Here is a 72,089-nt window from a genome sequence, read left to right as displayed (position 1 = left end):
TTCATTCAAGAAACTTTTCAATAAGGGTTCTATGATTCCATCAAGGCCATCAAGGGTCAAACAATTCAATATTATGCTTGGTTTATGCGATTACTCAGGCATACTGAAATTATATATAAACTGTGATAAGTGATCTATTGTATGGCTGTATTTTAGCCAAACCAAAGTACTCTCCATGTCTTCATTATAAAATTTTAAAGCATCTTAAATTTTTGGACTTTCAAATAATTATTAAGATACTGGAACTTAAAAAATATTATTGTTTTATAAAACTACAAACACTCCATTAGCTTCAATTGAAAGAAATGGTACTCATATATATCAACAACACTATTAAAAAAATTATTATAAGCATAATAATAAAAAATTCACTAGAAATTCATCTAAGTTTCAGGGACTATTTCAGAGGTGGATTTTATAAGATGAGGTAGATTTATATAAATATCAACTCCTAATAATGACAACAATTTGACAAAAGAGAAGATCAAAGTAGTTGTTGGACAATGAGATTTTTCTTTGAGAAGAAATCATCTTCAATATCAAGATCATCTCTATTATAGGTCAGATGTGTGATGAAAGGGCATATATAGTGTTATTTATTTATAATAATCTAAGTGACATTACTTTATGGCAGATCAAAGTAAAACTCAAATGAACTTATCTAGATCTTGTTTTTCTTGATTTCAATATTCTAGGTTAACGTCACTCTTGATGTTTCTACAATGGACAATTTCCTCTTACATTAAGGAATCTAGACAGTCTCATATTAATGTCCTTTGCTATTATGACCTTTTCTATCAGTATTTGTCATTTAAATAGTGTTATATATATACATTTTTGGTGATATAACTAACGAGATTCTGATCGATACAATATATTATATTGTTATTGCATGTACATATTTCAAATTTCATTTCTGTTGAATATTTTTAATTTTAAACAGGATATCACAGTTATTTTAAACGTCTAATTGTTGTGATATGAAATTGAATTGATTTTGAAGAAGATAAGACAAAGGTCAAAAATATTTACTTTATGTGTTTTTGATAAGTAATAATTGGTAGTTGTATATCATAATTTTATATTCAAAAATGCCATTACAACAAGTCTTATTTAATACTAAAGAATCACAAAATATTTAACACTCAGAAAAGAAAAAATATAATCTTTGTAGTGAATTAGCATATCAGGTGTGGAGACCCTATAATAATAAATACACATTTTCACAGATGATAACATTATCTGAGTTTACATAAAAATTTCATTATCAACAAGTGTTCTAGTTTCAATAAACACTTAAAATTTTGATAAACATGACTATTTATAATAAATCTAAGAGGGAAGGAAGGTATTTAGGGTCAGAAGGATATTACAAACTTTCTTTTATACTTTTATCTATTTCTTATCTATCCATGTTAATTAGCCTGATGCACCAAGGAATTGTTTTATTCAAATCTTTTGTCCAAATAATTATTAACAAGATGTTGCATCCTATTGATTCTAAGTTCACCTTTTAATTTCATACTATGCACTAACTAATATAATATAAATATTAGGTAAATTGAATAATATTCATAACACTAATACAATAGTCTTTATTATCTAGACTAAACTTTATTAAACATTTGTATATGAATGTAGCAGGGTCTAAAATATCTCACAAAAACTAGCAGCTGAGTTTAATGGTTATCATCGTGATAAAAAACACTCATCATAACTTCAATTCAACTCATAATAATCAACATAAAATTAGTACATGTCTACTCAGTAGGACTAAAAAATTACAATAGTAGTACTCTTAATAACCATACAGTAATATAGCACTACTAAAATATGCATTCTACATAGTTAAACTTACACGATATGACTATATACATTACTATTATATTATATTATATCTATATTATATGGACTACGTCAATAAGTATGATATATAGATAAATATTTCAGACAAGAAAGGGCAGGTTTATTGTGCCTTAAGATGTAAAACTTATGCTTTAACTTTATTTCATCTTGGAATTATGTGAATATTTACTTGATTTTCCAAGAAAACTTGTCAGAGACAAATGCTTTTTAGGGATTGTGCTTTTAAGAAACAATTAACCATTTTGAAAAAACTCAAAGTATGGCTTCAAAGAGGGGTTTCCTTTGTGAGGTCATCACACATCTGGTTCAACTAAAAAAATAATGTACTACTAACTCAAACTAAGTAATTACTAAGTAATTACTAGCCACAAAGTAAGAAACTACTAGTTTTTTTGGTCACTACGTATACTAGCCCTACATTTTAGCCCAGTTCTATACTATGTCATGACAAATCTTCTTACTGAACTTAATTGTTCATACCACACTATTGCCACTTACTAACTTACTTACTTATAAGGTGAACTCAATTGATTACCTATGACAGTTTTTGATATGTTTTGATAAGTCATTTTTAGCAATAATATATTGAATGGCTTCAATCTAGACTGAGACCTATATTACTGTAATAATATACTATATTAATGTAATGATATACTATGTCCAACAATGTACATACTGTATCAGTAATCTATAGGTTGAAACCAAAACAATGAAACTATATTATTACATACTAATACTCACTTATAATTTTGACTTCAATTGTTTAGCTATGATTGTTTTGATATTTTTTCTGTACGTGGGAATCAAGTGAACTTGCAGATGGCTTAATATCAATGCCATCAACCTTAACAATCCTTTCAGGAATTACTTGTTTAGTGTCTCTTGAGAAGACAAATAGACGTGTGGGAGATACTTTGATATTGAAGGAAATGCCAGTTTTACAAATTGGATTGTTATGATGATAACGCTATATAAATAAAAGATATGATACTGTTTACCAAGTTAATGATTAAACATCACACTGTAAAAAATGTTATTTTAACAATCAGTTTGTGGCTTTAATGGATTACTATGGAATTACTATTAGAGTGCATGTGAGTTACTCACTGTACAATTTGTTGTTTGGTATACTATTACAAACAACAAAATTATGAACGAGTAATTAATATCATGTTTGAACACCATTAAGTTCCATCTTGTGTAAGCGCTATAAACTAGTTGTCAAAGTTATGGTAGTAGTAATTTTCACAATACATTATTAGCTTACCCTATATATATCATCAACGATTTCAGTTAGATCATCTAGTACATTTTCAGGATTAAAGTCACAAGTCAGATTTATTTTGATAGTATCTTCTTCTGTAAAAACAAAACTGAATAGCAATAATACTCATGTATCAGTCACAATACTCATGTATTGATGTATAATGTATTGAATATTATTAATACTAGGGACACTAATTTACTAGCTACATTGCTACTTTGTTACAAACAGAGTTTTAATAAAAGCCAAATAAAGTCAGTTTATACCGTATAGGTGGTATATTTCGCTGGGATTTAATTTCGCGAATTTTGCAATAATTTATATTCCTTAGAAAAATGGGTGTGATCTATCTTAATTTGTGTAATTTTTTTTTCGCAAATATGAATTTCAGGTAAAATCGCAAAAATTTATACCGGAAAATATATACCACTATAATGTATGTAATGATATGTACATCACTATACATAAATAACACCAGTATATACCTTGAAAAGAAAATCATTAATGGTTACTAGGATTGTTTCTTCATCATTTTCACAACGTTTAATAAGATGAGGCTCACAATAATGGTTTGCGAACACGAGTGATAAAATCTATCTCTTCATTATTTCCAACACTCCCTATATATAAATACAGATATACATGCAAACAGTTTCAATGTAATTCATGATACACTTACCATGATGTTTCTTCTGAGAACAAATTCGGTGCTATTTGGGATCATATAATATTCATGAACATGACCATCAACTAAACTTGTATCTCTTTAGGAGAAAGTCTTAGTGACATCTTACTGGACAATCCTCCTACAAGGCTTTGTCGTTTCATGTGGAAGACCATTTTCTGGAAAAAGACGAGAAAAGTAGATAAGATGTATTATCTGGATTAGCTATTATGCCGAGTAAACTGCTGCTAGGCTATAGGATACAAGATACTTACTTTTAACAATAAATTCTGTTCCTTGTGGAACGTAATAGTAACCTGGTTGATCATGAACAGGATGCAGTTCCACTGGTTTCTTGCTAATTAACTCGCCTACAATAGTCGCCATATCTGTGTTCAAGACAACTTCTCAGTTAGGGTTCCTATGATTTTAGTCACCTTTATTAAAAAAGTATGGCTTGCGGTCAAAGATTAACTAGTTAGTGTTGTAGTGATATTACTCAGTCATCTGTTGAAATCATAAATAATCTGTGATCAGTAATTTATTGTATGTAGTGGGTATATATATAACCAAGCCAAGGGTGCTGCTCCATGTGCTTCTTTATTATACTTGCATTTCTTAAATCAATTCTTGTTTCATAGAACATAAAACAAGAATTGATTTAATGATATAGAGAGAGCTGACGTTTTCACTTAGCTCCAGACTGATGTATGTAATTCATGGAGCTCTCACTTTAATTAATGTTCCATCTTGTAATGTAAATAAAGTGTTCTCTGCTTACACTATCTTCTGTCTAAGGGGTGCTGTTTTTATAAAAATTAAACTGGATCTCCTATATAGTTATAGAAGCTTTTACTTCAACCAAATACTAATACTGAGTGTGACAGTCTCGTTTTCAACAGAATCAATTTGTGTCTTAGCATAAGATATATTTGACATTGATGTGACTGTAGCTCTATTGTTATAAAAATATTTCCACTGTTATGAGTTTAACAGAAATGTTTGTACTGTTTGCATTTTTTATCATTTTACTTATCATATTAAATAATATTTGTCCAACAGCATAGAGGACGATAACATGATTACCCGAAGTTAATTAATGTACTTTTGTAATTGTGTATGGATTTTTCTATTTGATATTATAAATTTACTAAATAACTTTAATAAACTATAATATATAATTATAATAACCGTCTTATAATTTTAATAAAATTTATATAACGCATGCCATAACTTCATGATGTCATAACATGTATTGTATATATATCACCTGATCCAGTCTACATGTAGCTCATGTGATGACTCAAAGTGTAATCAGAATTATTACTTCCATTGCTTTGCCTGAATGTATCAGTGACTTTTCAGTAACCAATGAGTCTACACTACTAGAAAGCAGACATTCAATTCACCAGTTCAACCTTTAATTCAAATCAGGTAGACCTATTAATGTATTCGAAGTGAGAAGTTACTCTATCAATTTTCAAGAGAGAGCCTGATGGTGTATCTCCAATTAGTAAGACTCTAGACTAATGATATAAATGAGTTATAAATTTAATCTTTTAGAGGATGAAATTGATGGAGTAGAAAGTCAATCTATCTCAAGTGAAAGAAGAACCTGATTTAACGGCTAGTATATAAACACTGTTACTTAAGTTGTTTTTTCTGTTATAGGATCTGGACGTGAAAAACTAGATGTAATAGATTACCTTGCCATGGAAAACCTTGTGCCCTAGTAGCATTACTTTTAACAATTCTGTTGATAGTATTCTTGTGCTGGCAGTAGGCATTTCTCTTGCTTTACATATTCGCTTTTCTACAGTTAGTTTACAACATCTTTCTCATCATTTTACTCAAATAATTGGAGCAAATTCAACAGTACTTGTTGGACAAAAATGTTTCAATTCACATTGGCCTAAAGAGGTCACTATCAGTAAACAATTTAATGATCCTGACATTCAGTTCTATAGAACAAGCTATGTACAATATATGCCACTTCTGTTACCAAACAAAACTTTGTATGTATACCATAAAAATTACGGAGAAAGAAAATCTGCCAAACTACATGTGTTGCAATAATCCAATCTACACTGCTAAGAGTGGTAGTATTACCTTACATAATTAGTACTAGTTCAGATAATCAGTTTTCTAATTGCCCTCTCCAACTGTTATATTTGATAATTTACAACTTACAATGAGTTCCTCATTGACCCCAATTCAATTAGTGATAATAGTGGTATATATAATAAATCCAAATGTGTGATAGGTACAAATCAAGTCCTTCAGTTTTCATTACAAGGCAACAATTTTATTATGCTGCTATGAATATATTAATAATTTTGACAATCATGTTAGCTTTTCGGTAGACGCTTTTGGAAGCTTGACACAAATTAATACTAATGACCTTCAACCCTTTAATTGCAGTCTGCAAAATTGGACACCACTCCATGTACAATACCAATACCTGAGGCACTTATACATCTTCACAATTGACTTGTATCTTAGCTTATTCTAGTAGTGAAAAACAATTCAATATCACAATTGATGTAGCTCTAGCTCTAACATCTCGGAATATTAACAGTATTACTCTAGCTGCTCTGTTGCTGTTTGTTGTGTTAACAATTTTATCTGTTTTAGGTGTATAATAGTCCAAGTGACTATGATGGTTTTACAAAAGAGAAGAAAACAAAACAAATGATTATTGTGAATTGAAAATGCATAATATTTTTAACTAGTTACTATGTATGGCTATAAATACTGCTATTGTATTGTTTTTAACATTTACTATTACAAATAATTAAATATCATTGAGTTAGAAGAACAGTTAATATTTGTCTATTCCTTGTAATATACCTTTTTGACACTTATTCTACATTATTTTATATTTACTATTTTATGGATTTTTGGCTATGCATTCTTTGGAAACTCAATGGAATCAATGCAATTGCATATGTTGTTATACCATTATCAATATGCAGTAGACATAATGAGATCAAAATATCAAATAGAACAACACCCATCATATACAAGATATGATAACACATACAACCCTTTGAAGTTTGAGCTAGGATTCAAATTTTATACTTTACTTCAATACCTCCTCCTCTACTGTGACATATTTTCTTGGCTGATATCAGTAACTAAAGGATATCATTCTATGCTGATCGTGATTGCAAGATATGGCAGTTAACTATTTGTGTGTATGAATCATTTATTTAGGGCCTATTTTTGTGATAAATCTCTTCCCCTAGTCTCTGTTTTGTCATTGTTCCAGTGATGCTACTATTAGCTCACTTGTTTCCAGAAACCACATGTGGCAGGCATCTAAATGCAATTCTCAAGTATGTTAACCTTGGTATATGCATAAGATGGTTCGTTATATGTTTGGGAATATTTTTAAGAAAGGAAGTGGTGATTGTGAGAGAAAACCTCAAACAATTGCTTTCATTTATTATGTCCCCACTCTATATATCTATCTTCTTGCTTTTACTATATTGCAAGTTTTCTCGCTGTCATTTGCTGTGTTTTGGGAAAAATTTGGTTTGAAGTATCTTTTAGTTGTGATACTGATATGGCTAATCTAGAACTGTTATGATTTTACAGACAAGTGGTCAGTGATATCTCGTGCTTACATCAATGCTTAGAAGAAGTGAATGTTTCTGATGTAAAGTGTTTTAGATTAGTCATTGATTGGAGTCCTCTATTGGTGCAACAGGGGGTATTTTCGTGATGTCATCAATTCTAGTCACTGCTATACCTTGGTTCTTACTTGAAATTACCAAAGGAAACCAAGCAACAAGGAAACGTAAAAGAATTGTTCTTATTGTACAAACAATTTTCATTTTTTCTTGCATTAATGTTCTTTGGCATTGTATCCTATTTTATTGGACTACTATATCAAATATTATAGTACCACGCAATACTTGAAGCAGCAGGACTTATGTTTATTTTAACACAGTGATGGCAACACCATGCCAATGTTTAAGAAAGTACAACGTGACCATCTTATTAGGAACACTAGAAGTGATGTTGATGAGTCAGCTGATGCTCTTTACTAGGAATAGTTATTATGATTATATCAGGACTCTATACACAAACTAATATTCTATTATTGTTATTTGCAATTAACATCAACATAATAATCTTATTTTTGTATTATTATTAGAGACTTTCATTTCTTTGTAATTCAGTTTGCAGTGATTATTTTAATAATATTTTTGCTTGTTTTAAGCTTGTTTATTTACTAATGTTTATCATTTAAAATTTATTATTATCTGCTAGTTAGGGGCTTTGCTGAATATATACAAATTAATTAAAAAATCAAAATTATTAACTAAACTATTATCTGATTGTCTTCATTATTACCATAATGTATGGTTATAAATGTAGAAACAGGCAGAATGATAAAAGATTGCTGCTCAAATGAGACATTATCTTAGGTGTCAATTCAATGTGTATACATATAACTTGATTGTGATATTTATGTATTATATATTGTTAAGGAACAATCTGTATTTCCATCAAGAACACTTTAATGTTAGTGGAGTTATTGTAAATACCCACTCTGATGTATTGAAATATTGATTAAGTTTGTTGATTTTGTGTATGCTTAGTTTGTAATTTAGTGCATTGTGTATCACAAAAGAGAAACCATTTAAAGGAGTACTATTTTTCATAGAATTAGAATTAATTAATATCACAAATAACAACAACATTATTTTATTGTGTTAGTAAAAGACACTCTCATAATAAAGGTATGTAATAAACATCATTGTTCCAATGTCATTAATGTGTAACGTAATTAGATATATCATTTCAAACATACTTTCTATGCAACTTAGTAGCCAGAAGACTTACCACTAACATTAACAACACTGTCAAAAAAGAAACAAAATTAATTTTCAAATATTTGAAGTATTGCTTACAAAAACATGTCCCCAAAATACAGCTATAATTTTAAAGGTGTCCTTTATTGCTTTTTTAGGATCAGGGAGATCTGTTAGAAATATCAACTTCAATGACATCTGTACGATTCGTTTGAGTGCAAGAGAAACCCCATGTGGGCTCGACAGTATTCTGTCTCAATACCAAGACCACTTCCAAATATAGGTTCGTCATTCATGAAAATTCTATAGCAGGTACCAAATATTGGGAAGCATGTATACCACAATATACGCTTTAATCTTTACAATAAGATCTTCAATATCTCTGTAGAAAAAAGGTGGTTTAAACCAGTGAGGAAACAATGTGGTATCTTAAAGAAAACAAGTCACAATTATCGTAATCAGATAATCGTTTTATCTAATTAATAACAATCAAAACCATATTAAAACTTCATTTGCGTATTTACTGGTTCTGGGAAAGGTGGCTAGATTTTACACAAAAATTAGGATCAGTTGAGTACATCTCTTTGACTCTTTCAATTTGTTCAGAACTTCCAGTAATCTTAGTATCCCAAAGCGTTCCAGATCTCCTGGTTTTAAAAAGAGTTCTTCTAATTTTTTAATCACGGCATCTTCCGTATGTACATCACCTTATACCATATATATCTGGTTTCTTGATCACTACATGTAGGCTGAGTAGTGTCTACCATTTTAGGGTAGGACTTGAAGTAATCTAAAGATATAGGAGAATTTAAAACTTTCTATTATGTGAGAGTCGGACGTGTCAATCAATTGCTATTTTGGTCATATGATAGATTGTATGATTATACTTAAGATTATGTCACATGGGACGTTACGGTGGTCCATCACTATAATAAATGTAATAGTTATTATTATTTGTTATGGTTGGAATCGCAAGTTGATTTATATGATAAGGTTAGTGTACTAGTCTATAACATTTTATGTACATAAATACTACTGTTTACACAATATATATATATATACGCACATATATATTATATAGGTAGTATAATATTTATATATTATATATAGTGTATAAACAACGGCATAATAGTTTACTTAAGTATAGTCATCTTTTAATAGTATTTTCAGTTTCAATGTTCTATGATATCATTAGAATAATAAAAAATGTGTGTATATAGAACAGCTATAAACATGTCTAATTTCAAAATCTTAAATGAACTTAACTTGTAGTATACATATATCATGCTTCAAAGTTCAAATGGAAAGACAGCCAGATAATAATAACTTTAATTTAACTTGTTTTAACTTGTTTGTTTAACTTGTTTACCATGTTCCTATTCTAATTGTATATGTAACATTTTGAACAATAAGCAATATTTGTGAAAGTTTAAAAGCTACGTATCATTCCAAATAGTTGCAGTGCTACAACCTCTCACCCCCACATAAATTAATGGGTGGGTTTTGTCTGTTGAGGTTGCATCATTGCCTCTACAGGCTATTTTTCTAATATGTTTTTACTTTGATTATAAAACCAATATTGATCATTGCTACCATGACAAGGGACCAAATAATGACATCTATATCACCTTTACACAAACTGACATAGTGTTTTAATAGATCATTTCTTTAAAAACGTTTATATAAAGTAATCCTCTAATTGTAAACTAAGAAAAGCACACCAAAACAGGAAATGGAAATAAACTCATAACTAAGTGTAACAACAATAATATATAATAATATATAAACAATAAGATATAATATAATAATAATATAACAATATATATAATAATATATATAAAATAATAATATTAACATACTATTTACATATAATAAGTATGTAATGAGTCTAAACGATATGAAAACACTTTTAAATCATAGCAAAACAATACTAATGTTCAGTGAATCAATGGAAAATTCATCATTGCAAAAACAGAACAAAAAAATGTCACATAATCGATACATCATAGTGCAGCTGTTAAATATTCATTGTTTGAGTTCTTCTAGGATTTGCTTAGAGTTGGATGATTGTGACGATTTTTGTTTAAGACATTCTGAGGTGGACATAGGATGCTATGGTATCTTACTCCCTTGTTTTTCTCTCTCTGTAACCAGTAGATGATGAGGATCATCTCCATAGAGGTACAGAATATCTGTAGACATCATTACTGGAGTTTGGCTCTTGGATCATGAGATTTGGACTTAGAGAAGGGTAGCCTGAGTTCCTTGGCATAATGTTATTGTTCATTGTTGGAGGTTTGCTGCTCCATAATTAGCCACTTTAGCTTAAGGCTATCACCCTAACTGATGATTTAACAAGAAATATGGCTACTATTATCTAAATGGATAATAGGTTCAGATTTTCACAAATCGAGGTATTTAAAAAGTTGAAGCTATATCATGACTAATACCAAGTATTTGGGGTCATGCCAGGGAATTTTTTTTTTGCAGCAATTTGTAAAGACTTGTGCTCCATCAGGATGATAGATATGCTACTCTAGTTGCCCAAAATAAATGGTTAGAAGATGTACTCGAGAAAGCAATGTCTATTTCTTGTAGAGAAAATTTGGTTATAGCCTGAGATGATGTTTCTTGGAGAGACTTGGAAGTGCTGTCGGACCTTGAAAGACAGCAACTTTAACATCACCATTGCACCACACCCTAAAAAAACTGTGTATCATTTTTTTTGCAACTTTTATTTTAAATCATTAAACCAATGTTGTTGGTCCTGATATTATACAGTATTATATAAGATAAAGTCATAATGAGAGAGAAAGAAAGTCATAGTTGAGCACACATATATCCATTCTAACTAATTTGTTTTTGCCAAGGCATAACTCATACTGTTGTAAATCAACCCATACAAACATTGTAATAATCATAGATTTACTATAGGTATACATCTACTTTTATGATCACCGATTGACATAACAACTACAACTTTACAAAACAACATTTAAAACAGTAGCAACCGAGATTACTAAATAGAATTAAAGTGTCATTTAAAATTGAATGTCAATGCTATAGCACTGATATATAGATTATATAATGGCATCAATGGGAGGAGACATCATTTAAAACAATGTCACAATATTAGCATAACATGTATCAAAAACAATGCCTCCTTTGTTTTATCTGGAGACTTCGAGGTGCTGTTGAGATTTTTCTTAGACCTTTTGTAAGTGTTGTATCTTTAGTTCCCTTCTTGTTGAAAGTATTCTGTTTGTTCCATATGTCGATAACATTGATCTCGATATTTAGTCTCTTTTATCTTATCTATAAAGGACAAAGTTCTCGTCTTTTTTTTGTACTTGTTCTACTGGATCTCTTCTTTCTTCTTTGAATCGTTTTAATGCTTTGATGATAGTCACCAATTGAAGTCAAGTCATTAGAGTCAAGTCAAATTCTACTGACCACTGACCATCATCAAGGAGTAATGAGAAAGAATAACTATGTCAATAAATACATATCCATCATATTAGAAAGCCAATACTCTAGTATTGTTTCTGCTTTTACTGTTTTTTATTGTTTTTTAAATAAACAATTTTTAATGTACTTTTATGGCACCATTAGTCTAGCGAGATAGCCCTCCTCCTAGAGGCTAGCTGCTAGACTAGGTATCCATATACAGAGTTGATTTAAGACTGTGCTACATGTATAAGAAGTCACCTGATATCAAATATAGTGAAAAAAATTATCCAAAAAACACTATAAGCAAACAATGACATGTTACAGATGAATAATGGATTAAAATCATATACTCCTATTTCATTATCCTTTGAACCACATGGTGTATGTGTAATAACTTGCTTACCTAGTTCTATCAACATTGTTATATTTGGGGTCTGTGACATTTGCATCTTCCCACTTTACTCTACCTCCTATGACGAACAACCAGACGCAGTGTGGTCCATGATAACTGTTGACAGAGAGTGACCATATCTCTCAGTGACAGAGTTCAGGTAGATTAATCTGTGTGCAATATGTAACATTACATCATCATTAAGGTAAGTTATGTCAACTACAATTATATCTATATCTTTGATGTATATTATTTTTATCATGATATTTCTATCATTATTATAGCATGCCAATGGTCTGTAGATTTAAGCACATTTTAAGCTACATGATGTATTTACTGTTAATTATAAATGTTGTTTTCAATATCATAGTGTTAAATTTGTAAACATGATATTTATTTGTAACTTCTTAATAATAATTGATAAACCACAAAGTATAAGTAATCAGTGGTATAATATATTAGAAGGTTAAATAAAACAGATACTAACTGAATATATATTATACTTAATGAGAGACAGTCATGATATACTGTACCCTTTGTCCATGACTTCTCATTGACATCCAGAATCCAGCAGTCCTTTTATTGTTTGGAATCATTATCCAGTCTCCCCCTATAACACTAGTCTAGGTGATATGAAATCAGTGACAATACTGGAAGAATGACTTTCCCTTTCCACAGGCCACTGTACTTCTGGTCAGGTTTTAGTGATAGTCTGCCAGTGCTAGATAGACAAATGAAACTCAACTAATGGTTATGTTACAATTTATACATATAACAAGTTATTGTATATATAAATATCACTGTAATAATTGACTGGTTAATTAACCAACTATATAATTAAAAGGTTAGATGTAAAGTAAAAATTTACTGTCTTAATGTATTATAAGATTGACTAAACTCAGGCAGTGGATAGTACAATAGGAATGTTTACTCGATCTGTTCATCCATATAATGTGCAGGGATAAAAAATATGATGACATTTACTTACATGAAACTTATATAACCATATATTGGTTAAATTATTTTTTACAGCGATATATAGTTAGTGTAAAATATAACTACCACTGTACTGTTTATAACATCGACTATAAATAGAGAATTAGATGGTGACCCTTTAACTGCACCACCAAAGATGATTGCTCTTGTCTTATTATATATTTCCATAACAAAAGGCCTTCATTGGGTGGCATAACACTGTCCAGTGATCTCAGGTATGATCCATTGACCTAAAAGAAGAACAGCACTTATTATTTAGCCTTTCATTTACGCAGTTATGATATACTGAGAACCATTAAACAACACATCATATAATAATTAAATGCCGGCTGTGACGATGACTATAATAATAGGGTGATATTTGATAATATAATATGATAGGGGATTAATGTTCCCTGGACCAAGGGTGTTGTCAAGGTCATATAATATTTTTGTTCATTAGTGCGTACTCTGCCATAGGTAATTGACCGATACTGAGCATGTGATAGTTTTGTAGATGGTGGGATCCAACACCTCCTATACATAGAAGACGATATACACCTCCATGCTCAGTGATTTAATAACACCAAAAGCTCTCCTCATAACTGTTATGCTGTCATCAGTAGGTTGTAGTTGGGTCAGGTGAGGGTATAAGTATTCATCTCATTGACACTGTTATGGTAGCACTGATCATGTTGACACCAACCACCAAAGTAATAAATTTTTGTGTCACTTATTGAAGTACATAGGTACCCTTCAACCCTAGAGGGGGACTGCCGTTGGTTGGTCTAGAGTTACCATAAGCGCGGAGGTAATGTTGAATATCGCAATCTGTGATGTTAGTCTTCTCTTCTCATCATTATTGGTGTACAAAAGGTACTTCATTTCACACCCCACAAGTACAGGTTATCTCCTATCACTTGAGCTGCTATTTCAATTCTTACATCAAGTTTGTATTGTCCTATAGAGATTTTGATATATACCATATCTTGAGATCAGATTACAGTATAAGGTAATATATCTACAGTATTGATCATATCTACTACAAGACTTGTACAAAGGCTATACTAATTATATATCTTGGACATATACTTCACAAAACCTAACCCTATCTTCTACTATATATTACGATACATGTAGTCCATAACATTATATAGTCTCACTAGTTAGACAATCACGTGCAGAGAAAAGATGGTCTAGTTAGTGAGACTACATAATATCTCAAGTGTAGATATTGTACTACTGACTAATTAAGATCGTACATGATATCTAGTAACATTACCTGAAGTAGCCATTTAAGTTTTTAGTAAACCACTAAAACCAGCCATCTTGCATTTTAGTTAATTATGACACAACAAGTTTATGAGCCCCACCCAACGCTGCAATATGGGTGATTAGGACCAGAAGAAGACTACTCTAATTGTCTTTGTAGTGTGTGTATGGTAATACACCATATGCTTCGAATGTAGTCACGGGATTATTATAAATTAGTTCATATGGTTGTGTGTTACTATGTTTAGGTTTTAGCAATGGTTAAGGTCTATGAGATATTGAACCCAGGAAAGTGACGTAATCCTGATGCTGGTTATATCACAGGAGACTGCCTAATCTACAATCAAACAACAAGATAATATCAATAATGTCATCTAAAAGTTATGGTCTTATGGACTCATCAGGTGTATCCTAGGTGTATGCCTCATTTGGGTTGGTAGAGGGTGTTTGACATAAGGATAATCTTAATACAATCAATAATACCAAAACACTGAGATAACACACAATGTACCAACCAGCTGTCCTCTGTAATGTGTGGTATGATTCCCAAATAAGGTAATAATCATCTATAGAAGATATGAGATGATTCATTTTGTACTACAGGATTATTACTGTTTACAGTAAGTATATACTGCTAGTGGTTACACATTGTACATTACCATTATACACTGAGTGCCTAATATTACTACCTACCTCTATTTGCCCTTATATTCCGTATTACAACATGTGCATATATAGACTATGTCAGAGCTGTTATTTCCTCTCAACATTCTCTCTTTGTTCTCAGTAATAACTACTCTCTCACTCCTTCTAAATTCTTTTTTGGCTGCTTGACTATTTAGTTCTATATAGCTTATATGTATATGTGTTTGCAATTACTGGCTTCAAAAGTATGCTTTCAAGGTACTTCATTAATGTAAATTTAATAATTAGCATAACTATCTAGCTGGTTAAGCAGATCCAGTATATGTATTATCAACTATCTTGATAGTATCCAAAATGTATCCTACAAATATCCTACAAGTTTCCTACTGATAATTTTTATAGAATATCCTGTAAATATCTTAAAATAGTCCTAATAGTAAGTATCCTTAGAGTATCCTAAAATAACCAAAATTTGTCCTGAAATTATTCTAATTAGAAGTAATCTGAACAGAATTTAATATATCTTGATGGGTATCCTTATGGTATGTCATTTGTATGTAACAAAAGTAGTATCATATAATGTATAGATTATAGCATTATAGTGTATGTATATATGTTATAAGGGATGGCAGTTTCATCATCCCCATTAATGAAGTAAAAAAGATAGTGATGTACAAGACGAAACTTGTAAGTCTTAATAAATTTTCATTATCACATGACATTTATTACTGTATGTAATGGACTTACTTATCTAGCTTTACCAACATTGCCATAGAGGAATCTGTGTGACAGATACTACATTGAACTTTACGGCATCTCTTACAATATAAAGCAACACCGTGTCGTCCCATGATAGTGTTGATATAGAGTAATCTGAAATGTAGAATACATTATTTTTGTCAGTTGATTGATTAAACAATGAAGATATGAAGTGAGAGCTCAGACACAATATTCATATAATTTTACTATATATAATACCATGCTTAACATATTTTCTATGTTGTGACCTGAGTAGCAAAAAGGGACAATCTTCTGGTCAAACATTTGTGACCTGATTTAGGAATAAACCACTGTTAAACACATCTCAAACATGTCAGTTTTGGATCACACAGTTTTCTATATATGCATAAACTATTTTATCTGAATGCAAACTGTTTTTTGATATGTTTTAACAGTGTTTTTTTTTCGCCAAAACGGCCACAAATGTTTTGACAGAAGTGGTCCCTTTTGTAAATCAGTCACAATTATATATCTATGAGTTTCCCTTTTAAAAAAATACAAAAAACTAACATAACCAAATCAACACTTTAAATACTATAAAAGATAAAGTTCAAACGAATCCTCAAAATAAATACAACTACCAAAAGTTCACTAACAAAAAATTCTTAATAGATAGCAAGAAATAATTCTAACCAAGTGTAACAACATTAACACATATATAATTAACACACTATGACCAATATACAAAGTATATAAGCAAAATTAAAACTATCAAATACCACAACAAAATTAATACTAATATAGTACTTATGTAAATGGAAAAAGAAAAAGAAAATTCCTGATTACAAAATATACCATATAATACATAATATAATGTCCATTTGTTTTGCATTTGTAGAATGCTTGCTAAACTTTCATTTGTTTGAGCTCCTCTAGGTATTTCAATCATAGTCAGACGATCACGATGATTTGGGTTTAAGACACCTTTGGATAAGAGAGGACATAGGCAGCCATTGTAGACTACTAGCTTGTTGTTCTCTCTCTGAAACTGTCATAGAAGGTAGACGATTGAAGGGTCATCCCTCCATCAGAGTAGCACGAGTAGCTGTAGACATCCATTGTGGAGTTTGGCTGCTGGGTCACAAGACCGGGATTCTGGGGAAGCATAGGCTGGATTTCCTGGCATAAATGTCATGGCTCGTTGTTGAAGGTTAGCTGCTCATAATCAGAGAGTTACTTTAGCTTTTAAAGCTATCACCTACCTGATGGTTCTAACCCAGGACATCATAGGGCTACTAATATCTCGATGGACAATAGGGTCTGGTTTCCATAAATGGAGGTAGTTAAGAGCTGAAGCTACATCAACAACTGATACCAAGTATTGGGATTGTGTCAAAGCCTTCTGTCTGGAGCTCATTATAAAGGACTTGTGGCCATGATTTCCGTAAGAAATAATGGGTGTACCTACTCTGTTAGCTCAATAAAATGGACAAGATTAGGATGGACGCACTCTAGAAGCAATGTCCATTTCTCTATAGAAGACATCTGGGTATAGTCTGAGATTGATGATTCATGGAGAGACTTGGCAGCTACTCTCAGGCCCTCGGAAGATAGCCACTTTCAACTTCTCCAGACGCTCCACTCCCTAGAAACTTCCTGCATTCATTCTCAACTTCTTCCTTACTCACAACCCAATGAGGTTGATTACATTGTAAATGAGAATTGAAGCTGTTGTAACTGTTGACGTTGGGCATTAACTGTTTCTTGAGATCACTTGAAGTTGACTTTTAGTCTCTCGTAGCTCATCTTAAGAGACAATGATTACTGTTGAAGGTGCTGATCATTTTGTGTTGACTGTTGTTGTTTCTCTCCTGTTTTAGCCATTCTCTCCTTCCTTCAGTGAGTCGTTTAATACTCTTTGTTGGTTAGTTATAACTTGAAGGTCAGATCATTAGAGTATAATTACAAATCCTATAGACCATTGACCATACATTGAGGACTATATGAGAGAACACAGCAGATTACTAATGTCAGTATACAAGGTTACTACTTACATTATACATATACCACGTGATATATATACTAAATTGATAATAGAGTTTGTCAACTAACAATGTAATAAAGATGATAATGTAAGAGAGTAAAAACAATGTAAATCTTAATGATTGTAATTATAACATTATACTACATGACATTTAGTTACATGCATAATGTAATAACTTACTTACCTAGTTCAATTAAACATTGTTCTATTGGGATCTGTGACAAATGCACCTCTATCCTGTAGTGCACCTCCTACACTATTAACCACATACAATGTGGTCCCATTGATCAAAATGTTGATAGAGAGTGGGCATATCTCTCAGTGACAAGAGTCTGGTAGATTAATCTGTAGCATATAGACGAGACATCATTATAGAACTTCCTGGTTCATTCTCACTTCGGCTTACTACAAACCAATGAGGTTGATACATTGTAATTGAGAATGAAGCTGTGTAACTGTTGACGTTGGGCATTAACTGTTTTTGAGACACTTGAGTTTGACTTTTAGTCTCTCGTAGCTCACTCTTGAAGAGGAAGCAGGATTACTTGTTGAGGTGCTGATCATTTTTGTTTGACATTTGGTTTCTCTCCTTGTTTAAGCCATTCTCTCCTTTGTTGGTAGTATAAACTGTGAGGTCAGATCATTAGAGTCTAGTACAAACCCTACTGACCAAGCTGACCATCATTGAGGACTATATGAGAGAAACACAACAGTACTAATGTCAGTATACAATGTAGTACTTACTATATACATATACACAGTGATATATATGCTAAAATGATAGTTTAATAGAGTTTTGTCACTAACAATGTAAGAAAGTAAAACAATGTAAATCTTAATGAGTTGTAATTATAAACATTATACTACATGACATTATTACTTGCATATGTAATAACTTACTTACCTAGTTCAATTACATTGTTATATTGGGATCTGTGACACTACTCCTTCTTTTTGAACTTTATTTGACCTCCTATACACTATCAACCACACCACTGTATGGTCCATGATAAATGTTGATAGAGAGTGGACACATCTCTCAGTGACAGAGTCTGGTAGATTAATCTGTATTATATAGAGAGACATCATTTATATGTGAGTTGATTGGTTAAAGATAAAGAATACATATATGTCTTTAATCTTGATCTCAGGCACAAATATTCATATATTTTTACTATCTATTAATATTAATATCTATTAACATTATTATGATAAACACATGTTTCTAGCAATAAGTCATAGGTAAATTTGTAATTGATAAATGTATGATAATGTTACTAGCTAATAACTTGATCTCATCAATTTAACAAATATCATGATAATAGAAGTATTACCTACACTACTTAATTATTTCTACTTGGAAAGAAGAAAAATTTAATCATATACTTACTACCTATTCTACCATACAAATGTTATATACCAATTATAGTAATAATGATAAGTTTAAATTACTATTTGTAATTTTCAACATTTTTAAACCTCTGAAACAATCTATTTAAATAAGATGTATAAAATATCATAAACTAAATTGAGTGACCAACTGACAATACATGATATACCTTTGTCCATGACTTCTCATTAATATCCAATATCCAACAGTCCTTTATTGTTTTGTTTGTCTTATCCAGTCCACCTATCATTACTAGTATAGGTGATATTGATCCAATGATAATGCTGGCAGCAGACCAATCTTTCCAGTGGCCACTGTACTACAGGGTCAGGTTTAGCTATAGTCTGCCAAGTGCTAGATAGTAGTGTTGTAATTGTTTAACAATACCTAAAACTAAAGCTATTTTAGTATTGACCAAATCATTATTGTTAACAATAACAAACATAACTAAAATTAACCAGTCATTGATTTACAATTAATAACAAAAACTAAAATTGCACAAAAGTAGTTGTGAATTTTAGCCATTTCATTTCCAGATTTCACACAATCAGATCAGTTAACCTTCAAATGTGTAAACAGTTAAACACAAACTAAAATAAAATCAATTAAGATAATTAACACAATGATCAAGCTGAATGGTCAAAAAGCTCTCCTTTGGTTTTATTGATTTATAATAACAATAACTAAAAACCTATTACTATAACTAAAACTAAAATTCTTGGAGTTTTTGTGAACAATCAATAACTAAAACAATAATTATTACAAATGCTTTATAATAAACAATAACAATAACTAAAATACAAATCCATTACTTTTACAACATTACTAGATAGACAAATGAACTCAACTAACACTCATTATATAACATGTTATCGTCAGTGTATGAATGATAATATACAACTTACCACTGTATGATTGATAATATCCAGTATATAGAGTGTATTAGATTTTATGCCTTCAACATTACACCACAAAACATTGCTCTTGTATTGTTTACTGCTTCCATAACAAAGCCATTATTAGGGTGGCATACATGTCCAATAATCTCAGGTATGATCCATTGACCTAAAGGAGAACAAATAAAGCACACTAATCTTTATATGATAGGAAATGTATACTTCTAGTTTATAAGTACTGATATTCACTATCATAACAGTACATGTTGTAAACACTGATGATATCTGATAATATAATATGATATATTAATGTTATTACCTGTTGTCAGGTCATATATATTTTGTTCATTAGTAGGATACTTTGCCACTAGTAATTGATGATATTGAACTTGTGGTATTGTATAGAGGGTGGGGAATCCACTACCTCCATAATTAAAAGACAACATTTTCCTGCTTGTTCCTTGACATAATACCACCATAGCCTCTCTTCATCACTGCTATGCTGTCATTAGTAGATTGTAGTTGGTCCAAGTGAGTGTAGAAATATCTAACTCATTGAGACTGTTATGGTAACAGCTGTCATGATAACACCAACCACCAAAATAATAAATCTTGGAATTTATTGAAGTACATAAGTTATCCTTGCACCCCTGAGGGGGATAGCCACTGGTTAGTCTAGAGTCCATATACCCAGGAGGTAATGTTGAATATTGCAATTGTGATGTTAGTCTTCTCTTTTCCTTATTATTGTGAACTGAAGGTACTTTATTCCACCCCACAGGTACAGGAAATCTCCTATCACTTGAGTGCTGCTTATGTTCTATTCTTTCACCAAGTTTGTATTGTCCTATAGAGAATGATATGTATCATATTTTTGAGATCAGGTTACAGTATAAGGTAATATACCTATAGCTGTATGTCATCACATCTACTACAAGATTTGTACAAAGGCTATACTAATTATATACTTGGACATATACTTCACAAACCTAACCCTCATCTTCTACTATATATAATACACATAGTCCATACATTATACTAATCTCACTAGTTAGACACTCACTGCAAATGAGAAAGATGGTCTAGTTAGCGAGACTACATAATACTTACAATTAAGTGTAGATTGTACTATTACTAATTAAGATAGTACATGACATCTAGTAACATTACCTGAAGTAGCACTAGAAAAGGATTTTTTTGAGAATTTGTTTGAGCCAGACATTGGAACAGTTTGTCACCATACACATAAATAGTGTGATAGACCACACCTACATATTAGGTAGTTACATTTTACAAAACAAGTCAGCAAATTATTATAAAACCAAACAAAAAATATAACACAATCCTTCACAATATAATTAAATTAACAATAACTTTAAATCAGTTTAATAGTCTTATGATATTACAGGTTGTACCCCTGGGGGTATGCCTCGTCTGGGCTTGTAGGGTTTTTGACGTAGATCATCTTGATACAATCAATAATAGGGCAACCCAACACTAACACATAATGTACAACCAGTACAGTCCCTCAGTAACATGTGGTAAATGAGTCTTTGGATCAAATGTAATAGCCTATAGAACAAGAGAGAAACGGCTTCAATTTTATTTAGCACTCCCTCTCTTGTGTCTGTCTCTCCTCCCTTTCCCCCCTCCCTCTCTCTCACCGGATATCCAGAGTCGTTACCACACCATATAACACTTCCCCACAGTTAATACACATGTCCTCATCCAATAATCAACTACAGCTTGTTGGGTAGTATCTAGTTCACCCCATGCAATCCCAATCAATGGAAGATCTTGACCAACAATACATTGAGTTAAAAGGGAATGACTAGGTAAGCATCAGATCATATGGAGCGCACAAACTACTTCAATTAGATACCTGAACTGTAGGTATAGATTTTGTTGGTATATTAACAGGACGATGTACTTCAGGTTGATATTCCATTAATGGATTAATGTCTTCTTATATGTAGCAACTAATCTCCTCTTTCTCTTGTAAGTATGGACCAAACTCAGGTAAACTCTATAGAGGATCAAGAAACAGAAGATGAGAAGGAAGAGTTTATATAAAACAAGCACTATTAGTGTATTAAAATGCAATCTGACCTTTCCAATAATTGTTCTGTAATTTTTGGGTAATAAACTTTCCTTTTTGATGTTTAGCAGTTGGTGGACATTGTCCATCCCAATCCATGAGTTCATCTACGGCCTACCAGATACATGTGGATCAATGAATAAAGTAATATATGAATTGATGGATTCTGTACATGAGTATATAACAGTATATGAATGAAAATAAATGAGTGCAGAGCTAAATGAATTCCATATTAATTGATTGAAATGGACAAATTCCAATTGTTTACTTGTAAATACAGTAATGTCTTTAAACCAGTGATGTAGTCATCAACTAATGTATACCTCTTGATTATGTACAGCACTACATATCTATAGTAGAATATGATATTTAGAGAGAGAGAGAGAGAGCTACCTAAACAACACACCGGCTCCACAATAAAGGAACTAAAGTGCTGATTCTGCAGAACAAATACCTCCAGCAGCAAGAATAGCAAAACAGGAAGAGCTCTACCAATAGCTGACACATCCCTCAGAGCAATAGGTCGCCAGACACACCTCCATAAGTGGTCCTTTTTTTCAATACCCACAGCAGGCCATGAAATACCATTAGATTTGAGACCCATAAGACCAGATACAGTATTAATAGCAGCGACACCTGTAGCACCACCTAATGAGGAAAAACCCTTATAATTATAACAATTAATTAAAGTATTATCCTTAATTTTATATCTACAACCCACGACCGTATCCTTTAAACACACAACCTTCTTTAGCAGCTGTGGCAATAGCAACAATCTCAGTGACATTGGGGGTCATCTTAGCAAAGAATGGGATCTTAAAGCTGCTCTCACCCAATGATATATCTGTCTCACTAATTCAGGATCCTGACCAAGGCTAAACCCATTCCTCTCTCTCCCATACCATGGGGACACGATAAGTTTAATTCAAGAGCATCTGCACCGGCTTTCTAAAATTAAAAGTATGGGTAAGTAAGTGTGATTATAATAAAAGAAGAAAGGCATTTAAGAAGACATGATAAGGTGTTACATACCTCACTGGCTTGAACATAGTTCTGTCTTCTGAGAAGCCACACATCACACTGGCTATAACAATCTAATGGCAAAAGGATAAGTCGTAAGTAATCTAGCTGGTTTAAGCAGATCTCAGTATATGTATTAGCAACTATCTTGATAGTATCCAAAATATATCCTACAAAATATGCTAGAAGTTTTTCTATTGATAAATTTTTATAGAATATCCTGTAAATATTTTAAATATCCTACAGTAAGTATCCTTAAAGTATCCTAATAGTAACCAAAATATGTAAATTATTCTAATAATAATAATTAGAAAAGTAACCTGACAGAAACTTAAAGTAGTTTGAAGGTTTCCTTATGACATGTCATTTGTATGCAACAAAATAATATCATATAATGTATATGTTATAGTATTAGAATGTATGCATATTATGTTATAAGTGATAGTAGTTTTAACATCCCCATTGATGCAGTACGAGACTAAAGGTAAGTGTGATTATAATAAAGAAGAAAGGCATTTAAGAAGACATATGAGTTGTAATTATCACATAACATTGTTACTGTGTGTAATGACTTACTTATCTAGCTCTACCAACAGTATCATAGTGGAGTCTGTGATTGAACTTTACTACATCTCTTACAATTATAAACACACAAAATGTTGTCCCATGATAAATGTTGATAGAGAGTGACACATTTCATAGATAGAGTGAGGCAGATTAATCTGCAATGGTAGATACATTATTTTGTCAGTTGACTGATTAAACAGTGAAGATATGTAGTAGAGATCTCAAGCACAAAATTCTTATAATTTTACTATATAATAATACCATCTTAACATATTTTCTATAATTGTGACCTGATTAGCAAAAAGGGACCATTTTTTTTTCTGTCAAAACATTTGTGACCCTGATTTATGAACAAACCACTGTTTAAAACATCTCAAAACATGTCAGTTTTGTATACATACAGTTGCTATATATGCATAAACTATTTTATATGAATGTAAAACTGTTTTTTGAATTTGTTAGTTTTAACAGTGTTTTTTTCACAAAACAGGCCACAAATGTTTTGACAGAAGTGGGTCCTTTGTAAACCAGGTCACAATTATATATTATGAATTTCCCTTTTAAAAAATACAAAATAACATAACCAAATCAACACTTTAAATACTATAAAAGATAAAGTTCAAACTAATCCTCAAATAAATTTACAACTAATAAAGCTCATAAACAACAATCTTAATAAGATAGCAGAAATAAATTCATAACCAAGTGTAACAACATTAACACTTGTATGTAATTAACCTCATTGGGTTGTGAGTAAGGAACATATATAATTAACCACACTATACAATATACAAAGTATATAAACAAAATTAAAACTATCAAATACCACAACAAAATAATACTAATATACTATATGTAAAGTGGAAAAAAAGAAAAAAGAAAATTCCTGATTACAAAATATACCATACAATACTAATATAATGTCCATTTGTTTTTGCATTGTAGAATGCTTGCTAAACTTTCATTCGTTGAGCTCCTCTAGGATTTTCAATCTAGTCAGACGATCACGAGATTTGGTTTAAGACACCTTTGAATAAGAGAGGACATAGGAGGCCATTGTATCCTACTAGCTTGTTGTTCTCTCTCTGAAAACTGTCATAGCAGTAAACGATGAAGGGTCATCTCCATCAAGAGTACGAGTAGCTGTAGACATCCATTGCTGGCGTTTGGCCTCTTTAGGGTCACGAGACTGGGATTCTGGGGAAGCATAGGCTGGATTTTTCCTGGCTAAAAAGTCTTTGCTCGTTGTTGAAGATAGCCTGCTCCATAATCAGCTACTTTAGCTTTAAGCTATCACCTCCTGATGGTTCTAAAAGGACATTAGGGCCTACTAATATCTCGATGGATAATAGGGTCTGGGTTTCCATAAATGGAGTAGTTAAAGAGCTGAAGCTACATCCAACTAATACCAAGAATTTGTGGATTGTGTCAATAGCCTTCTTCTGAGCTCATTATAAAGACTTTGTGGCCATGATCTCTGTAAGAATAATGGGTGTACCTTACTAGTAGCCCCAATAAAATTGGACACGATTTAGGATGACGCACTCTATGAAGCAATGTCCAGTTCTCTATAGAAGAACTTGGTTATATGTCTGAGATGATGATTTCCATGGAGAGACTTGGCAGCTACTCTTAGGCCTCGGAGATAGCCACTTAACTTCTCCATACGCTCCACTCCCTAGAACTTCCTGCGTCAATTCTCACTTCTTCCTTACTCACAACCCAATGAGGTTGATTACATTGTAATTGAGAATGAAGCTGTTGTAACTGTTGACGTTGGGCCATTAACTGTTTCTTGAGACCACTTGAAGTTGACTTTTAGTCTCTCGTAGCTCATCTTGAGAGACAGATTACTTGTTGAAGGTGCTATCATTTTTGTTTGACATTTTGTTCTCTCCTTGTTTAGCCATTCTCTCCTTCCTTCAGTGAGTCGTTTTAATACTTGTTGGTAGTTATAACTTGAGGTCAGATCATTAGAGTCTAATACAAATCCTATAGACCATTGACCATCATTGAGGGACTATATGAGAGAAACAGCAGTACTAATGTCAGTATACAAGGTACTACTTACTCTATATACATATACACAGTGATATATATACTAAATTGATAATAGAGTTTGCATCCACTATGTAATAAAGATGATAATGTAAGAGATAAAAACAATGTAAATCTTAATGATTGAATTATAACATTATATACATGAACATTTATTACTGCATATGTAATAATTACTTTACCTAGTTCAATTAACATTGTTCTATTGGGATCTGTGACAAATGCACCTCTATACTGTAGTGCACCTCCTACAACTATTAACCACATACAATGTGCCCATGATAAATGTTGATAGAGAGTGGGCATATCTCTAGTGACAGAGTCTGGTAGATTAATCTGTAGCTATAGAGAGACATCATTATATAGGTTGAGTTTGATTAATTAAACAGTGAAGAAAAGATCTCAGACAAAATATTCATATATTTTTACTAGTCTATTAATATTAATATCTATTAATCATTACTATGATAACACATGTTTCTAGCAATAGAGTCATAGGTAAAAATTGTAATTGATAAAATGTATTGATAAATGTTACTAACTAATAACTTGATCTCATCAATTTTAACAAATATCATGTTAATAGAAGTATTACCTACACTACTTACTTATTTCTACTTGGAATGAAAAAATCTACAAATAGTTTTTTATGTTTTATGGTAATCATAAAGTTATAATTCTACCATACAAATGTTATATACAATTTATAGTAATAATGTAATATTAATTACTATTTGTAATTCTCAAACCTTTTACTCTGAAACAATCTATTTAAATAAGATGTATGAAATATAATTGAGGGACAGTACACAATATTCCTTGTCCATTGACTTCTCATTAATATCCAGTATCCAACAGTCCTTTTATTGTTTTGTTTGTCTTATCTAGTCCACCTATTATTACTAGTATAGGTCATTGATAATACTGGCAGCATGAGTCCACCTTTCCTCTGGCCACTGTACTACTAGGTCAGGTTTAGCTATAGTCTGCAGTGCTAGATAGACAAATGAACTCAACTAACACTCATTATATAAACATGTTATCAGTCAGTATATAAAATGATAATATAACTTACCACTGTATGGTTGATGATATCAGTATATAGAGTGTATTAGATACTTGTCTTCAACTCTACACCAAAGATGATTGCTCTTTATTGTTAACTGCTTCCATAACAAGCTACTTTTAGTGGCATACACTGTCCAATAAATCTCAGGTATGATCCATTGACCTAAAAGGAGAACAAATAAAACACATGTAATAATAATGACTAATATTATACATAAAACATATTGTACTTTAATGAAAAAAAAATGATCCATAAACCAGACACACATACTAATCATTAATGATAGGATATATAGTCCATATACTTCTAGTTTACAATTACTGATGTTCATTAGTGTAACATATAATAATACATCATATAATAATTACATGTAGTAACACTGACTATAATAAGTGATATCTGATAATATAATATGATATATTAATGTTCTTTACCTGTTGTCAGGTCATATATATTTTTGTTCATTAGTATGTACTTTACCACTAGGTAATTGATAATATTGAGCTTGTGGTAATTGTATAGAGGGTGGGGATCCAAGACCTCCAATAAGCAACAGACAATGGATGTCCATGCTAGTTCACTTGACATAATACCACCAAAGCCTCTCTTCATCACTGTTATATTGTCATCAGTAGGTTCTAGTTGGGTCCCAGGTGAGGGTAGAAATATCTAACTCATTGAGACTGTTATGGTAACAGTGGTTGTGATGACACCAACCACCGAAATAATAAATTTTGTCATTTGATGAAGTACACATAAGTACCCTTTCACCCTAGAGGGGGACTGCCGTTGTTGATCTAGAGTTCCATATGCCAGAGGTAATGTTGAATATTGCAATCTGTGATGTTAGTCTTCTCTTCTCATCATTATTGTGTACAAAAGTACTTCATTCCCACCCCACAGGTACAGATTATCTCCAATCACTTGAGTGCTATGTTGAACTCTTACATCAAGTTTGTATTGTCCTATAGAGAATATGTACCATATCTTGAGATCAGGTTACAGTATAAGGTAATATACCTACAGTATGTGATCACATCTACTACAAAAGTGTACAAAGGCTATACTAATTATATACTTGACATATACTTCCACAAACCTAACCCTCATCTTCTACTATATATTATAATACATGTAGTCCATACATTATACTAGTCCTCACTAGTTAGACACTCACTGTAGAGAAAGATGGTCTATTTAGTGAGACTAAATGATACTTACAAGTGTAGATATTGTACTATTACTAATTTATAGAGACATGACATCTAGTAACATTAACTGAAGTAGCACTAGAAAAAGGATTTTTGAGAATTTGTATGAGGCCAGACATTTGGAACAGTTTACCAGACCACACCTAAATAGTTGATGAGCCACACCCTACATTTTAGTAGTTTTATAAAACCAAGTCAATAAAACTATTACAAAAAAAAAATATAATACAATCCTTCACAATATAATTAAAACAGTCAACAGTCTTATGATATTACAGGTTGTACCCCTAGGGGTATGCCTCATCTGGGTTTGTAGGGTGTTTGACGTGGATCATCTTGATACAATCAATAATAGGGCAAAACACTAACACACAGTGTACAACCAGTACAGTCCTCAGTAACGTGTGGTAGATGAGTCTTTGGATCAAATGTAATAGCCTATAGAACAAGAGAGAAAAGGGCTTGAATTTTTACTAAGGCTCTTTCTCCGTCACCTGATATCCAGAGTCATTACACACATATAACACTTCCCACAGTTAATACACATGTCCTCATCAATAATAGCTACAGCTTGTTGGGTAGTATCTAGTTCAACCCTATGCTCCAATCAATGGAAGAGCTAAATGAATTCCATATTAATTGATGAAAGGACACATTCAATTGTTTACTTGTAAATACAGTAATGTCTTTAGACAAGTGATGTAGTCATCAACTAATGTATAATCTTGATTATGTACAGCACTACATATCTATAGTAGAATATGATATTTAGAGAGAGAGAGAGAGAGAGAGAAGAAAGAGAGAGAGAAGAGAGAGAGAGAGAGAGAGAAAGAGAGAGAGAGAGAGACCTGAAACAACACTGGCTCCACAATGAAGGAACTGAAGTGCTATTCTGCAGAATCAATACCTCCAGTAGCAGGAATAGCAAACCAGGAAGAGCTCTACCCAATAGCTGACACATCCCTCATAGCAATAGGCTCGGATAGCATTGCCAGACAACACCTCCATAAGTGGTCCTTTTTTCAATACCCACAGCAGGCCATGCAATACCATTAGATTTGGGACCCATAAGACCAGATACAGTATTAATAGCAGTGACACCTGTAGCACCACCTAATGAGGAAAACCCTTATAATATAACAATTATTAAAGCATTATTTTCAAATTTATATTGACAACAACAAAAATATATCCTTTAAAACACACAACCTTCTTTAGTAGCTGTGGCAATAGCAACAATCTCAGTGACATTGGGGTCATCTTAGCAAAGAATGGGATCTTAACAGCTGCTCTCACCCAATGACATATCTGTCTCACTAATTCAGGATCCTGACCACAGGCTAAACCCATTCCTCTCTCTCCATACCGTGGGGACACGATAGTTTTAATTCAAGAGCATCTGCACAGGCTTTCTAAATTGAAGTATGGGAAGGTAAGTGTGATTATAATAAAGAAGAAAGGCATTTAAGAAGACATGATAAGGTATTACATACTTCACTGGCTTGACATAGTTCTGTCTTCTGAGAAGCCACACATCACACTGGCTATAACAATCTAATTGCAAAAAGGATAAGTCGTAAGTAATCTAACTGGTTAAGCAGATCTCAGTATATGATATTATCAACTATCTTGATAGTATCCAAAATATATCCTACAAATATGCTAGAAGTTTCCTATTGATAACTTTTATAGAATATCCTGTAGATTTTTTAAAATATCCTAACAGTAAGTATCCTTAAAGTATCCTAATAGTAACCAAAATATGTAAATTATTCTAATAATAATAATTAGAAAGTAACCTGACAGAAACTTAAAGTACGTTGAAGGTGTCCTTATGACATGCATTTGTATACAACAAAAGTAATATCATATAATAATGTTATAGTATTAGAATGTATGATATTATGTTTTAAGTGATAGTAGTTTTAACATCCCATTGATGCAGTACGAGACTAAACCCTATATGACTTAATGAGTTGTAATTATCACATAACATTTATTACTGTGTGTAATGACTTACTTATCTAGCTCTACCAACAGTATCATAGTGGAGTCTGTGATTGAACTTTACTACATCTCTTACAATTATAAACAACACACACAATGTGTCCCATGATAATGTTGATAGAGAGTGGACACATTTCATAGTGATAGAGTGAGGCAGATTAATCTGAAATGTAGATACATTATTTTTGTCAGTTGACTGATTAAACAGTGAAGATCTGTAGTAGAGATCTCAGGCACAAAATTCATATAATTTTACTATATAATAATACCATCTTAACATATTTTCTATATATATCATGACTTCCCCTTTAAAAAATACAAAAATAACATACCATATAATACTAACATAATATCTAATTTTGCATTTGTAGAATGCTTGTTAAATTTTCATTTGTTTGAGCTCCTCTAGGATTTCAATCATAGTCAGACGATCACGATGATTTGGTTTAAGACACCTTTGGATAAGAGAGGACATAGAGGGCCATGTATACTACTAGCTTGTTGTTCTCTCTCTGAAACTGTCATAGCAGGTAGACGATGAAGGGTCATCTCCATCAAGAGTACAGAGTAGCTGTAGACATCCATTGCTGGAGTTTGGCTCTTGGGGTCACGAGACTGGGATTCTGGGGAAGCATAGGCTGGATTTCCTGGCATAAATGTCATTGCTCGTTGTTGAAGATTAGCTGCTCCATAATCAGTTACTTTAGCTTTAAAGTATCACCTACTGATGGTTCTAAAAGGACATTAGAGCTACTAATATCTCGATGGATAATAGGGTCTGGTTTCCATAAATGGAGGTAGTTTAAGAGCTGAAGCTACATCACAACTAATACCAAGAATTTGGGATTGTGTCAAAGCCTTCTTCTGGAGCTCATTATAAAGACTTGTGGCCATGATCTCTGTAAGAATAATGGGCATGCCTACTTTAGTAGCCCCAATAAATTGGACAAGATTAGGATGACGCACTCTAGAAGCAATGTCCATTTCTCTATAGAAGACATCTTGGTTATAGTCTGAGATGATGATTCCATGGAGAGACTTGGCAGCCACTCTCAGGCCTCGGAAGATAGCCACTTTAACTTCTCCATACGCTCCACCTCCTAGAACTTCCTGCGTCATTATCACTTCTTCCTTACTCACAACCCAATGAGGTTGATTACATTGTAATTGAGAATGAAGCTGTTGTAACTGTTGACGTTGGGCATTAACTGTTTCTTGAGACACTTGAAGTTGACTTTTAGTCTCTTGTAGCTCATCTTGAAGAGACAGGATTACTTGTTGAAGGTGCTGATCATTTTGTTTGACATTTTGTTTCTCTCCTTTGTTTTAGCCATTCTCTCCTTCCTTCAGTGAGTCGTTTTTAATACTCTTTGTTGGTAGTTATAACTTGAGGTCAGATCATTAGAGTCTAGTACAAACCCTACTGACCATTGACCATCATTGAGGACTATATGAGAGAACACAGCAGTACTAATGTCAGTATACAATGTACTACTTACTATATACATATACCAGTGATATATATACTAAATTGATAGTTTACATAGAGTTTGTCACTAACAATGTAATAAAGATGATAATGTAAGAGAGTAAAACAATGTAAATCTTAATGAGTTGTAATTATAACATTATACTACATGACATTTATTACTGCATATGTAATGCCTTATTTACCTAGTTCAATTAACATTGTTCTATTGGGATCTGTGACAAATGCACCTCCATACTGTAGTGCACCTCCTACAAACTATTAACCACATACAATATGGCCCCATGATAAATGTTGATAGAGAGTGGACACATCTCTCAGTAACAGAGTCTGGTAGATTAATCTGTAGCATGTAGAGAGACATCATTATATATGTGAGTTGATTATTTAAAAACAGTGAAGAAAAGATCTCAGACACAAATATTCATATAATTTTACTATCTATTAATATTAATATCTATTAATATTACTATGATAACACATGTTCTAGCAATAGAGTCATAGGTAGTTGGTAGAATCTATTGATAAATGTTACTAACTAATAACTTGATCTTATCAATTTAACAAATATCATGTTAATAGAAGTATTACCTACACACTACTTAATTATTTCTACTTGGAAAGAAAAATCTACAAATAGTTTTATTATTTTTTTATGTAATCATAAAGTTATAATTCTATCATACAAATGTTATATACCAATTATAGTAATAATGATAATATTAATTACTATTTGTAATTCTCAACCTTTTTAACTCTAAAATTATGATCAGTCAATCATCACCATAGCACTCATAGTTAAGAAAAGGCAATCTTAAATCACTAACTGGACTTGACCTGAGCAGTGAACACTATATATTACAGCACGTAAATGTACAACAGAAATTCTCATTAAAATGACCACTATCACCTAAATTGTTAACTACTTAATAGTTTCCACATGAATTTACAACAATTTTTTACTTAACTCCGTTTAAAATAAATTTTTTTAGTTTGTCATTTTACGTTAAAACTCCATCTACCTGAGTAAAAAGTATTCTATATTATAAACTAATATTATATGATATACCTTTGTCCATGACGTCTCATTAATATCCAATATCCAACAGTCCTTTATTGTTCTGTTATCATCATCCAGTCCACACTGTCATTACTAGTGTAAGTGATATTGATCCAGTGATAATACTGGCAGCATGAGTCCACCTTTTCCTCTGGCCACTGTACTACTAGGTCAGGTTTAGCTATAGTCTGCCAGTGCTAGATAGACAAATGAACTCAACTAACACTCATTATATAACATGTATCAGTTTAGTGTATGAATGATAATATAACTTACCACTGTATGGTTGTGATATCCAGTATATAGAGTGTATTAGATGTTGTGCCTTCAACTCTACCACCAAAGATGATTGCTCTTGTATTGTTTACTGCTTCCATAACAAAGTGAGTATTAGGTGGCATACATTGTCCAATAATCTCAGGTATGATCCATTGACCTAAAAGGAGAACAAACAAAACACATCTAGTCAATATCTGACTGAATATTATACATAAAACATATTGTACTTTTAATGAATGAAGAGATCCCATAATTATAAACCACCCGACACACATACTAATCTTTAATATTAGGAAATATAGTCCATATACTTCTAGTTTTATAGTTATTGATGTTCACACATTTTATCATATAATAATTACATGTAGTAACACTGACTATAATAAGTGATATTTGATAATATAATATGATATATTAATGTTATTACCTGTTGTCAGGTCATATATATTTTGTTCATTAGTACGTACTCTACCACTGGAAAGTGATAATATTGAGCTTGTGGTAATTGTATAGAGGGTGGGATCCAATACCTCCAATAAGTAAAAAGACAATGATGTTCTGCTTGTTCACTTGACATAATACCACCATAGCATCTCTTCATCACTGTTATATTGTCATCAGTAGGTTGTAGTTGGGTCCCAGGTAAGGGTAGAAAATATCTAATTCATTGAGACTGTTATGGTAACAGTAGTTGTGATGACACCAACCACCGAAATAATAAATTTTATCACTTATTGAAGTACATAAGTACCCTTTCACACCTAGTGGGGGACTGCCATTGGTTGATCTAGAGTTCCATATGCCAGAGGTAATGTTAAATATTGCATCTGTGACATTAATCTTCTCTTCTTCTCATCGTTATTGTGGACTGAAGGTACTTTATTTCCCACCCCACAGGTACAGGTTATCTCCTATCACTTGAGTGCTATGGTAAATTCTTACATCAAGTTTGTATTGTCCTATAGAGAATGATATGTACCATATCTTAAGATCAGGTTACAGTATAAGGTAATATACCTACAGTATGTCATCACATCTACTACAAGACTTGTACAAAGATTATACTAATTATATACTTGACATATACTTCACAAACCTAACCCTCATCTTCTACTATATATTATGATACATGTAGTCCAATACATTATACTAGTCTCACTAGTTAGACACTCACTGTAGAGAAAGATGGTCTAAGTTAATGAGACTACATAATACCTACAAGTGTAGATATTGTGCTACTACTAATTTGTACATGATATCTAGTAACATACCTGAAGTAGCACTAGAAAAAGGATTTTAAGAAATTTGCATGAGCCCAGACATTGGGACATCATACAAGACCACACCAAAATAGTTTGATAGACCACACTACATATTAGGTAGTTACATTTTATAGACAAGTCAGCAAAACTATTAAAACAAATATAATATAATCCTTCACAATATAACTAAATCAGTTAATAGTCTTATGATATTATAGGTTGTACCCCTAGGGTATGCCTCGTCTGGGTTTGTAGGTGTGTTTGACGTGGAATCATCTTGATACAATCAATATAGGGCAAACACTAACCATAATGTACAACCAGTACAGTCCTCAGTAACATGTGGTAAATGAGTCTTTGGATCAAATGTAATAGCCTACAGAACAAGAGAGAAAGGGCTTGAATTTATACTACGTTCTTCCCCCCCCCACACCCTCCCCCCCCCCCCCCCCCCCCCTCTCTCTCTCACCTGATATCCAGAGTCATTACACACCACCATAAACACTTCCCACAGTAATACACATGTCCTCATCAATAATAGCTACAGCTTGTTGGGTAGTATCTAGTTCACCCATGTTCCAATCAACGAAAGAGCTGACCAATAACATCCTAAAACATAATGTACCTTGAGTTAAAAGGGAATGACTAGGTAATCATCAGATATTGAGCAAACTAAAAGAGCTTTACTGCCTCAATTAGATACCTGAACTGTAGGTATAGTTTTTGTTGGTATATTAACAGGACGATGTACTTCAGGTTGATATTCCATCAATGGATCAATTGTCTTCTTATATGTGGCAACTAGCTCCTCTTTCTCTTGCAAGTATGGACCAAACTCAGGTAAACTCTATAGAGAGAAGATGAGTGAGAAGAGTTTATACAATTCAAGTAGTATCACTGTACTCAATACAATGCGACCTTTCATCATTAGTGTATTAAATGCAATCTGACCTTTCCAATAATGTCTTTAATTTTTGGAGTAATGACTTTTCCTTTTTGATGTTTAGCAGTTGGTGGACATTGTCCATCCCAATCCATGAGTTCATCTACAGCCTACCAGATACATGTGGATCAATGAATAAAAATATATGAATGATGAACTTGATAGATTCTGTACATGAGTATATATCAATATATGAATGACAATAAATGAATGCAGAGCTAAATGAATTCCATATTAATTGATGAAATGGACAAATTCAATTTGTTTACTTGTAAATACAGTAATGTCTTTAAACCATTGATATAGTCATCAATTAATGTATACTCTTGATTATGTATGCACTACATATCTATAGTAGAATTATGATATTTAAGAGAGAGAGAGAGAGAGAGACCTGAACAACACTGCTCCACAATGAGGAACTGAAGTGCTGATTCTGCAGAATCAATACCTCCAGCAGCAAGAATAGGATAACCAGGAAGAGCTCTACCAATAGCTGACACATCCCTCAGAGCAATAGGTCGGATAGCATTGCCGGACACACCTCCATAAGTTGTCCTTCTTTCAATACCCACAGCAGGCCAGCAAAGCACCATTAGATTTGAGACCCATAAGACCAGATACAGTAATTATAGCAGTGACACCTGTAGCACCCACCTATGAGGAAAACCTTATAATTATAACAATTAATTAAAGTGTTATCCTTAATTTTATATCTACAACCACAACGATGTATCCTTTAAAAACACAACCTTCTTTAGGCAGCTGTGGCAATAGCAACAATCTCAGTGACATTGGGGGTCATCTTAGCAAAGAATGGATCTTAACAGCTGCTCTCACCCAACGACATATCTGTCCTCACTAATTCAGGATCCTGACCACAGGCTAAACCCATTCCTCTCTCCTCCCATACCGTGGGGACACGATAAAGTTTAATTCAAGAGCATCTGCACCGGCTTTCTAAATTTGAAGTATGGGAAGGTGAGTTTGATTATAATAAAAAGAAAAAGGCATTTAAAGAAGACATGACAAGGTATTACTTACTTCACTGGCTGACATAGTTTTGTCCAATCCTCTTCTGAGAAGCCACACATCACACTAGCTATAACAATTCTATGGCAAAAAGTAAGTAGTAAGTAATATGTAAAAAAATATGTAAAAACCTCTTATTAGGAAATTATATTTAATAAATGTATCTTGGTAAAAGATACTATAATGACAAAAATAAAGTCCTTGCATCCACTTCAATAATATTAGGACTGACTAGCACACTGTTCATGTGAAGCTGTCTCAACATTGTTTTTCACAAAACATGTTCGTATATTACACATTACATGAACACTATGGCCACTCTCACAATTTCAATCATTGCTGTACGCAACTTTCAAGAGTGACAAATGAGATAACCACATTAAGAAACTGCTGATGCACATATTAACTAATGAATAGTTTACTTTTACTATGAGTTTTTGTAACCTAATAAAAGTCTTTGAACAGTCCTTAGCTTAAGAACTAGTCAGAAAACCAATAATACATCCAAAATAATAAACAGAACTTTTACAGACCATTACAGAAGCTTCTTTGTTGTAGATGTATCATAAGTAACAACCAGCTTACCTTGCTGGGAAGTCATCCTTTAGTTCTCTGATTGATTGTAGCCAGTAAGCTGCTGTCTTCTCACTGACAAGTTCAATATTAAGGAAGCACTCTGTCCTGTCCCCAACATATGTCCACTGGTTGTACTACCTCTCACAATACGAGGGACATTAGTGATAATGTCCTAGAGACATAAAAAAAAATGACCATACACACCCTCTCTGACTCATACTTTATTAGTGTGTGTAAGTCTTTGTGACAGCAAACGACCAGCCAGCCTCAAAGGCTCTTCGTATCATTGCACTAGATGTAGTGGGGTGTGGCTGAAGCAAGACCAAAAGGGTTCTCAAACTTGAGACCAGCAAAATTCAACAGAGATATCTACTTGATCAATAGGAGTTGTAGAAAACATAGGAAGATTAGGAGTGGGCGGTACATACAGACCATGAAGAGACTGCAAGTTGAAAAATAATCAACATTAATTTATTGACTTTTTATTTTCTAACAGTCAGTTCATATTATTCTCTTTACCTGTAATAACAATGCATATACCAAGCTGCTTGTTTGCCATCATTAACTGACTCTACAGTTGTAGCTGCTAGTCCGCTAAATCACACCACCACCCATATATTAGGTTCACATTGTCTGCATTGTCTCGTATTCCCTTCTGGTAAGACCCCATTGATTGGAACGAAACGAATAGGAGCCATGGCTTTTGCAACTATGAGAGAGAGAATGAATAAAAATAATGATTGATGATTTAATGGATATGTGGAATATAATGGACAGATTTGTAAATGTTATATATGAATAGGTCAATAGAAGGATGGACACTTGGGATGATAAATTAACAAACATAGAAACTAAAAATAATTATATAAATATCTTTAATTCATGTCATTAGATATAATGTATATTATTAGTAAAAAATCAATACAATGTATGTGTAAATATTGTGATAATTCATAGTTCCCATCATTATTGCAAGTTCAGAACCAAATGCAGATATACATAGTCAGTCTTTATTTTCACTATTTGTTCATTTCAATAATCCATTACCATCAAATAGTCTAAGGACAATTAAAGATATTGTAATAATGACATCACTGTTCCCTTCACTTGCTCTGTAAAGACAAAACTCCATAGCAATGATTTTTTTCCATTTTTAACTATGACCTGTAAGAGAGAGAGAAAAAGTTACACATATATAATATATGTAGCTGCCATGGTAAGTGTTGTTATGGTCATTGTTACATGGTAATAGTTGCTAATACCTCACATGTTTTGCTAAAATAACTGTTGCCGGGTGATAAATATGTACAATGTATTGTTGCTTTTTTGTATGGCATAACACGATTTCATAATTTGGATATTCCATGTATCATATTACTTTTGAAATTAACTGATAATGTATGAAAAACAAGCATTACATATGAATTCAATATTTGATAGAAATTAGGGATTCCTTCTGACAAATTTGGGATAGTTTCAAACAATAAACCAGTTTCCTTCCAAAAGTCCAGAAAAGGGATATCGTGACTAAATTCTCATTTTTTTGTGGAAAGTTGCTCATTAGCAAATATGTCAATGGTGTAAGGGAATTAAATAATACTCCTTAAATATTAAATGTCTGGTAGTTTTGACATTATTTTGTAAAAAAATTGAAAACAAAATTCTACAAAGCAATTAATTTTAGTCTTAGTTTTCTTAAAACAATAGTCATTGTATGATAAGCAATATTACTATGGTAATTGGAAGGTAATTGTTACTATGGTAACATACTGTATCCAAACATTTTTACTGTGACTAACTTTTTTTGGAGATAAGAAAGGCAGAAACTCACACTTTTTTCCTCTTGAGCCAACTCACCTAAAAATGTACAATCATAAACATGTTATATTTAAATATTATATATTTATTACATTAATCACACATTTAGTAATAATGATTAATAACTTAAGTACATGAGTGCTCACCTCTTCTGGTACAGCTCTCATGTTAGTAAATCCTTTACTGAAGACAACGAATACTCTTCTAGCACCACATCTCAGCGCTGACGTAGCACAATCACATGCTGTATCTCCAGCACCCAGTACAATGACATTACCATGTAGAGATGGTAATGTAGATATTTACAAGCACACATACCTGAAAGAAAGTAGGAATAAGATTATCAAAATGAACCCTCTAACCCTAAAACATTTCGATTATTACAAGGTCAAATGTTATAAAAGGTAAATGTTATATAAAAGGTCAAAGTTAATAAAGGTCAAATGTTTATAAAAGGTCAAATGTTATATAAAGGTCAAATGTTATATAAAAGTCAAATGTTATATAAATGTTCAAATGTTCTATAAAAGGTCAAATGTTATATAAAGGTCAATGTTTTTTTGATGAGATAAAGGATATGAATGGAGCTAATATGTTTATACCTGGTTTGCTAGCAGTACATACTAAAGGTAAGAAGTTCTTAGATGTATGAAAAACCATTATCACTATTGAGACCAGAAAATATGGGAATCAAACTTTTGGATTAGGTAGACCTAAAGAGACAGATATCATACAAGTAGATCAATGGATGGATGAATGGTTTGGTAGATAGACTGATAATGGATGCGTGTATATAGATATATGGATGTATGGTTAAAGACATGTCCATATAATTAATCATTAACTTACCAATACCAATAAATATAGCTTCATAGCCACTGGACAATAACTGTTTTACAGACAGACCATCAGCTCCTAGTCCTTTACCCTAACTCTATCATACATTACAACAATACACATTATTCTTTATAATGTAATGTACCTTGACTCCTAAATCTTTTATCATTAATTCTACTTCAAATGATACAACATCATATGGTAGCCGATATTGTGGGATCTCAGATGAACTAAAAAAGAATGAACACAAAGTAGTCAATGTACTATACTATTAGACCAATATACCAATATATATCAAGTTACCAATATATAGAAACATTAATACAACTAGGTTACATGTACATATATAATACAGCCACTCTATAGTGACCACTTAGATTTAATATAAAGGTAGCCTCTAATAAAAAAGAGTCAATAACACATTTAAGTATATATGTGACATGATTTGTAATAAGAGACCAACTCTGACAAAACATTTGTAATGTGATTTATGAAAAAGGACTACTGTTAAATCACCTCAAAAACAGTTTTGTATACATACAGTTGCTATATACCACAAACTATTCATAAGATGTTTTCAAACAGTGGTCCCTTTTCACAAATCAAGTCACAAATGTTTTGAACAAAAGAGTCCCTTATTGTAAATCAAGTCGCATATTAATATGAGACAATAAACTTGTGTTCTTAATTCATTTCTCTTTTATAGAAGTTCCATTGATGACACATGTATTAATTTGATATTACCGTTAATCCTCCAATGTAGTTTCTTTCTCAAAAATTGTCAAATCTTGATAACCAAGACGAGCTAGATATGTAGCACACTAATAGAGGCAGGACCACAACCAATCAGTGCCAACCTACAAATGAACATACTGTATTCATCCATCACTTCATTTATGCATCCATTATTAAAAAACCCCACCACAACATAAGACCACAAGTACATGTACCTCCTCATCCGTTTAATACATCCATTTATCAATACATCTGTCCATTCATCAATTTCAACCATCCATTTCATTACTTTTGCTCGATAACTATCAGGAAGAGACTCCAAAGGTGGCAAAGATGGATCCTAATTTGAGGCACCTTCATTTTTTTAAACACCTACACACCATTAAGGAATACAATAACATTACATGAACATACACACATAGGGTTAAAAATTGAAAATGATCAACATCAGCAAGTCATAATGTTTACAAACTTGATAAGATGTTTTTAAAGTACCTCTGTAGCAAATTGTTGGAGTCCTCCAATATTAATGGGACCTTCCTCTTGAAGCATACAGGTTACAACCGCCTACACAAAGGTCACTCGTAGGACAAACCATACCACAAAGTAAGTCCAAGAGGATTATCGGAGAAAATAGCTTTAGATGCACCATAATAGTTCTAATGAATATAGTTAATAAAAAGTTATTAAGTTTATTTATATTTATTTACTCAAAACATGCAATGTGACTATGAATATCATTAGTGACACACCCCTAAAGTCACATAACAATAAGTGATATTGTAATGACAACATAGTACTGTACCTTGTGCCTCTCTGATAGACATGTACATTGTCATATATACCATAATCACTCTGACCTATATGATGCTGACCATTGCTTGTTATAAAACCTTTAATGTCCAATTGTGTAGGACAACTCTTTTGACAGGAGCATCAGCACACTTAAGACATCTAGCAGCCTCTCGAATGCAGCTCTTTCACTGAGTGTAGTATGACTTAATATCATCAAAGTTATTCCATCCTTACTAGCACAAGTCTAACAAGAGAGATGTAAGTTACAGGGCTTAACACACCATAAAAATTTGAGGGAAGGGGCTCAAATGTAACTGATATTTTTTTTTACTACCATGCTGAAAAAAAGTGTCATGAATTAAGTATTTACATGTTAATAACTTGAAATCAATAGAGTATAACAATCAGTAAACAACGTTTTAAAAAATTGTCCAAAATGCTTCATCATTTCATCATTTCTCTTCACGACTAGAATACTCTTTCATCTAGTTTCTTCAGATTCCTTCTCAGATTGATCTCCTTTTTTCGATTTACTTTCAATTTAGCAGAAAAGTAATAACATTGATGCTTGTCTTTTAGCCAATTGAACTTTTCCTACTGAACTACTGTACAATGGTATTAATTATTCAATATTATGGACACGCATGATCGATCACCTACAAATACATGTACATCTTTACAACTGTCAGATACAAACGTCTTAAATTTTTGCCACTATTGATTTTTTTGATAATGTTTTTTGAAATTGCTGAATCATTCAAATCAAGCCCCGCCCCCCCCCCATGTCTAAACCAGAGTTACTATAGTTACATACAGGATGTGTGCGTAGGAAATACATCTATTAACAATAACAATGTACACATATTCATATCTACCCATTCACAGCCCCTCCTCCAATGAATGATATTACATATAACTTAGTAAACATACCGAACATGATTTGTCATGGTTCGTTTCCAATGTTTGCGAGCTTCTTTTGTAGTCTTAGTAGATACTGTACTTGCTAAACGCGGTACTTTAGGATTAAGACCCAATAAAGCCTGAGCACAATAAACAAGAAAACAAAATCATTTTAATGCAGATATTAGGTTTATAGCATGCAAGCTCCTACCTCAATGTCTGGTGGATCTCTAGAAACATTTTTGTAAGCCATAGTTTAAGACGAATTTGAAGAAATGCTTAAGGGTACATGACCTTTGATCAGCCTAGCATTCCACGTTTTTGAATCGATCACGTGATACGAATTGTATCCTTAATTCCCCCCAGGGTGTGGCTGGGTCTGCATTCCAACCTGACAAATTCGCATTTCCTGGTATTCTTGAACAAAAAGGTGTGCAAACGTTTTTTCTTTTAAACTTAGGCGAGAGAAAGGTTAGTTAATAAAAGTTAAACTATAGGGTGGAATTTGCTGGCAATTTGAAGGGTGGAACTTATTACATGCAAAATGCTATAATGCATTTTTTGTGATGTATACCAAATCATATAACTTACTTACTTTTTTGTCAGTATTACGATGGCTACTGCATATTCTTACCATGATTGGATGAGCAGTCCATTGGACCCCCTTCTTCTCAAGAGCTAGAAAAAAAAACAAGAAAGGATTTCTAGAAACCTGCGTGTACTTCTTACAAAAATGGGAGACACACACCAAGGGAGAGTGTTCAGGAAAAAAGAAGAAAAAGGAAAAAGAGGGCAATTTGCTCCGAAGAACCACTAGTCAGCCAAGCATTACAGATAATTATAAACTATTTTAAAGGGGAATGATGGAATCCATCATCATTTCATGTATCACCATATGAGGACATCTCACCAAACTCTGTCTTTACTGATGGGGAATACAAAAAAGATCTCGATCTTTCAGCGCAAGAGACTAGGGAATAAGAGCCTTCTCCATCTTCAGATATATATGAACTAGATTTTGAAATACCAGAGAGCAGTCATTCAGCTCGTCCCTCATTATCTAATGTATTTGACATGGTCTGGTAAAGACAATGAAAACAGCATACCACGTGGTAAAAAAAATTTCCAATACCACAGAGTCATCATCACCTAGAGAAACAACGCCAAGTGGAAGAGGATATTCCTAGTCCATATGAGCAGGATTCCTTTTTGTTGAGATCTAAATCAACCACCATAAGAAAGCAATATCACCTCAATCAAGTGACAAATCCTTGAAGTCTGAATCTTCCGACCAAAGGCATGAGAGGCACAGAGTCAAACATCATGATAAGCAAGAGGGAAACTAATTGGACGTAGTCATTCTTTCACTGAGTCTACAGGTGAATATCTAATATTATATTTATATAGTTGAACATGCTGTATGTGTGGATTGAATACCAACTTTGACGTTAAAACAACATATCATTACATTGTAATTGTGCATGTCCATGGTAATGGGACAAAAAGAGTATATACCGTGCTGTTTATAAAATAAAAAATTATTAAATGTGTGTTGCAATGTTTAATGACATTTACATGTATCCTCTATTTTCAAACAGCGTCCTCTGAAAGATCTGAAGGAAGAAGAAGCAAACACAGTGGTCATAGAGTACGAGGTATACCCGTGGTATGGAACATGGCCAGCTATTTATGCCACCATATGGACATCCACCATTTATTTCTGGCTATGGATATCCCACCTCCTCCTCCACATTTAGTGTACCCTCCTTATGGGTATGGCATGCCACCACCTCCTTTTCCTGGTTATTTTAATTTTTTCCCCAACTGTTCCAGAAGAGGCTGGAGAACAGGATAATATGAGGATCAATATTCACACAAGACATGAAGAGAAACGACGAAGAAGAAGACACAATTTAAAGGAACATAAAATGAAAGAGAAGAAAGTTATGATGATGATGAACCTAACACCAACAATGATTGCAATGGAAGGTGATGTCCCAGAAGGTCCTCCAGGCTTAAATAAATTTTTGTACTAATACATGTACATCACCTTGTCCTAAATATATATACATAGTGCATCATTTAATGTTTTAGTATCTACTTTATTTCTATGCTATATGTAACCATCCTTTTTATGTTGGACCCCCCCCCCCCCCCCCAAAAGAAATACTGTATATCAAATTGTATAATAGGTAATTCACTTGGTACAAAACACAATTAATAACATTTATTTTCGTTCTGATGACTTTACAATGGTGTGTTCCCAGAAATATATGAAGACTCCACTTACAAATACTACAGCTAATAATCCAATTGTACATCTTTGTACAATAGACCATACGTCAGAAGGTTTAAGATATAACTCTTCAATATCTACACGACATTACTACAATTAAGAGGATTATTACCCCACACATATTGATTGTATTGAGGACACATTTGATATCTGTTGAAGAGGTAGTGTTGGTGTAGTTTTTGTCAAGACAAGGGTCACAGGTACCACAGTAGGAGGATGCTGCTACCTGTCATATGAATCCAAGACTGCAAACTTAAGAATGAGAGTCGAGGCGATATATACCATCATCTGATTCATTGAAACCAAACTGTTTTGGTGACATTTATCATAGAATTGTCTTCACTTTAAAAGTGAAGATGATTCTCTTGACAACCTCCATCGCAGTAACCATCTTTTAGTCTGTGACTTGTTGTTATTGTTACAAGATTCACACGATATATCAACTTTGAAACTTTATATTTTATCTTTCCAATTATATTGCCAAATTATCAAACAGGAAATGGTTACCAGCATAGGACTAGTGAAATTAATACCTTTGAAATAAGATATAATGTATTTATCTGCTAACTTGCACCTTTGCATATTGATTGTTTTGATACCACACTAAAAGGCTTGCCACAATTATTTTTAATGTAATTTGTTTAGTGCATGTGCTACACTGTAAAACCGTATTAATAACAAAAGGAAAAAGAAAGAACTGATGACACATTGATCATCTGTAATACAGTTATTACTACAGTTAACTTCAATAATGTAGTTATATGTAATATGATGATAAAAGTCAATGAACTATGGATTACATAAGTTAGTTGCTAGAGTCAATTGTGAATAGTAATGCACTGAATTCAGGTGACAAAATTTTCAAACCAATCACTGCAAGTCACAAGAATTGTCTCCTTAACTTTGAGAGGCAATTGGTGGATTTGATTCAATGTCAACAACAATTTACACATTGTTTATAGATACAAATATTTATACGACTACGTATACATTTGCAAGGAATTTAAAAGTTTATTGACAAGTCCCTGGAGTAGCCCTGCTGGTATGAAACTTTCATCAATTCCTTCCTTAAGGTCAATGCATATGCCATTAATTGGTACAAGTTAGTGAAATGTGACAACATTTATTCCTGGTTTATCATACAAAGTTATTCAAATAAATAGTTGAGACATGGTCTCAATATAGAATTAGAGTAACATAGAGTATGGTTAGTAAGGTTCATGTTGATTACATATTAAATTACAATGAACATTCGTGGATTTAGCTTGATTAATTTTTTTCATAATGTCTAAGGGATAAACAAATTGTTTGAATATATAGGATATAGTTACAAAGTAAATGTATGTAATAACTAATGTGATGTTAAATACAGCAATATTTAAAAATGTAGATTAGTATTAATTCTGTTGAAGGTATAAGTATTGAAATTGAAAGAGATTCACATGTTATCTGTTATAACATAATTATTTCCTCATACTTGAACTCTCTAGGCAATGATCTATTAAGGTGCTAATGCAATAACACAACCTCGTTGGCTTACAATTATTTAAAAAGTTCAATAACTTTATGTTATACAAAGCTATTATTTACTTCTTTCATAGCATATACACATATAACATATGTCACTTCATTTGCAATAAGGGACCACTTCTTATAAAAACATTCATGACCTGATTTGTGAAATGTGACCACTGTTAAAAACATCTCAAAAAGTTTTATATAGACACAAATGCTATATATAAACAACTATTCATGATAACTGCATGTATAAAAACTATTTTTTGGGGGGATTTTCTAACAGTGGTCCCTTTTTACAAATCAAGTACCAAATGTTTTAACAGAAGTGGCCATTATATTGCAAATCAGGGTTATATATATATATATATATATATATATATATATAATTATAATATATATAGGTGGATAAGTGAATAGGTGGATTAATGTTGAGTGATAGCCATTACTTCATAGATATGTTGGTCTTAGGTCTTTAATGGATATATATCCTTTTGTTGTAGAGTTTAATCAGTGACAATTATAAAGGCTTAAAGAATAACAAAATTCTACTTTAAAAAAAGTTTTATAACATGACAATAAAACTACACATAAATGTAATAACAATACCAACGTAATATGGAAGTTATCAACTACTGGTCATAATTACTATAAGAGAATTGTGACAAGAAGCCATAATTGCAATAGTTATAATAACATAGTAGTAATAGTCCACACTACATACTAAAATATATAAGATGTATTACATATATTATGTATGTACTAATATATTTAAAACAACTTGACAAATCAGACTCAATTGCCACTGGTATCAGTACTAGAGGTAACTGCTTGGAACAAGTGATGTTTTACATTTTGAGTGGGTATATTATTCATTTGGAGTCCGGTTGAAACTGAAGGTGTCGTGTAGTAGGAATTACAGAAGTTGATGTGATAACATTTCTTGGCCAAGCAATCATTATGAAGGCACGAGGACAAAACACGCATACTAGAACAGCTAAAGCACTTAACTGAATTGCTAAGATACTAGTGCAACATGAAGCTCTGTACCTAAAATACCAAATAGAAAAAGGAATGCCAGCCATATAAGACCCAATGAAAATGTAGAAAATGCTATGTACTTAGATTCATTGAAATTCTGAGGGAATTGAATTGTCAAGATAGCTAATGCATTACTTGCAATCATTAAAAGCAGTATATAGAGGAGTTGTATTACAATTATGAAATGTGAGGAGTAGAACATCGGACAAATTATGACTGGAAAGTCATTGTGATTATTTTCACTAGTCTCACTTCATTCTCCACACGTGGATGGAAACACTAAAGATATTAATTCCAAAAACATTTAGAACTCCTACCAGAATAAATGTGAACAAGATCTGAAAAATGGGAGAGATACATTTTGGCCTTGTCACTATGTTTTTATGTAAAAAAATCCGAGTAATTCGAACTAGTTTAATGAATAGAGACGAAATAACTAGTGATGAACAAAAAAATGCAGATATCCTTTGAAGAGTGCAGACAGCTACAGAGGGTTTTAAATAAATACAACTGTTATTAGAAAACAAAGAGTTATTCCAGTTAGCAGTAGTACCATTTGTTCTCGTCCTGATGACTTTACAATTGGTGTGTTCCAGAAATATATGAAGACTCCACTCACAAATACTACAGCCAATAATCCAATTATAGCTAACAATATTAGTACAATAGACCATCCATCAGATGGTTTGAGATAGACTCTTCAATATCTACACACCCATTACTACCATTAAGAGGATTACTACCCACATGTATTGAGGACATGTTTGACATTCTGTTGAAGAGGTGATGTTAGTGTAGTTTTGTCAAGACAAGGGTCACAGGTACCAAACAAGATGACACTACTTCACGTCTGACAAACCCAGAGGATTACAAACTTGACATTGAGACTTAAGTTCATATACAATATGGCCAGATTTATTGAGACCAAACTGTAATTGAATATTAGGAGTAAATGTTATATATACGCTCTTGTGATGTATTAATACTTCCATTCCAGTAGGCTACTTGTACAAACTCATTCATTGAGCTACAAGTACTACAAGACAACTTACTTTGATAATTATAGAATATGTAGTTACTTTCTACATATCCAAACTTGTTAAATGAAACTTTATTTTCCTGTAGGACTTGTGAAGCTAACATTGCTGAGATATTTTTAACAATACTTTCCATTAAGTTTTGTCTCATTAGTCTGACCAACACATGTTTGGTTTATTTTATACCAACACTAAGGGCTGATCACAGTTTTCTTTGAAAGAAGTTGTTAAGAGCATGAGCTATACTGTAAACAGCATCAATAACAAGTGGTACATTAGAATCTTGCTGATACATTGGATGTTCTGTAATGCTGTCATTTAACTGTGCAGTTAACTCCAACAATGCAGTCATAAAAACCTGATAATACTCTGTAAAGAAAAGAATTACGTACATTAGTTTCCAGTGTAAGATTCGAGTAATATTCTTCAAACATATCATATTTTGTAGTTAGTGGTACCACACCCCACATACCACTGACTATAGAACTAAAAGTCAGCAGCTTCTCTAAATGTAGCCCAGGAATCACTAGCAATCCATAGGTAGAAATTGTCTTGTTGAATTTCTTTGAGCACTTTTAATTTCTGTTAAAAGGTCTATAACGTGATGTATATGAGCAAATACAGACAACAAAACATTAGCTGAAGAGTTAAACAGTTTATTTGGCAAGGACTGTGTAATTTGCTGTTACAAAATTTTCATCAATACCTTCAATAAACATCAATACATATCTTTTCTTTTTAGCTAGCCGATGAAACTCAGTAATACCAGGTTGGCCATACAAGTTATTTGAATATATAGTTGAGACATGGTCCCAACCAAAATTTACTATTAAATCAATCATTGCTTGAGGGGAGGCTTGTTGATCATCTGAAGGTATTGTACGAAAAAAGTAAGTGTAGCGGTTTGTCACGATTTGCTTAAAAGTGATGACGTTGAGCTATAGCTCACTTGAGTGTAAGTTAAAAAGTTCGAAACAAAACTAGCAACAGGAATAGAAACATGCTCACCCTGTTGCTCCAATAACAGCAGTTATTGAAGTATTTAAAATGGTAGTATTTGATAAACAAATATCGTGACACAAGTCTTCTGAAGACACAAACATTCGATACTCTCATCAAGACCTATATTAACACTCATACAAGTATCTCTGATATCATACCCAATTGTTATGTTAGGGAGAATATAGGGGTCACTATTAACAAGATCTATGGCATACAACATAGCTTCAAGCCTTTCAGTTCCTTTAAGTCTTAGAGTCGTACTACATTGTCCACCAGCAGCTGAACTGTGGCGGACAGCAAACAACCCACCAAAACGATGTCTTTACCTTCAAGATCTTGTATACCTCTCACTCTACTACCTTCATCAGCTTTAAGAACACGTTCAGGAGGAGTATCATAACGATAATTAACTGTGCACTCGATAAATGAAAGAACCTGAAGAGTACGACGAGAGAGACAGTGAGATTCCACTTCATTTTGTGATTTTACGTGATTTTGTGTATAATTAGCATGTCTCACATGATTATATTTTCCTCATGCACGTGCCAAAAAGATTTTGAACAAATTTTCTCCTCAATAATTAAAGTAACCTACTCTTAAAATCAAATCAAACTTATAATTTGTCAAATAGAGAACATACGAAATGTATCAGACATGATCAAGCAATTCCATTGTCATGTGCTCTCATAATATTTCTAAATTATGTGTTTATTGCAATTATTTGCTAAGCTAACAGTGTGTGTTTTTTATCAGATGAATACAACTGACTACATGACCATATATTACTAATTAAATCAACCATTCAGTCTCACTGTGTAATATGGCTTCATGACCAGTTATATTTCATTGAATTTAATAGCCATTATTTTCATATTTAGATGTATGTAATTACACTATGACAGCTGGTAGTTTTTTTGAGCACATGTCGGAAAGAGTACTCATGTCTGTGACCATTTTTACCATTTCAAAGAACAAAACCATTTCAAAGCCTGCTAACATAAATGTTTATAAGTAAATAAAGTAGTTAGGGTTGGGTAATATAAGTCCAATACAAAGAATGCAAATGAGATAGTAGGTATGACAACTACATAGCACAAGCACAGAATGCAATAATATAAATATAATTATATTATGATAATTATTTTAGTGATTAGATAGGTGGTGTATATCCTGTTATTGTTTGGTGTCATCAGTGTGTACTAATATGTAGAGTAATGCTATTGCCATTCTTAATACCATTATTACCTTACCATTATTTGCATCTTTATATGATTCTGTTTCAATATAACAATGACAAAACATGTGAATAATAATAAAGCAAAAAACTCTACTCATAACAAAAATGATATTGACAGTTAAGAACTCTCTATATGGTCATATTTACTACAAAGGAGAAACTATAATATGAAACTTATTGTAATGTAATAACAACAGCTTGAGAAGATATTTCAAATATATCCATACTACATATACATACTAAAATATATAATACATATTACATGTAATATGTATGTACAAACACATTTAGCAGCTTGATAAATCAGACTTAATTGCCGCTGGTATCAGTATTAGAAGCAACTGCTGGAATAAGTGACACTTTACGATGTTCAGTAGGTATATTATTCATTTGAAGTCCAGTTGTAACTGAAGGTGTAGTAGCATTTGTTGCACTAGATGTGATAACATTTTCTGCTTGGCCAGACGATCATTATGAAGGCACGAGGACCAAAACACACATACTAAACAGCTAAAGCACTTAACTGAATTGCTAAAGATACTAGTGCAAACATGAAGCTCTGTACCTAAAAATACCAAATAGAAAAAGGAATGCTAGCCATATAAGACCAATGAAAATGTAGAAAATGCTATGTACTTAGACTCATTGAAATTCTGAGGAAATCGAATTGTCAAAATGGCTAGTGCATTACTTGTAATCATTAAAGTAGTATAATAGAGGAGTTGTATTACAATTATTGAAATGTGAGGAGTAGAACATCGGACAATTATGACTGGAAAGTCATTGTGATTATTTTTCATTAGTCTCCACTTCATTCTCCACATGTGGATTGGAAAACACTTAAAGATATTATTTCAAAAAACATTAGAACTCCTACCAGAATAAACGTGAACAAGATCTGGAAAATGGGTGAGATATATTTCGGCCTTGTCGCTATGTTTTTTTGTAAAAAAATCCGAGTAATTCGAACTAGTTTAATGAATAGAGACGAAATAACTAGTGATGAACAAAAAAAAATGCAGATATCCTTTGAAGAGTGCAGACAACTACAGAGGGTTTTTAAAATAAATATAACTGTTATTAGAAAACAAAGAGTTATTCAGTTAGTAGTAGTATCATTTGTTCTCGTCCTGATGACTTTACAATTGGTGTGTTCCAGAAATATATGAAGACTCCACTCACAATTATTACAGCTAATAATCCAATTATAGCTAACAATATAGTAACAATAGACCATCCATCAGAAGGTTTGAGATATGACTCTTCCAATATCTACACACCCATTACTACCATTAAGAGGATTACTACCCCACATGTATTGAGGACATGTTTGACATTCTGTTGAAGAGGTGATGTTAGTGTAGTTTTGTCCAAGACAAGGTCCACAGATACCACAACAAGATGACACGACTTCGCGTCTGACGAACCCAGGATTACAAACTTGACATTGAGACTTAAGTTCATATACGATATGGTCAGATGTATTGAGACCAAACTGTAATTGAATATTAGGAGAAAATGTTATACGCTCTTGTGATGTGTTAATACTCCCATTCCAATAGCCTACTTGTACAAACTCATTCATTGAGCTACAATTAGTACAAGACATTCTCCTTTGATAATTGTAGAATCGGTAGTTGCCTTCTACATATCCAAACTTGTTAAATGAAACTTTATTTCCTGTAGGACTGTGAAGCTAACATTGCGAGATATTTTAACAACACTTTTCCATTAAGTCTTGTCTATTAGTCCTGACTAACCATGTTTGATTACTTTGATACCACACTAATGGCTGCTTACAGTTCTCATTGAAGAAGTTGTTAAGAGCATGAGCTATACTGTAAACAGCATCAACAACAAGTGGTACATTAGACTCTGCTGATACATTGGATGTTCTGTAATGCTGTCATTTGTGCAGTTAACTCCAACAATGCAGTCATAAATAACCTGATAATATTCTGTAAAGAAAGAATTACGTACATTAGTTCCCAGTGTAAGATTTGAGTAATATTCTTCAAACTTATCATATTTTGTAGTTAGTGGTGCCACACCCCACATACCACTGACTATAGAAACTAAAGTCAAACAGCCTCTCTAAAATGTAGCCCAGGAATCACTAGCAATCCATAGAAATTGTCTTGTTGAATTTCTTTGAGCACTTTTAATTTCTGTTAAAAGGTCTATAACGTGATGTATATGAGCAAATAAGACAACAACATTAGCTGAAGAGTTAAACAGTTTTATTGGCAAGGACTGTGTAATTTGCTGTTACAAAATTTTCATCAATACCTTCATTAACATCAATACATATCTTTTCTTTTCTAGCTAGGCGATGAAACTCAGTAATACCAGGTTGGCCATACAAGTTATTTGAATATATAGTTGAGACATGATCCCAACCAAAAAGTTACTATTAAATCAATCATTGCTTGAGCTTGTTGATCATCAGAAGGTATGGTACGAAAAAAAGTAAGTGTAGCGGTCACGATTGCTTAAAAGTGATGACGTTGAGCTATAGCTCACTTGAGGTAGTTAAAAAGCCGAAACAAACTAGCAATGGGAATAGAGACATGACTCAATGTTGCTCCAATAACAGCAGTTATTGAAGTATTTAAAATGGTAGTATTTGATAAACAATATCGTGACACAAGTCTTCTGAAGACAAAAAACTCAATGCTCTCATCAAGACCTATATTCACACTTGTACAAGTATCTCTGATATCATACCCAATTGTTATGTTAGGTAGTAATAAGGGGTCACTATTAACAAGATCTATAGCATATAACATAGCTTCAAGCCTTTCAGCTCCTTCAGTCTTAGAGTCGTACTACATTGTCCCAGCAGCTGAACTATGGCGGACAGCAAACAACCCACCCAAAACGATGTCTTTACCTTCAAGGTCTGTATTCCTCTCACTCTATTGCCATCATCAGCTTTAAGAATACGTTCAGGAGGAGTATCATAACGATAATAACTGTGCACTCAGTATATGAAAGAAACTGGAAGAGTACAACGAAAGACAGTGAGATTCCACTTCATTTGTGTGATTTTGCGCATAATTAGAGTGTTTCGATAACCAATCGTATTTTTCTCATGCACGTGCCAAAAGATTTTGAACAATGTTCTCAAGTAACTTACTTTTAAAGGTTTAAATCAAACTTATAATTTGTCAAATAGAGAACATAAGAATAATGAAAATGTATCAGACATGATCAAGTAATTCCATTGTCATGTGCTCTCATAATATTTCAAAATGTGGGAATTATTTGTTAAGCTAATATAATAATATGTGCTGTTTTATCATTGTAGTAATGCCATAAATTTAAATGAACATGAAGAGAACAACAAGAGAGTTGGTGAAAAACTCCACTTCATTTTGTGACTTGTTACAGAACAGGGAATGATATTTCATCATTTCCTAAAATAGCCTATATAAATTACTATAAAAATTGATTTGTTGATTTTACCATATATTTTATACATATTGAATGTATCAGATAGGATTGATTGTTTATTTAACTAATAAGTTAGAACTATTATCATAATCTTTTGATTTTATTTAGTATAAACTATTTTATATGAATACAAAACTGTTTTTTTGATATCTTTAAAAAGTGTTTTTTTTTCACAAAACAGGCCACAAATGTATTGACAGAAGTGGTCCCTTTTGTAAATCAGGTCACACATGTATACAAACTTCAACACATAACAAAATTAGATCAACCAAACAATTTTCTGTGTTATATGGCTTCACAGCTTTTTCATTTAATTTAATAGTGTTATTTTCCTATTCAGATAATTATATAATAACACTAGCTTCTAGTTGTATACCAGCTCTTGTTACCACATGCTGGAAGAAGTGCTTACATTTGTGACCACTGATACCATTTGAAACTAATATACTGAACATATAATATGTATATATTGTGTCTATTATTATGTACTACAGACAAAGCTCAATAACATATTATATCCTGTTTGTAACTTACTCACATGTTGTCAAATGTTTATGCTAACAGGAATGACCAACGTAAGGGATTCGAAGTGAAGGTACATTACAATTCAACAATATGAGCTGTTGTTACCACTACTCACTGTTAATAATCAGGTTACACAAAGTGTATAACACAATAATTACGTACCATATCTAAAAAGAGTTGAATTGACTCTTAGACTCTCGATTATGAGGGGTTTGGTGTTTTGTATAGGAGTGATTAAAAACTTCGTACAAAAAACACACCTCATCTATATAAAACTTAATATAATATAATGATTAGTGTATGTATAATATTAATCCAAAACTATTGTCAAATATTTGTCTCATTGAAGGTTAACATGATGACATATTGGAGTGCCATATATGAGTCCATACTAATACCTCACCAAGTATCTTGTTTTTCAAACAATAAACAAGACCATAATTAGTTGTAACCATTAGCTACATAAACAATTAATTGTGTGGCACATTAATAAATAAAAAACATTATGATGTTTATTTTTAGTATGAAACATATAGTAATCTTGCCAGATGTATATAACTTGACTACATGACCATATATACTAATCAACCATACAGTTTCACTGTGTAATATGGCTTCACAACCAGTTATATTTCATTGAATTTAATAGCATTATTTTCATATTTAGTGGTATGTAATTACACTATGACAGCTGGTAGTTTTTTTGAGCACATGTCAGAAAGAGTACTCATGTCTGTGACATTATTTACAATTTCAAAGAACAAAAACCATTTCAAAGCCTGCTAACATAAATGTTTATAAGTAAATAAAGTAGTTAGGGTTGGGTAATATAAGTCCAATACAAAGAATGCAAATGAGATAGTAGGTATGACAACTACATAGCACAAGCACAGAAGCAATAATATAATTTATAATTATATTATGATAATTATTTTAGTGATTATATAGGTGGTGTATATCCTTATTGTTTGTGTCATCAGTGTGTACTAATATGTAGGGTAATGCTATTGCCATTCTTACTACCATTATTACCACCCCATTATTTGCATTCTTTATGTTTTCTGTTTCAATATAAACAATGACAAAATGTGAATAATAATAGCAAAAACTCTACTCATAACAAAAATGAATGATATTGACAGTTAAGAACTCTCTATATGGTCATATTTACTACAAAGGAGAAACTATAATATAACTTATATGTAATGTAATAACAACAGCTTGAGAGATATTTCAAATATATCGATATATCAACTTGAAAACTTTAATATTTTATCTTTCCAATTATATTGCCAATTATCAAACAGGAAATGGTTACCAGCATAGGACTAGTGAAATTAATACCTTGAAAATAAGATAATGTATTTATCTGCTAACTTGCACCTTTGCAATGTTGATTGTTTTGATACCACACTAAAAAAGGCTTGCCACAATTATTTTTAAATGTAATTGTCAGTGCATGTGCTACACTGTAAACAGTATTAATAGCAAAAGGAAAAAAAAACAAAGAACTTGATGACACATTGGATCATCTGTAATACAGTTATTACTACAGTTAACTTCAATAATGTAGTTATATGTAATATTGCTGATAAAAGTCAATGAACTACGGATTACATAAGTTAGTTGCTGGAGTCAATTGTGAATAGTAACACACTGATTCAGGTGACAAAAATTTCAAACCAATCACTGCAAGTCCACAAGAATTGTCACTTTACTTTGAGAGTCAATTGGTGGATTTTGATTCAATGTCAACAATGTTTACACATTGTTTACAGTACAAATATTTATACGACTACGTATACATTTGCAAGAAATTTAAAAGTTTATTGACAAGTCTGGAGTAGCCTGCTGGTATGAAACTTTCATCAATTCCTTCTTTAAGTTCAATGCATATGCCATTAATTGGTACAAGTTAGTGAAAAACATTTTATCCTGGTTTATCATACAATTATTGGAATAAATAGTTGAGACATGGTCTCAACTATAGAATTAGAGCAACATAGAGTATGGTTAGTAAGGTTCATGTTTGCTATGATGATTACATTTTAAATTACAATGAACATTCATGGATTTAGCTTGATTAATTTTTTTTTCATAATGTCTAAGGGATAAACAAATTGTTTGAATATATAGGATATAGTTACAAAGTAAATGTATGTAATAACATAATGTGATGTTAAATACAGCAATATTAAAAATGTAGATAGTATTAATTCTGTTGAATTAAGTATTGAAATTGAAAGGAGATTCACATGTTATCTGTTATAACATAATTATTCCTCACACTTGAATTCTCTAGGCAACAATCTATTAAGGTGCAAATGCAATAACACAATCTCATTGGTTTACAATTATTTAAAAAGTTCAATAACATTTATGTATACAAAGCTATCATTTACTTCTTTCATAGCATACAACATATAACATATGTCACTTCATTTGCAATAAGGGACCACTTCTTATAAAACATCATGACCTGATTTGTGAAATGTGACCACTGTTAAAACATCTCAAAAAAGTTTTGTATAGACACAAATGCTATATATAAACAACTATTCATGATACTGCATGTATAAAAACTATTTTTGGGGGGATTTTAAACAATGGTCCCTTTTTACAAATCAAGTCACAAAGTTTTAAACAGAAGTGGCCAATTATTGCAAATCAGGTCATATATATATATATATAATTATAATATATATAGGTGGATAAGTGAATAGGTGGATAATTTTGAGTGATAATTAACGTGAGTGATAACCAATCACTTCTAAGATATGTTGGTCTTAAGGGTCTTAATGGATGAATATCCTTTTATTGTAGAGTTTAATCAGTGACAATTATAAAGGCTTAAAAGAATAACAAAATTCTACTTTAAAAAAAAAGTTTTTTTAACATGACAATAACTACACATAAAGTAATAACAATACCAACGTAATATGGACAGTTATCAATACTACTGTCATAATTACTATAAGAGAATTGTGACTGGTCATAATTACTATAAGAGATTGTGACAAGAAGCCATAATTGCAATAGTAATAATAAAATAGTAGTAGATAGTCCACACTACATACTAAAAATATAATACATATTACATGTAATATGTATGTACTAACACATTTAGCAGCTTGATAAATCAGACTTAATTGCCATTGGTATCAGCATTAGAAAGCAACTGCTGGAACAAGTGACACTTTACAATGTTCAGTAGGTATATTATTCATTTGAAGTCCAGTTGTAAACTGAAGGTGTAGTAGCATTGGTTGCACTTGATGTGATAACATTTCTGCTTGGCCAGATGATCATTATGAAGGCACGAGGACAAAAACAACATACTAGAACAGCTAAAGCACTTAACTGAATTGCTAAAGATACTAGTGCAACATGAAGCTCTGTACCTAAAATACCAAATAGAAAAAGGAATGCTAGCCATATAAGACCCAATGAAAATGTAGAAAATGCTATGTACTTTGACTCATTGAAATTCTGAGGGAATCGAATTGTCAAAATAGCTAGTGCACTACTTGTAATCATTAAAGTAGTATAATAGAGGAGTTGTATTACAAGTACCGAAATGTGAGGAGTAGAACATTGGACAATTATAACTGGAAAGTCATTGTGATTATTTTCATTAGTCTCCACTTTATTATTGACATGTGGATTGAAAACAATTAAAGATATTATTCAAAAAACATTAGAACTCCTACCAAATAAATGTGAACAAGATCTGGAAAATGGGGAGAGATATTTTCGGCCTTGAGGTTATGTTTTTATCTAAAAAAACCGAGTTAATTCGAAACTAGTTTAATGAATAGAGACGAAATAAATAGTGATGAACAAAAAAAATGCAGATATCCTTTGAAGAGTGCAGACAACTACAGAGGGTTTTAAAATAAATATAACTGTTATTAGAAAACACAGGTGTTATTCCAATTAGAAGAAGTGCCATTTGTTCTCGTCCTGATGACTTTACAATTGTGTGTTCCAGAAATGTATGAAGACTCCACTCACAATTACTACAGCTAATACCAATTATAGCTAACAATATTAGTACAATAGACCATCCATCAGAAGGTTTAAGATATGACTCTTCAAATATCTATACACCCATTACTACCATTAAGAGGTCATTACCCCACATGTATTGAGGACACAGTTGACATTCTGTAGAAAAGGTAGAGTTAGTGTAGTTTTGTCCAAGACAAGGGTCACAGATATCACAACAAGATGACACACTTTACGTCTAAAGAATCCAGGTTTACAAATTTGACATTGAGAGTTAAATTCATGTATGATATGGCCAGATTTATTGAGACCAAACTGTATTTGAATATTAGGAGTAAATGTTATACGCTCTTGTGATGTTTTAATACTTCCATTCCAGTAGGCTACTTGTACAAACTCATTCATTGAGCTACAATTACTACAAGACAACTTACTTTGATAATTGTAGAATATGTAGTTACTTTCTACATTCCAAACTCGTTAAATGAAACTTTATTTTCTGTAGGACTTGTGAAGCTAACTTTGCTGAGATATTTTAACAATACTTTTCCATTAAGTTTTGTCTCATTAGTCTGACCAACACATGTTTGGTTTATTTTATACCACACTAATGGCTGATCACAGTTTTCTTTGAAGAAATTGTTAAGAGCATGAGCTATACTGTAAACAGCATCAACAACAAGTGGTACCTTAGGATTCTGCTCGTATGTTGGATGTTCTGTAATGCTGTCATTCGTGCAATTAATACCAATAATGCAGTTATATAAAAACACCTGATAATACTCTGTGAAGAAAGAATTACGTAAATTAGTTCCCAGTGTAAGATTTGAGTAATATTCTTCAAACAAATCATATTTTGTAGTTAGTGGTGCCACACCCCACATACCACTGACTATAGAGCTAAAGTCAGCAGCTTCTCTAAATGTAGCCCAGGAATCACTAGCAATCCATAGAAATTGTCTTCTTGAATTTCCTTGAACACTTTTAATTTCCGTCATAAGGTCTATAACGTGATTTTCATAAGCAAATAGGACTACAACATTAGCAAAAGAGTTAAATAGTTTATTAGCAAGGACTGTGTAATCTGCTGTTACAAAATTTTCATTGATACCTTCATTAAGGTCAATACATATGTTTCTATTTTAGCTAGGCGATGAAATCATCATCATGCCAGGCTGTCCATATACATTATTAGAATATATAGTTGAGACATAGCCCCAACCAAAATATACTATTAAATCAATCATTGCTTGAGCTTGTTGATCATCTGGAGGTACAGTACGAAAAAAGTAAGTGAAGCGATCTCGGTGGTTTAAAAATTGGTGATGTTGAGCTAAAGCTCACTTGAGTAAGTTAAAAAGGCGAAACAAGCTAGCAACAGGAATAGAGACGATACTCAATGTTGCTCCAATAACAGCAGTTATTGTACTTTTTTAAAGTGGTAGTATTTGATAAATTAGTATCATGACATAAGTCTTCTGAAGACACAAATTCGATACTCTCATCAAGACCTATGTTCTCACTCATACAAGTATCTCTGATATCATACCCAATTGTTATGTTAGGTAGTAGATAGGGGTCACTATTAACAAGATCTATGGCATATAACATAGCTTTCAAGCCTTTCAGTTCCTTTAAGTCTTAGAGTCGTACCGCATTGTCCACCAGCAGCTGAACTCAGGTGCACTGAAAAACAACCCACCTAAAATAATGTCTTTACCTTCAAGATCTTGTATTCCTCTCACTCTACCTCCTTCGGTTTTAAGAACATGTTCAGGAGGAGTATCATAACGAAAACGAACTGTGCACTCGATAAATGAAAGAAACTGGAAGAGTACAAAAAGAGGGACGACGAGAATCAACTTCATTTTGCGATTTGGCTCACAATTAGATTAGGAATCGATGTCACATTGTGTTTTAGAAGACCCCGCCTACGTAAGCTAAGGCAACACTGGATGTTTTTTTAATTATCTAAAAATATGCTGTGTATATCGCTATAAAAATTGATTTGTTGATCTTACCAATATAATATTATACACATTGAACATACAATACAGGATTGATTGTTTATGTAGTTAAGGTTAGTACTATAATCATGATTTTTGTATGGATACATACAAAACGAAAATAATGTTAAGGAAAGGACTTAGCAGTAATTTAATCCAAATTGCCATCAAAAATTAATCTCACTGATCATGAAGGTTGTTATGATGACATATTGGAGTGTATATATGAATACATAGTAACTAACACCTGACCAAGTATTTGTTTTTTTCTATGAATATAAAATATCATAGTTAGTTTCTGATCCTTTTCTGCATAAACAATTAATTGTGTGACACATCAATATAATAAAAACTGCATGTTTACTTTTTGTATGAAATGTTGATTTTACCATATTATACAAATTCAATGAGTAACCACATATTAATTAAATCAATCAATCAGTTTGTTTTGTTGTATGGGTTTGCCAGTTTCAATATCATTGAATTTAATAGCATTATCACATATTAGATGATATATGATTACACTATGACAGTGGGTAGGTTTCATTGATGACATACTGAAAGAGTGCTCATGCATGCCTGTGGCTATTATATACCATTTGAATGCATATACTGAGCATATAATATGTCAATAATGAGGCTATATATTCTGTAAAAGCATTTGTATAATTGGAAAATTGTTTTTGAGATGTTTTAACAGTGGTCTCATTTCACAGATCAGGTCATAAATGTTTTGCCAGAAGTGGTCCCTTATTGCAAATCATGTCACAAATAACACATTACAGTTTATTTTATAACTTATATCATCAAAATTTATGTTAACAGGAATAACCAAAGTAAGGAATTTGAAGCAAAGGTACATTACAATTCAACAATATGAGCTGTTGTTACCACTACTCACTATTAATATCAGGTTAAATAAGTAGTATACCATAACAATCATACCATATCTAAAGAGAGTTGACTTGACTCTTATGATAGTTTTGGGGATTATGTAGGACTGATTAAAAGCTTGTACAAAACCATCTCACCTACATAAAACTTGATATAGTATAATGAACACATAATCGTAATAACAATACCAACGTAATATGGACAGTTATCAATACTACTGGTCATAATTACTATAAGAGAATTGTGACAAGAAGCCATAATTGCAATAGTTATAATAACAATAGTAGTAGATAGTCCACACTACATACTAAAATATATAATACATATTACATGTAATATGTATGTACTAACACATTTAGCAGCTTGATAAATCAGCTTAATTGCCATTGGTATCAGCATTAGAAGCAACTGCTGGAACAAGTGACACTTTACGATGTTCAGTAGGTATATTATTCATTTGAAGTCCAGTTGTAACTGAAGGTGTAGTAGCATTTGTTGCACTTGATGTGATAACATTCTGCTTGGCCAGATGATCATTATGAAGGCACGAGGACCAAACACACATACTAGAACAGCTAAAGTTTTAACTGAATTGCTAAAGATACTAGTGCAACATGAAGCTCTGTACCTAAAATACCAAATAGAAAAAGGAATGCCAACCATATAAGACCTAATGAAAATGTAGAAAATGCTATGCACTTAGATTCATTGAAATTCTGAGGGAATCGAATTGTCAAGATAGCTAATGCATTACTTGCAATCATTAAAGCAGTATAATAGAGGAGTTGTATTACAATTATTGAAATGTGAGGAGTAGAACATCGGACAATTATGACTGGAAAGTCATTGTGATTATTTTCATTAGTCTCCACTTCATTCTCCCACACGTGGATTGAAAACACTTAAAGATATTAATTCCAAAAACATTAGAACTCCTACCAGAATAAATGTGAACAAGATCTGAAAAATGGGAGAGATACATTTTGGCCTTGTCGCTATGTTTTTATGTAAAAAAATCCGAGTAATTCGAACTAGTTTAATGAATAGAGAAGAAATAACTAGTGATGAACAAAAAAATGCAGATATCCTTTGAAGAGTGCAGACAGCTACAGAGGGTTTTAAAATAAATACAACTGTTTAGAAACAAAAGAGTTATTCCAGTTAGCAGTAGTACCATTTGTTCTCGTCCTGATGACTTTACAATTGGTGTGTTCCAGAAATATGAAGACTCCACTCACAATTACTACAGCTAAAATCCAATTATAGCTAACAATATTAGTACAATAGACCATCCATCAGATGGTTTGAGATATGACTCTTCAATATCTACACACCCATTATACCATTAAGAGGATTACTACCCCACATGTATTGAGGACATGTTTGACATTCTGTGAAGAGGTGATGTTAGTGTAGTTTTGTCCAAGACAAGGGTCACAGATACCACAACAAGATGACACTACTTCACGTCTGACAAACCCAGGATTACAAACTTGACATTGAGACTTAAGTTCATATACAATATGGCCAGATTTATTGAGACCAAACTGTAATTGAATATTAGGAATAATGTTATACGCTCTTGTGATGTATTAATACTTCCATTCCAGTAGGCTACTGTTACAAACTCATTTGTTTGAGCTACAATTACTACAAGACAACTTACTTTGATAATTGTAGAATATGTAGTTACTTTCTACATATCCAAACTTGTTAAATGAAACTTTATTTCCTGTAGGACTTGTGAAGCTAACATTGCTGAGATATTTTAACAATACTTTTCCATTAAGTCTTGTCTCATTAGTCTGACCCAACACATGTTTGGTTTATTTTATACCACACTAATGGCTGATCACAGTTCTCATTGAAGAAGTTGTTAAGAGCATGAGCTATACTGTAAACAGCATCAACAACAAGTGGTACATTAGAATTCTGCTGATACATTGGATGTTCTGTAATGCTGTCATTTGTGCAGTTAACTCCAACAATGCAGTCATAAATAACCTGATAATACTCTGTAATGAAAGAATTACGTAAATTAGTTTCCAGTGTAAGATTTGAGTAATATTCTTCAAACATATCATATTTTGTAGTTAGTGGTACCACACCCCCATACCACTGACTATAGAACTAAAGTCAGCAGCTTCTCTAAATGTAGCCCAGGAATCACTAGCAATCCATAGAAATTGTCTTGTTGAATTTCTTTGAGCACTTTTAATTTCTGTTAAAAGGACTATAACGTGATGTATATGAGCAAATAAGACAACAACATTAGCTGAAGAATTAAACAGTTTATTGGCAAGGACTGTGTAATTTGCTGTTACAAAATTTTCATCAATACTTCATTAATATCAATACATATCTTTCCTTTTTTGCTAGGCGATGAAACTCAGTAATACCAGGTTGACCATACAAGTTATTCGAATATATAGTTTAGACATGGTCCCAACTAAAATTTACTATTAAATCAATCATTGCTTGAGCTTGTTGATCATCTGAAGGTATTGTACGAAAAAAGTAAGTGTAGCGGTCACGATTGCTTAAAAGTGATGACGTTGAGCTATAGCTCACTTGAGGTAAGTTAAAAAGTCGAAACAAACTAGCAACAGGAATAGAAACATGACTCACTGTTGCTCCAATAACAGCAGTTATTGAAGTATTTAAAATGGTAGTATTTGATAAACAAATATCGTGACACAAGTCTTCTGAAGACACAAATTCGATACTCTCATCAAGACCTATATTAACACTCATACAAGTATCTCTGATATCATACCCATTGTTATGTTAGGGAGAATATAGGGGTCACTATTAACAAGATCTATGGCATACACATAGCTTCAAGCCTTTCAGTTCCTTTAAGTCTTAGAGTCGTACTACATTGTCCACCAGCAGCTGAACTGTGGCGGACAGCAAACAACCCACCCAAAACGATGTCTTTACCTTCAAGATCTTGTATACCTCTCACTCTACTACCTTCATCAGCTTTAAGAACACGTTCAGGAGGAGTATCATAACGATAATTAACTGTGCACTCGATAAATGAAAGAAACTGGAAGAGTACGACGAGAGAGACAGTGAGATTCCACTTCATTTTGTGATTTTACGTGATTTTGTGTATAATTAGCATGTCTCACATGATTATATTTTTCCTCATGCACGTGCCAAAAAAGATTTTGAACAAATTTTCTCAATAAATTAAAGTAACCTACTCTTAAAATCAAATCAAACTTATAATTTGTCAAATAGAGAACATACGAAATGTATCAGACATGATCAAGCAATTCCATTGTCATGTGCTCTCATAATATTTCTAAATTATGTTGTTTATTATGCAATTATTTGCTAAGCTAACAGTGTGTGTTGTTTTATCATTGTAGTAATACCATAAATTTTAATAAACATTTTTGGTATACCAAGTAATGTTTATTTAACTTGTATTGGTATAATGATTACTGAGTGAAGTATGTTGTTGGTGCAATATTTTACATGTAATCTCATTTGTAACAAGGGACTACTTCTGGAAAACATTTGTGACCTGATTTGTGAAAAGAGACCATAGTTAAAAACATCTCAAAATAATTTTGTATACATACAGTTTCTATCTACGCACAGTATTCATGGTAACTATGTATACAAAATTGTTTGTTGAGGTGTTTTAACAGCTGTCCCTTCTGGTCACAAATGTTTTGACAGTTATTTTTAAATGATTGAGTGTTTGTGTATAATGCATGGTAGCTTTTTAAGAAATAATTTGTTCTCAATTAAATAATATAATTTGACTTTTAGATTCTTGCTTATGACAGTTCTAGAGTTTGTATAAGACAGTTTAAAAAAGCTAGCCTCATGCAAAAAACTCTTTAATTTTCAATTTCTTGATAACTATAGTATTATGAATTATATAAAATCCAGTTGGTATTGTATGACCATTAATTTAGCTGATTCTTTATATAAGCCAGCTATGGTCACTACCTGGTATTTGCTGGTGATACTATCTGACAATAATGAGTATGTGCATGTTTTAATTGAGTCTAAAATCTCTCTTCCTATATAATTTCCTAATTAGTCAGGTTTTCACTCTTTACTGACAGACACTGGCAGACTCATCCTTACAACAAACAATGCCCAACTGAGACCAGATGCTAGCTGCCAAACACACAATTTGAATATATAGTTGAGACATGATCTCACTAAAATATACTATTAAATCAATCATTGCTAGAGCTTGTTGATCATCAGATGGAATGGTAACGAAAAAAGTAGTTGTAGCAAATACTAACAATCACGATTGCTTAGAAGTGATGATGTTGAGCTATAGCTCACTTGAGGTAAGTTAAAAAGCTGAAACAAGCTAGCAACAGGAATAGACACAAAACTTACTGTTGCTTCAATAACAGCAGTTATTATAGAAATTAATGTGGTAGTATTTGATAAACAAATACCATGACATAGGTCTTATGAAGACACAAACTCGATACTCTCATCAAGACCTATATTCTCATAGAAGTGTCTCTGATATTATACCCAATTGTTATGCTAGGGAGTAGATAGGGGTCAGTATTAACATGATCTATGGCATATAACATAGCTTCAAGCATTTAAGTTCCTTTAAGTTTTAGAGTTTGCCACATCGTCCACTGGCAGCTGAACTACGGTGCACTGCAAACAACCCAACACAAAATGATGTCTTTTACCTTCAAAATCTTGTATCCTGTCACTCTACTGCCTTCATCAGCCTTAACAACATGTTCTGGAGGAGTATCATAATGATAATAACTGTGCACTTGGTAAATAAAGATAACTGGAAGAGAAAACAAGAGAGCTGGTGAAACTCCACTTCATTTCGTGACTTGATACATCAACAGGGAATGATATTCATCATTTCCTAATGTAGCCTATATAAATTGATTTGTTGATTTTACCATATATGGTTATACATATTGAATGTATCAGATAAGATTGATTGTTTTATGTAACTAATAGTTATAACTTTTGATTTTTATTTTGTATGGATGTATACAAACCAAATAATGTTAAGGAAAAGGACTTAACAGTAATTTAATCTAAACTGCCATCCAACATTTATCTCATTAAAGGTTAATATGATGACATATTAGAGTGCATATATGAATCTATAGTAAACACCTGACCAGGTATTTGTTTTTCTAATAATATAAAAGGTTATTGTCAGTTCTCACCATTACCTACATTATATAACAGTCAATTGTAAAGTATATTAATAATAAAAAAAGCATGATATTTACATTTTGCATAAAATATATATAAATATATAATTTTTACTATATATATGTATACAACTTCAAGGCATAACAATAGTTATATTCAGTTAGATCAACCAAACAGTTTTCTGTGTTATATGGCTTCACAGCTTTTCATTTAATTTAATAGTGTTATTTTCCTATTCAGATAATTATATGATCACACTAGCTTCTACTTGTATACCAGCTCTTGTTAACCACATGCTGGAAGAAGCGTTTACGTTTGTGACCACTGATACCGTTTGAAATAATATACTGAACGTTGTTACCACTACTCATTGTTAATATCAGGTTACACAAAGTAGTATAAACACAATTGCTCCACAGTGACCCACCTTGTTACTCCTGACGGACATTCTTCAGATTACCAACCTCAATCGATCAGGACAGCTGTTGCAGTTGAATTGACTCTTAGACTCTTGATTGGTGTTTTGTACAGGACTAATTCGCCTCATACAAACATCACCTCATTTATAGATATAATATAATGAATTAGTGTATGTATAATATTAATCCAAACTATTATCAAAAATTTGTCTCATTGAAGGTTAACATGATGACATATTGGAGTTCATATATATGAGTCCATACTATACCTCACCAAGTATCTTGTTTTTCAAACCATAAAACAAGATCATAATTAGTTGTAACCATTAGCTACATAAACAATTAATTGTGTGGCACATTAATAATAAAAACATTATGATGTTTATTTTTAGTATGAAATATATAGTAATCTTCGCCAGATGATACAACTTGACTACATGACCATATATTACTAATTAAATCAACCATACAGTTTCACTGTTTAATATGGCTTCACAACCAGTTCTATTTCATTTAATAGCATTATTTTTATATTTAGATGGTATGTAATTACACTATGACAGCTGTAGTATTTTTTTTGAGCACATGTCAGAAAGAGTACTCATGTCTGTGACCATTATTTACCATTTCAAAGAACAAAACCATTTCAAAGCCTGCTAACATAAATGTTTATAAGTAAATAAAGTAGTTAGGGTTGGTAATATAAGTCCAATACAAAGAATGCAATGAGATAGTAGGTATGACAACTACCCATAGCACAAGCACAGAATGCAATAATATAATTATAATTATAATATGATAATATTTTAGTGATTATATAGGTGGTGTATATCCTGTTATTGTTTGTGTCATCAGTGTGTACTAATATGTAGGGTAATGCTATGCCATTCTTACTACCATTATTAACACACCATTATTTGCATTCTTTATATGTTTCTGTTTCAATATAACAATGACAATATGTGAATAATATAGCAAAAACTCTACTCATAACAAAAATGATATTGACAGTTAAGAACTCTCTATATGGGTCAAAGGAGAAACTATAATATGAACTTATATGTAATGTAATAACAAAGCTTTGAGTAGATATATCCATACTACATACTACATACTAAATATATAATACATATTACATGTAATATGTTCTATATACTAACACATTTAGCAGTTTGATAAATCAGACTTAATTGCCATTGGTATCAGCATTAGAAGCAACTGTTGGAACAAGTGAACACTTTACGATGTTCATAGTGAGGTTTTTAGTCATTGGGAGGTCCAGTTGTAACTGAAGGTGTAGTAGCATTTGTTGCACTTGATGTGATAGCATTTCTGCTTGGCCAGACAATCATTATGAAGGACGAGGACCAAACACACATACTAGAACAGCTAAAGCACTTAACTGAATTGCTAAAGATACTAGTGCAACATGAAGCTCTGTACCTAAAATACCAATAGAAAAAGGAATGCTAGCCATATAAGACCCAATGAAAATGTAGAAAATGCTATGTACTTTTAGACTCATTGAAATTCTGAGGGAATCGAATTGTCAAAATGGCTAGTGCATTACTTGTAATCATTAAAGTAGTATAATAGAGGAGTTGTATTACAAGTACCGAAATGTGAGGAGTAGAACATCGAACAATATATGACTGGAAAGTCATTGTGATTATTTTCATTAGTCTCCACTTTATTATTGACACGTGGATTGAAAACACTTAAAGATATTATTTCAAAAAACATTAGAACTCCTACCAGAATAAATGTGAACCAAGATCTGGAAAATGGGAGATGATATATTTCGCCTTTGTCGTTATGTTTTTATGTAAAAAAATCCGAGTAATTCGAACTAGTTTAATGAATAGAGACGAAATAACTAGTGATGAACAAAAAAAATGCAGATATCCTTTGAAGAGTGCAGACAACTACAGAGGGTTTTAAAATAAATACGACTGTTATTAGAAAACAAAGTGTTATTCCAATTAGAAGAAGTGCCATTTGTTCTCGTCCTGATGATTTTACAATTGGTGTGTTCCAGAAATATATGAACACTCCCTCACAAAATACTACAGCTAATAATCCAATTATAGCTAAACAATATTAGTACAATAGACCACCCATCAGAAGGTTTAAGATATGACTCTTCAATATCTATACACCATTACTACCATTAAGAGGGTCATTACCCACATGTATGAGGACACAGTTGACATTCTGTTGAAGAGGTAGAGTTAGTGTAGTTTGTCCAAGACAAGGGTCACAGATACCACCACAAGATGACACACTTTACGTCTAAAGAATCCCGGTTTACAAGCTTGACATTGAGAGTTAAATTCATGTATGATATGGCCAGATTTATTGAGACCAAACTGTATTTGAATATTAGGAGTAAATGTTATACGGGCCTCTTGTGATGTGTTAATACTTCCATTCCAGTAGGCTACTTGTACAAACTCATTCATTGAGCTACAATTACTACAAGACAACTACTACTTTGATAATTGTAGAATATGTTAGTTACTTTCTACATTTCCAAAAACTTGTTAAATGAAACTTTATTTCCCTGTAGGACTTGTGAAGAAGCTAACTTTGTGCTGAGATTTTTAACAATACTTTTTCCATTAAGTTTTGTCTCATTAGTCCGACCAACCACATGTTTGGTTAATTTTATACCACACTAATGGCTGATCACAGTTTTCTTTGAAGAAGTTGTTAAGAGCATGAGCTATATACTGGTAAAACAGCATCAACAACAAGTGGTTTACCTTAGGATTCTGCTCGTAGGTTTGAGGATGTTCTGTAATGCTGTCATTTTGCAGTTAATACAACAATGCAGTTATAAAAACACCTGATAATACTCTGTGAAGAAAGATTACGTATAAATTAGTTCCCAGTGTAAGATTTGAGTAATATTCTCAAACAAATCATATTTTTGTAGTTAGTGGTGCCACACCCCCATACCACTGACTATAGAGCTAAAAGTCAGCAGCTTCTCTAAATGTAGCCCAGGAATCACTAGCAATCCAGTAGAAATTGTCTTCTTGATTTCCTTGAACACTTTTAATTTCCGTCATAAGGTCTATAACGTGATTTTCATAAGCAAATAGGACTACAACATTAGCAAAAGAGTTAAATAGTTTATTAGCAAGGACTGTGTAATCTGCTGTTACAAATTTTTCATTGATACCTTCATTAAGGTCAATACATATGTTTTCTATTTTAGCTAGGCGATGAAACTCATCAATGCCAGGCTGTCCATATACATTATTAGAATATATAGTTGAGACATAGCCCAAACCAAATATACTATTAAATCAATCATTGCTTGAGCTTGTTGATCATCTGGAGGTACAGTACGAAAAAGTAAGTGAAGCGATCTCGGTGGTTTAAAATTGGTGATGTTTGAGCTCTAAAGCTCACTTGAGGCTAGATTAAAAAGGCGAAACAAGCTAGCCAACAGGAATAGAGACGATATCAATGTTGCTCCAATAACCAGCAGTATTGTACTTTTTTAAAGTGGTAGTATTGGATAAATTAGTATTCATGACATAAGTCTTCTGAAGACACAAATTCGATACTCTCAATCAAGACCTATGTTTCTCCACTATACAGTATCTCTGATATCATACCCAATTGTTTGTTTAGGATAGTAGATAGGGTCACTATTAACAATGATCTATGGCATATAACATATAGCTTCAAGCCTTTCAGTTCCTTAAGTCTTAGAGTCGTTTACCGCATTGTCCACAGCAGCTGAATCAGGTGCACTGAAAAAACACCCACCTAAAATAATGTCTTTACCTTCAAGATCTTGTATTCCTCTCACTCTACCTCCTTCGTTTTTGAGAACATGTTCAGGAGGAGTATCATAACGAAAAACGAACTGTGCACTCGATAAATGAAAGAAACTGGAAGAGTAACAAAAAGAGGGACGACGAGAATCACTTCATTTGCGATTTGGCTCACATTAGATTAGGAATCGGTGTCACATTGTTTTTTTGAGAAGACCCGCCTACGTAAGTAAGGCAACACTGGATGTTTTTTTAATTATCTAAAAATTGCTGTGTATATCGCTATAAAAATTGATTTGTTGATCTTACCAATATAATATATACATATTGAAACATACAATACAGGATTAATTGTTTATGTAGTTAATGGTTAGTACTATATCATGATTTTTGTATGGATACATACAAACGAAAATAATGCTAAGGAAAAGACTTAGCAGTTAATTTAATCCAAATTGCCATCAAAAATTTAATTCGCACTAATCATGAAGGTTGTTATGATGACATATTGGAGTGTATATATGAATACATAGTAACTAACACCTGACCAAGTATTTTGTTTTTCTATGAATATAAAATATCATAATTAGTTCTGATCCTTTCTGCATAAACAATTAATTGTGTGACACATCAATATAATAAAAACTGCATGTTTACTTTTTCTGTATGAAAATGTTGACACTACCATATTTATACAGAAATTCAATGAGTAACACACTATTAATTAAATCAATCAATCAGTTTGTTTTTGTTGTATGGGTTTGCCAGTTTCAATATCATTGATTTAATAGCATTATCACATATTAGATGATATATGATTACACTATGAGTTGAGTTGGAGGTTTCATTGATGACATACTGAAAGAGTACTCATGCCTGTGGCTATTATATACCATTTGAATGCATATACTGAGCATATAATATGTCAATAATGAGGCTATATATTCTGTAAAAGCATTTGCGGAGCGACTGATTTGTGAAAAGAGACCATCATTGGAACACCTCAAAAACACTTCCGTTATACATACAGTTAACATGAAATAGTAGTACATATATATATATATATATATATATAATATATACTGTCAAAATTAATATGTCATTTTAACATTGACTTTGTAATTTACATGGGTGTCTATGGAATGTTGAATTAATGTGAATTACTCATTGTATAATTTGTTGATATGTACCAGTACAACATACAAACATATTACATAGCGAACAATTCTAAAGAATTCTAGATTCCATAGTAACAAAATTAGTTATTAAAATGAGACATGTTAATTTTAACATGATATATAGAAAACTGTATGTGTATAATTTGAAAATTGTTTTTTGAGATGTTTTAACAGTGGTCTCATTTCACAGATCAGGTCACAAATGTTTTGCCAGAAGTGTTTCCTTATTGCAAAATCATGTCAACAAATAACACCATTACAGTTTATTTATAATTATATCATCAAATTGCAAAATTATGTTAACAGGAATAACCAAAGTAAGGAATTTGAAGCAAAGGTAC

At 32.2% G+C, this 72,089-nt stretch overlaps 1 pseudogene; it reads right to left on the bottom strand.

Annotated features, from left to right (window-relative positions):
* Nucleotides 1–31,566: 31,566 nt before the first annotated feature.
* Nucleotides 31,567–42,409, bottom strand: LOC121391089 (annotated as a pseudogene).
* Between the last annotated feature and the right edge of the window lie 29,680 nt (nt 42,410–72,089).

This window comes from Gigantopelta aegis, unplaced genomic scaffold, assembly GCF_016097555.1.
Source record: "Gigantopelta aegis isolate Gae_Host unplaced genomic scaffold, Gae_host_genome ctg1651_pilon_pilon, whole genome shotgun sequence".
In the NCBI taxonomy this organism is placed as follows: domain Eukaryota; kingdom Metazoa; phylum Mollusca; class Gastropoda; order Neomphalida; family Peltospiridae; genus Gigantopelta; species Gigantopelta aegis.
This window is presented reverse-complemented; position numbering and strand designations above follow the sequence as displayed.